The following is a 72,089-nucleotide window of genomic DNA, read 5'->3' as shown; positions in this document are numbered from 1 at the left end:
GGGAGTTGGGGTTTCAGTCTGGGAAGATTCTTGCTAGAGGTTGTAGCCAATAAACATTGCTGGACCGAATTGGCATTGTCTCTTGGAGTTCCTTGCTCTAGGCCTGACATCAATCTTCCCAGACTGAAACCCCAGTTCCCAAGTAATGGCAGCCACAACATTGTGAATTCCTCAGGGAGGTGCCAGTCTCATCCTCTTGTATCTCCCTCTCACCTCAGGTGTTGAGAACATGTTTTTCTCCCCGAGTCCGAGCCGCTGCGCTTCCCTTTGGCTGCAGCGCCTGAGGGAAGCCGGCGGCGATACAATGTATCCGCTTGCAAGCTACATAGTACAATTTCAAATCGGGAAGACCCAAGCCACCTCTTTCTTTCACGTCTTGTAAAACTTTATATTTTATTCTTGGTTTTTTCCCTTGCCATATAAACTTAAGAGATGTCACATTGCCATTGTTTAAAAGGTGCTCCTGAAGTCAATATTGGAATTGTCTGGAAAAGATATAAAATTCGTGGCAAAATATTCATTTTAATCACTGATATTCTTCCTAGTAGCAACAATTGTAACTTTTCCCATCGGTCTAAGTCTTTTTTAATATCTGTCCAAAGTGGAACATAATTATTCTGAAATAAACCAGCATTCTTCGATGTCAAATATACTCCCAGATATTTTATTTTTTTCTGTATTGTAAATCCAGTTAGTTCATTCAGTTTCTTTTGTTGGTAAAAATCCATATTTTTAGTTAAAACCGTTGCTTTTTGTATGTTTACTTTGAACCCTGCTAGCGACCCAAAGTCTCTCAATTTTTGCATTAATGATTCAATCCCATATCCAATGGGTTTTCTAAGGTAATGACTAGGTCATCAGCAAAAGCTCTTAACTTATATTCTTCTTTTTTAACTCTTATTCCCCAAATGTTGTCATCTTGTCTAATATCTCTAAGTAATACTTCTAAAACCAATATAAATAATAATGGAGACAAGGGACATCCTTGTCTCGTACCTTTTTGAATTTCACATGGTTTAGTAAAATCTCCATTAACAATTATTTTTGCAGTATGTAGTATGTATATTGATTTAATCCATTTAATAAAGTTTTCCCCAAATTTCATAAAATCCAAAACTTTAAAATAAAAGGCCAATTTAAATTATCAAAGGCTTTTTCAGCATCCAAAAATATTAAAGCTGCTTGTTTTCATAGTATTGTTCCAGGTATTCTAATATATCCAGAACATTTCAAATGTTACCTCTGATTTGTCTTTTTGGTAAAAATCCTGCTTGATCCTAATGGATAAATTTTACAAGAATATTCTTCATTCTTTCCGCTAGAATTGTTGTGAATATCTTATAATCATTGTTCAATAAAGATATTGGTCTATAATTCTTTGTCAAAGTCAAATCCTGTTGGTCTTTTGGAATCAAGGTAATATGGGCTTCTTTCCAAGTTTCTGGCATTACACCTTTGTCCAGAATTGAATTCATAGTCATTTGTAAAGGAAGACAAAGGTCCTCCTCAAAATGTTTATAGTAGGCCACTGATAAACCATCTGGGCCAGGGGCTTTTCCACAATTAGTTTTCTTAAAGGCAGTTGACATTTCCTCTAATGTTATGGGATCATTAAGTAATTTTCTCTGTTGATCAGTAAGAATAGGTAATTTTTGTTTAGACAGTTATTTATCAATATCATCTGGATGAACATCTTGTTTTTTATATAATGATGAGTAGTAACAAAAAAAGGCCTCTTGAATGCCTGCATTGTCCATTGAAGTCTTCCCGTTGTGTTGTATTTTAGAGATTGATCTTTTCTGTCTTTGTTTACACAATTTGTAAACTAGCTATCTACCTGGTTTATTTGCAAATTCAAAATATTTCTGTTTCGTAAATTTCAATTGAGTTTCTAATTCCTGTATCATTAACATTGACATTTGTTTTTGTAGAAATTTAATTTATGTATTCAAAGTCTCATCCAGTGGATTATTTCTCATCTCAATCTCTTTATTTTTAATTTCATCTAAAATCAATTGCATCTTCTCTTGTTTTTTCCTCTTCAACTGGGCATTATATTGAATGAAATAACCTCTCATGTAAGCCTTACTAGCATCCCAAACAGTCTGTGAATTAGTGCCTTTGTTCATCTTCAATTGAAAAAACTCTCTTATCTTCTTTTTACTATTTCATTTTTCCGTAAAATTGTCTCATTTAATCTCCATTGAAATGTACTGTTTTTCCCTTTAATAGTCAACTTAACAGAGTTATGATCTGAAAAGGTCTTAGGTAATATTTCAACTTTAGTAACATCCATCATCAGAGTTTTAGAAATCAAAAACATATCTATTCGAGAAAAGGATTTAAATCTCTCAGAAAAATATGTGTATTCCTTAGAATTTCCATTTAAAAGTCTCCAAATATCTTGTAAGTCTAACATGTCTTTCAGATCAAAGAATATTTGGGGTAGTTTTCCTTGTTTAAGTCTCAGCCCCTTTGGGGACTGTTTGTCTTCCACTGGAGAAATCACCCCATTCCAATCACCCACAAGGCATCAATTTTCATATTGTAAGTCCATCAATTTGTCCATTAGGTTTTTATAAAATATCCCTTTATCAACATTTGGGGCATACAGTCCAACAACTAGTGTTTTAACCCCTTGTATACTTCTTGTATACTGCTACATATCTTCCTCCGTCATCAGTCAAGATCAGTTTTGGATTCACTTTTGACTGTATGTACAAAACAACTCCTTTAGTCTTTTTTGGTCCAGCCAATATGAATTCTTCTCCAATTTGTTTTTGAACCAAGTACTTAATGTCTTTTTTACAAATATGAGTCTCTTGCAAACAAATTATATCCAAGTACAGTTTCTTTAAAAAGTGAAAAAAATTCTTTCTTTTTTGAGGAGCATTTGTTCCATTTATATTCCAGGTTAAATATTTGTAATCCATAAATATATTTGTATCAAAGTCTTTTATAATCCACTCCAGAAGCCCCAAGCTTTGTTAAATCTGTACTGGTTTCGATATCTTTTGTAGTCTTTTCTTTTTCTTCTAATTCTTTATGGGTATCGCAAAAGTCTGCCTTATGTTTTTCCAAAAAGGCTTCTGCCTTTAAAGTAGAATTTATTCTAAATCTTTGCTGTTTATACATAAAAGATACTCCTTCTAGTCTTTCCCATCTGAAAGAAATACCGTGTTGCTTTAATTTATCTGTGAAGAAGGAGTAATCCTTTCTTTTTCTCAAAATTCTTAAAGGTATTTCTTTTAAAACAATCACCTTTTTGCCTGCGATACACAATCCATCATTACAGTATTTTTTCAAGATTTGTTCTCTTGTAACCTTCCGTACAAAATGAATCAATATGTCTCTTGGGACCTTTTTTTTCTCTAGCAAAACGTGAATTGACTCTAAAAACTTTGTCTATTTCAGAATCTAGATCTTGTTCCTCCATCTCCAAAAATTGTGCTAATGCGGTAATGATGAATGTTCTTACATCTTCCCCGGGATTTTCCGTTACTGACCTCAATCTCAATATAAATTCTTTCTCCCTCATTTCTGCTAATGCAATAGCATCCAGATTTCGATCAATATCTTTAGTGGCTGCTTCTGACTTAATTTCTAACAACCGTACCCATCCTTGAGTATTCCTGAGGTCAGCTGACAAATTATCAACCACATCCTTCACTTTCTGGACCTCATTTCTAAATTCTTGAGTCAATTCCTTCTTTAAATTGTCTGTTTTTTCATTCATGTTTATGTCTCTTTGGTCCATCTGGTGGCTTAAGGCAGTAATCTAGTACTTTTTTCATGTCTCTGCCCCCCTCAGTCAGTTCTATAGAAGTTCTTGTTGATTCTCTTTCCTTTTCCTTATCCTTCTTCCCTCTTGAAGCCATTGTAGACTGTGCGAAATTCAATATCTTCAAAGAACAACAATTATAATCCAATAGCAACGGCTTTCTTCCGAGTTCTCTAGCAACACAGCAGTTATAATCCCAGCTATAGAAAGCTGTCTCTTATTGTTTCCAAATATAGATAATAAAATATATAAACAATTCTCAATTCTCAAGCTTTTAAGTTCAACATGAAGAAAAAGAAAAAAGAAAAACTCAACTGTAGAAATCCAACAGCAGATTCGTAGTCCAATATAAGTTTATAAGCAAGGAAAAGCAAAAGGAAAAAAAAAATTATAAGCTCATAAAAAAGACAAACCATTAACAGTTTGTAAAATCCTCTATTTAAATTCCATAAAAAGTTTCCATATCATAGCAAAGTCCATTTGTCAATTTCCACCCGTTACATTCCATGACAGAGAATAAAAAAGTAACTCACCAGCATCTGAAAGTGTAGTCCAGAGATAGATCTTAGATATTAATAAAACAATTTTTTTTTAAAAAAAGTAATCCAAAGAGTAGGAGAGTAAGAAAAAAAAAAATCCCCCCTTCCTCTTCTAAAGTGATCTAAGACGCCGGACTGCAGCGGTAATGTCTCTCATTCATGAGGCTCTCTGAATTTGTAAAGCACGATGTTTCCCAGCCACCTTCGCTATTCTACTCACCGGCTTTCCTGTGGTGGAAGCCAGGAAAGGCAGGAGGAACAGCGTCTGCGGCTCTTGTAGTTGATCTTCTGAACTCCCCCTATCCAGGGGAGTATTTCGGTGGTCTTCTCTCCTCTAGACCCACCGCTGATCAAATGCAGCTCGGGCACCCTCAGAGCTCCGAGAAACGCGTCAGACAAATGGGATGTTTTGTTTTTTGTTTTAAAATGGAGGTACTTTTTGTATGTCTGTTTGTGTGTGTTTGTCCAGAGGATTCACTCATTTATTTTGTGAATTTCAGAATTAAATTCTCTGCACAGGAATTGGCTCCTTTCAGTCTTTGTCTCTTTTTCTTTAGGACATTGGAAGCGTCTTGGAGAAGTAAGTGAATCCACCCTCTTTCTTCTTTATGACCCCAGAGATCAGCAGCTCTTCCTGCTGGGTCCCATTCTGGAAAGCTCTGTTTGTATTTAGTAGTAATTCAACTTAAATATAACCTATTTCAGGACTTTGTAGATATTTCCTCAGACACCCTCAACATAATTAACAATGATATTACTTATTATTATTAATTATAAGAAGCACCATCTGATATTAAAATATTTGTCCTCAAGGTTTATCACCCATTTTCATTATCAAAATCATTTATCACATTTCTATCTATCTCATTTTCAATGAAAAACATTTTCTATAAGGAAGTATTTTGCACTTCCTTCTATTTTAAAAATCATATTTTTAATGCTTTTTGCAGTTTCAATTTTCAGTTATCTCCAAAATGTCTGGAATTGAGCGGCATGCATCTCCTTAGAGGGACCACCACACTGGGATTCTTTCCTCTTGGAAGAATTCTTGTATTCTTATTGGATCTTCATAGTTTTAAGGTGTCTGATCCTATATGATTGTTCTATTATAGTTATGCGCATCACAGTTTAAAATAGCAAGTGTCAGAGATTCTTAAAACTGTTATTTACCTTTCTGCAGCTCAACTTCAACTTTCAAAGTATCTGGGGAAGAAAAGGGAGAGATTCAGAATCTCACCGTTAGAACTGGATCAACAGCAAGGCCTCCCTACAGAGTCTTGGTTTCCCTGCCCTCAAATTAGGAAATCAGGAATAAGGAAAGCTAAATGCCATAATATCAGCAGTGTTTTTTTAATCAAAATACTACTCCAAACTCTAATTGTCTGCCAAATATTCAGACTCAGAACCCCAGGATAAGGCCTATTCTGCTTCCCCGGTGATCAGTGCATGTGGATTTGGGAAAGAAAGGAGAAAGGGTCAACCATGGTTGCTATTTTTAGCTTGAATGTCTTTAATGAGAGAAATCAGAAAGCTCCTGTTCCCCCTCCTTGTGTCCAAGACGCAAAGCCCTTCCTACAGAGACATGAAGGTGTCTTTCCCACTGAGCCTGAAATCTATCCCTCTTTGATCCCTCTGTGGAGACAATATGATGCGATTCATATAAGGAGGGACTGTGCAGGTCTGTAATTGAATGCTGCCCCTTTAATGTGCCAAGCTGCATTTCATCTCCCTTGACAGAGTCAGTGCAGCTGTGCTCTTGGGTGAGAGGATTGTGCTTCTCCTTAGACAGCTCTGAGACCAAAGACATTGGTCTCAGAGAACTGCAGCAGATCTCCACCATGATAGCTCAAATGTTGCTGCTGCTGCTTGTCTTGGTGTCCCATTTTCATAAGGGGACATTGATGGCCAAATGTCTGTTGAATGTACAAAAAGAAAAATATCATGTTTAATTACTACAAGCCTGGAGACTTCCTGATTACTGGAATCGTATCTAAATGTACTGCTGTATTCCAACCATACATTTTCTCCTTGCCTCCAACAAATAGTAAAAGGTTAAAAAAAAAAAAAAAAAAAAGGTAAAAGGTTTTTACCTATTGCCAGAGGATCCATTCAAAGGACCCTGAGAAGCTACCCAAAATATCTTTAGCTGAACAAATAAATGTGGTTCAGCCCACCTTCTGGGGAAGCAGACTTTTACAACACAGGTTTTACTGTTATTTTACAACACAGGTTTTCCACCCAATATTTACTCTCCACTGCTTCCCAGGCAAAGGGAATTTTTAAACAGAGGTCCAAGATATCAGTGCCCAAACAGGCATGGGGTTCTTGGCAAAAAATAGATTTTTCAGTGGGTTGGCTAAGAACAAAGCCACTTTCCAAACCAAAAAATACCTGTCAATGAGTTTGATGCAATTCCTAAGAAGGGAGGAGACCAAGATTGGAGTTGTGGATTCCATGGCCAAATATGGGCGCTTCCATTGCTTGCCACCTCATGGGAGGACATGCATATGCAATGCCCCAGTCATTAAAGACATTCCTCATCTTTTCTTTGATTGTCAATTGTATGCCCCTTTTAGACTTACATATTTAAAATCCCTGCTTGAAAGAACAGCCCACTGGACCTGAATCTCAGATTGTCCTATTTCCTCCTGGGCTCTAACATATCGATTGTTAACAGAATTGCTAAGTTTTTACAAAGGGACTTCAGCTAAGAATCCATTCTGTTGAACAGATCGGGGTATCATATAAAGGCAATATATTTATCTGAACATTGCTTGTATTTAGCAGATATGAATTTTACTATTGCATTTTTAACCTATCCTGGAGATAGACCTTGCATTTTAATTTATTTCCTTTGAAATCATTGTAAGACTAATCAGTCCATAAACAATCTATCTGTCTAAGAAGGTGCCTCAAATATATCAGGACAGGGTGGGGAGGAATGAGGCTATTTCCTCTAGCTACTTAGAGACTGTTCAGTGGGGAAAGTGGGGAACTAAAGGATTCAAGACATGGAATCCTTTAAAATGGGGATAGAAGTAAACAGAAGTACAGAATTTGGGCAGGGATAAGAAATGTATTCCTGTCTGCAAGACTCGCTAAGTCCAGTTTATATTTTATTAGCCCCAGTCCTAAAGGACAGGCTGTGGGAACAGAGGCAGAAGGGAGGAAAAGAGCTCATTTGAGAGGGGCTGGGAGAGCTGGCTCAGGACATATAGAATATTTGGGGTTTAGACATGGCAGTGGAGAAGAAGGGGAGAGGGAGAGAAAGGAAGGAACTTTGAAATGAAGAGGGTGGTTAGAAGTGAAGCAAGAAGTAGAGGCAAGAAGGCATCAGGCTTGGTGCACACAATTCCAGAGCAACAATTGGCAGCTGAGGCAATGTAGGTGGATGAAGAGCTAGAAATTTCCCAGATGGGGAGCAGTGGAGAAAGAGTTTGGAGAACAAAGTCAAGAGGAGGAAAATGCTGGGATATGAGGGAGAGGAGGTTTGATTGAGGACCTGATCCATGAAGGCAGAAGCAAGCAGCCAGCTCCATGAGACTCTGGCAGTGACAGGAGAGAGAGCTAAATGGGAAAGGGTTGTGGAGAGAAGGAGTTGGGTTGCTAGATGGTTCATTCAACAGCTTAGCATCATCTCAGGTTTCTACTGTACAGTGTGGATACAGTTCATGGGTTTATAATAACTTTTTAGGGATATAAGTAAAGTTGCCAAAGGTTAACATTCTTCTTCCTTCTTGGATGTGCCAGGAAGGAGGGAAGTCATCCCATCAAATTATAGAAGTGGGAGGAGCAACTGAGATTGTGAACTCCAGGATACTGTTCACATATGCTCAGTGCAGATGTTCAAATTAAAGCCCATCCCAGACAAATGGTTGCCTAGCCTTGGCTTCACAGTCCAGTGAAGGAAAGCCTGCCCTTTTCAAGGTCCCTGGGTTTACTCTTGAGCTTATCATAATATCAAGATATTGTTGTTGTTGTTGTTGTAACCCTGGATCAGAACCTATCTGCCTGTAACATAAATCTTTTATAAATATTTAACTAGGCCCAGTCCTAAGGGACAGGCCATGGGAACAGAGGCTGAAGGGAGGAAAAGAGCTAGCATTGCCAATGCGTGATCCTGCCCTAGTTAGACCAAGGTAGAAAAGGCCCTTTAGTCAACCCTTGTGGGAATGGGCCTATGGTCACCCTGGTGACCATAGAGAGAAAAGTTATTGGTTTTCTCTTCTGCCGAAGAAGACGACTTTGTAACAGGTGCCTCTGATGGTTGGTCAGGTTATCTCCCTTACTGGATATACAGTATTTCTTCTGGGGTACCTGATCTGAATATAGGAAGGGGTCTCATCACTACCAGAACAGGGTGGGAAGGAATTCCAAAGTTCTGGCTTGCTAATGAAAAGCTGTTCAGTTCTCTGAGCATATTACACGTGTTAATATATTAATAATTGGTTGGATGAGTAAGTCAAACTTTCCTGAATTGGTCCCTTGATGGAACAATTAAACTCTTCAACTGGAAGTATGCCCATGGTCAGAAAACATTGTTTCTCCAACTCTACATCTGTAGATGAAGTCATACTGAAAGTCCACTGTGATTCTGTCTTCCATTATAATTATTGAAATTATGGTAATTTATTTTATTTCCAGCAGGGCCTATGGGATGCCAACTCCCCTTGCCCCATTCCCACTTATCCTTGAAGCCATAGCAAGGAATACTTAGAAACTCCCAATCAAGCACCTTGATAAATATTTGGTATCTTCTCATATAAAAACATTCAAAATCAGAGTAAATAGTTGGGTTTTGGTAGGCAGGACTGTGCAGGTCTGAAATTTAATGTTGCCCCTTTAAACTGCCAGGCTGCATTTCATCTCCCTTGACAGAGTCAGTGCAGCTGTGCTCTTGGGTGAGAGGATTGTGCTTCTCCTTAGACAGCTCTGAGACCAAAGACATTGGTCTCAGAGAACTGCAGCAGATCTCCACCATGATAGCTCAAATGTTGCTGCTGCTGCTTGTCTTGGTGTCCCATTTTCATAAGGGGACATTGATGGCCAAATGTCTGTTGAATGTACAAAAAGAGGAAAAAACCATGTTTAATTACTACAAGCCTGGAGACTTCTTGATTAGCGGAATCATATCTACATGCGGTACTAATTATCAACGGTACATTTTCTCCTTCCCTCCAACAAATACATTTCAAAGGTAATTACTGATGTGTACTTAATCATCTAATTGATTTTATCCTTTCCAGTGCCTTCTTTTTAATAAGGAACTATTCCTATTTCCTGGCACCTGGGCACTGTTGATCTGCTCTCCTTTTTCCTCCTATTTCGTTGAGGGAAAAAGCTTAAGGGTTAGTGTGGCCTTGGCTGAGTCTCTGGGATAACAGGGAGAGTTCCCAAACATCCTTTTAGCAGATGGCAAAGAAGTGAGACTCCTTCCCACCATATCTTCTGATTCTCTACAATGCTCTGTATAACCTGCTGATATCTAACTGTACCCCTCATCTCTCACCTCTCTCTCTCTCTCTCTCCCCCATCTATCATCTATCTATCTATCATCTATCTATTCTGTAATCATCATCCATATATCCATCCATCCATCCATCCATCCATCCATCCATCCATCCATCCATCCATCCATCCATCTTCTCCCTCTCCTGGGCTGGTGAGCACAGTCCTCAACAACTGGCTTATAGCTTTCTTTTGTAAGATGCCTTGTCAGATGCTTTAGGTCCCAGAAGAAAGAAGAAGCTGGCATTTTGTTCTGCCATAAAAAAAAATACTTTTTTAAAAATAAAAACATTAGGAAGCATGGCAGACACCAAGGGAGGTCACCATAGGCATAATGTGTATTGAGACTGTAAAAGGACTCTCTGAATTGGAAGGGAATTCAAGTTAGACCAAAATCATTTTTAGTAAATGGTTAGCTTTATATATCTGGAGGTATAAAATGTGTTACAAATTTGATGATATGGCTACTTTATAATCTTTCAAAATAAAATTTACAATTCTTACATTTTTTAAAAAAATACTTCCAAATTATAAAGAAAGTAACAAATAGATTAAAATGAATATTACCATAGAACTAGAGAATCATTGCAAGGTTAAATGATTACAGTCAATTATTGTTGTTGTTGTTGTTTAGTCGTTAAGTCGTGTCCGACTCTTCGTGACCCCATGAACCATATTGCGCCAGGCCTTCCTGTCCTTCACTGCCTCCCTGAGTTTGCTCAGTTTCATGCTCATTGCTTCAGTGATGCTATCTAACCATCTCACCCTCTGCCGTCCTCTTCTCCTTTTGCCTTCAATCTTTCCCACCATCAGGGTCTTCTCCAAAGAGATCTCTCTTCGCATTAGGTGACCAAAATATCTGAGCTTGAGCTTCATTATCGATCCTTCCAATGAGCAATCAGGGTTCATTTCCTTTAAGATTGACTGGTTTGACCTCCTAGCAGTCCAGGGACTCTCAAGAGTCTTCTCCAGCACCACAGTTCAAAGGCATCAATTCTTCGGCGCTCGGCCTTTTTTATGGTCCAGCTCTCACAGCCATACATTACTACTGGAAAAACCATAGCTTTGACTATGCGGATCTTTGTTGGCAAGGTGACGTCTCTGCTTTTTAATATGCTATCTAGGCTTGCCATGGCTTTCCTCCCAAGGAGCAAGCGTCTTTTAATTTCATGGCTGCAGTCTCCGTCTGCGGTGATCTTGGAGCCCAAATAAATGAAGTCTGTTACTGCTTCCATTTCTACCCCTTCTATTTGCCAGGAATTGATGGGTCCAGATGCCATGATCTTAGTTTTTTTAATGTTGAGTTTCAAGCCAGCTTTTGCACTCTCCTCTTTCACCCTCATCAAGAGGCTCTTTAGTTCTTCTTCACTTTCTGCCATTAGGGTGGTATTGTCCACATATCTGAGGTTGTTGATGATTCTCCCTGCAATCTTAATTCCGGCTTGTGATTCTTCCAGCCTGGCATTTCTCATGATGTACTCTGCATATAGGTTAAATAAGCAGGGTGACAGTATACAGCCTTGTCGTACACCTTTCCCTATTTTGAACCAATCGGTTGTTCCATGACCGGTTCTGACTGTTGCTTCTTGGCCCACATACAGATTTCTCAGGAGACAGGTAAGGTGGTCTGGTACTCCCATCTCTTTAAGAATTTGCCACAGTTTGTTGTGATCCACACAATCAAAGGCTTTTGCATAGTCAATGAAGCAGAAGTAGATATTTTTCTGGAACTCTCGTGCTTTCTCCATGATCCAGCGAATGTTGGCGATTTGATCTCTAGTTCCTCTGCCTCTTCGAAACCCAGCTTGTACATCCGGTAGTTCTCGGTTCATGTATTGCTGAAGCCTAGCTTGTAGGATTTTGAGCATAACCTTGCTAGCATGTGAAATGAGTGCAATTGTGCGATAGTTTGAGCATTCTTTGGCGTTGCCCTTCTTTGGAATTGGAACATAAACTGACCTTTTCCAATCCCGTGGCCACTGTTGCGTTTTCCAAACTTGCTGGCATATTGAGTGCAGCACTCTAACACCATCATCTTTTAGTATTTTAAATAACTCAGCTGGAATACTGTCATCTCCACTAGCTTTGTTGTTAGCAATGCTTCCTAAGGCCCACTTGACTTCACTCTCTAGGATGTCTGGCTCAAGGTCAGTGATCACACCAGCGTGGACATCAGGGACATTAAGATCTTTCTTGTATAGTTTTTCTGTGTATTCTTGAAACGTTCCTTTCATATCTCCAATTTTCTTGTAGAGATCTCTAGTCTTCCCTATTCTATTGTTTTCCTCAATTTCTTTGCATTGTTCATTTAAGAAGGCCTTCTTAGCTCTCCTTGCTATTCTCTGGAAATCTGCATTCAGTTGCTTATATCTTTCCCTTTCACCCTTGCTTTTCGCATTCCTTCTTTCCACAGCTATTTGTAAAGCCTCATCAGACAGCCATTTTGCTTTCTTGCATTTCTTTTTCTTTGGGATGGTTTTAGTTGCTGCCTCCTGTACAATGTTACGGACCTCCGTCCATAGTTCTTCAGGCACTCTGTCTACCAAATCTAATCCTCTAAATCTATTCATCACCTTCACTGTGTACTCACAAGGAATATGATCTAAGTCATACCTGAGTGGTCTAGTGGTTTTCCCTACATTCTTCAATTTAAGCCTAAATTTTGCAGTAAGAAGCTCATGATCTGAGCCACAGTCAGCTCCTGGTCTTGTTTTTGCTGTCTGTATAGAGCTTCTCCATCTTTGGCTGCAAAGTATATAATCAATCTGATTTCGGTATTGACCATCTGGTGATGTCCATGTGTAGAGTCGTCTCTTGTGTTGTTGGAAAAGAGTGTTTACTATGACTAGCTTGTTCTCTTGACAGAACTCTATTAGCCTTTGCCCTGCTTCATTTTGTACTCCAAGGCCAAACTTGCCTGTTATTCTGATTACTCCTTGACTTCCTACTTTAGCATTCCAATCCCCTATGATGAAAAGGACATCTTTTTTTGGTGCTAGTTCTAGAAGGTGTTGTAGGTCTTCATAGAAGCGGTCAACTTCAGCTTCTTCAGCATCAGTGGTTGGGGCATAGACTTGGATGACTGTGATGTTGAATGGTTTGCCTTGGATACGCACTGAGATCATTCTGTCGTTTTTGAGGTTGTACCCCATTACTGCCTTTCCCACTCTCTTATTGACTATGAGTGCAACTCCATTTCTTCTTAGGGTTTCTTGCCCACAGTAGTAGATATAATGGTCACCCGAATTAAATTCACCCATTCCCGTCCATTTCAGTTCGCTGATTCCCAAGATGTCGACGTTCAATCTTGTCATCTCATGTTTGACCACATCCAGCTTGCCTTGGTTCATAGATCTTACATTCCAGTTACCTATACAATATTGTTCTTTACAGCATCGGACCTTCTTTTCGCTTCCAGATACATCCACAGCTGAACGTCCTTTCGGCTTTGGCCCAGCCGCTTCACTCTTTCTGGAGCTACTTGGAATTGCCCTCCGCTCTTCCCCAGTAGCATATTGGACACCTTCCGACCTGAGGGGCTCATCTTCCGGCATCATATCTTTTAGCCTTTTAACATTGTCCATGGGGTTTCCTTGGCAAGGATACTGGAGTGGGTTGCCATTTCCTTCTCCAGTGGACCACATTTTGTCAGAACTCTCTGTCATGACCTGTCCGTCTTGGGTGGCCCTGCACGGTATAGCTCATGGCTTCACTGAGTTACGCAAGCCCCTTCGCCACGACAAGGCAGTGATCCATGAAGGGGACAGTCAATTATAACTAATCTGAAATGTAAAATTACAAATAGTATAAACCATAGTATTGGTATGTAAGAAAATAGTCATCCACTATTGAAAAGTAATGAAATATTATCGGATATTATTCTATACAATAAACTCTAACTAAAACTAAATAGTGAAGAATCCAACAGTGCTAATGATCTGCAAGCTCTAGTAATGAGACCCAAGGACTATAATGAAAAAATGGGACAGATTAACTATAAAGAAGGCAAAACTGATGACAACAGACCTTGTTCTTCCAACCTGGTGCACTCATCGCCACTTTAACTGAATCTATCCACCTTGCTGCTGCTCATCCTCTTCGCTTTCCTTCCACCTTTCCCAGCGTTAGAGTCTTCTCCAGAGAGCTACTACATTGCATAATGTGTCTGAAGTAGGACAATTTGAGCCGGGTCATTTGTGCCTCGAGTGAGAACTCTGGGTTCATTTGTTTGATGATCCATCAGTTTGTTTTCTTGACTGTCCACAATATTCTTGAACACCAAAGTTCAAAAGTGGCAATACTCTTCCTATCCTGCTCCTTCAAAGTCCAGCTTTCACTTGCATAGAGTGTCACAGGGAAGACCATGACTTCCACGATTCTGATCTTTGTAGTTATAGAGACATCATGATAATTAAATATTGTTTCCAAGGACTGCATGGCTGCTCTTCGAAGTGGTATTCTGTGGTGTATTTCTTGACTGTTCCTTTACTGTTGATGGTTGATCGTAAAAGGCAGAAGCTATCCACCACTTCGATATCTTCATTCTCTGGTTGTTCTGTCTGTTGTCATTAGTTTGGTCTCCCTTGTATTTAATTTTAGTCCCGTGGTTTCACTGTCCTCCTTGACTTTTATTACTAGAGTTTGCAGATCCTTTGCATATTCTTAGCATCAGCAAAGTGCAGGTTACTGATGCATCTTCCTCCAGTTTTAAAACCATGCTCATCTTCTTCCAATCCAGCTTCTCTTAATACAGTTTATGAATTTAGCAGATAGGCTGAATAAAGAAGAGGAGAATATACAGCCTTGTATGTATTGTATACAGCCTTCTTTGCCCACCTGAACCATCTGTTTCAACATGTTCTAGCCATACTGTGCCTTCCTGACCTGTATATCAGTCACCCATGGGGACAATGAGATGTTTTGGAATTGGAGAGATTAGACTTCTTTGAATCTCTTTATCAAATGACCAATAAAAGGCGCAAGTTGGAGAGTTTCAATTTACCCAGATCTCAAGGTATTATTGTGTCAGAGCTATTTTTTTATCTTCCATCAAGAGGAGCCAAAGCGAGAACAGTCCCAGGCCACAGACATGGGAACTTCTAGCTGTGTAAAATGGGGTGGAGGAGTTACTGTATACTTTTGATTGCTGGTGATAGGGAGATCATTATTCTTATAAAGATCGCACAGATTGACTTTCTCCAGGATGATCTGTCCTCCACCAGGGGCAATCCATTTGGTAAGTTTGGGATTCACTAAGTTAAGTCTACTATAGCAACCAGTCTTCTGTAGCAATCAGCCCAAATATGTGTGAAACAGGACCATCTGAGAACCTTTTGAATATAGAGCAATGCCAATGCAAATTTGTAAATTTTGGCCAGAATATTTCCTTTGAATATACACACGAGCTTTAATCAAATAAATTCTAGATGAAGTACTGAACAAAAAAGGGACATACTTAGGAGAAACGTGTTTGACCATTTGGGGATGGTTGTTGAAAGTTAATTTTACACAAATTAACCTGGGTCCTTTATGTATTTGGGTCCTTAATGTAAATGTATTAATTTTGCTGGACATGTATTCCTCTAAGTAATCATTTAGAGAAAATAATAGTTTGGATCAGTTCTAGGGCTTCTGATGGGGATCACTTTGAGGCTGATGTAAAAGCATTTCTTCCTGCTATTTGTCTTGGGGAGAAGCTCCCACTGATGTCAATGAAACTGAGATCTAATGGGAATATCTAGAAAATGGTATGGCCTAGAAGAGCCCTTGAAATAAATAATCAGGACTTTGGTATTGTTTCATTGACCAATGGATGACTGATCATATTTCCTTCCTTCCAACATAGTGAGATTGAGCTTCAGGTAAACTCCTGTCCTTCTTGGCCCTTCATGAGATCAATCAGATTAGTTTATATCTTTTTAAGGTGATCCATTACATCAACATTCCACAGAATTAAAAGTATGGATTTCTACTATCCAGATAAGATAAGATAAGAATCCACTTGATTATATGAACTGAGAATGAAAATCTAAACAGAAGATGAAGGCCTATTAATATTTCTTATCTTGCAGTATGAAAACTATGAGCTTCTCCCATATCCTGCCCTTCTTCTTTGCCATTCATGAGATCAACCAGAATCCAAGGCTCTTACCCAACATTACCCTGGGGTACAACATCTATGACAACTTGTTCAGTGCAAGAATGACATATGAGGCTATGATGGACTTGCTCTCTACAGGACAGGACAAAGTCCCAAACTACTGCTGTGGAAGGCCAAAAAATGTGTTGACTGTACTTGAAGGGACTGATTCTCAGCTTTTTAATGATGTGTCAACCATGCTGGGCATCTACAAAATTCCACAGGCATGAATGCATGTTGAAACTAATTCCATTTTGTAAATTTTCCAGGTAGTCCAGAAGGTGGAATAGGTGGATTTCACCAAATAAAATAAGTCAGATGATAGAACTTGTAGGCCAGCAAAAAATAGTACAGGAAGTCATTGTTTACCGACCACTTGTTGAGTGACTGTTCAAAGTTGCAATGACACTGAACGAGAGGCTCTTACAACTGGTCTTCAATGTTCTGTTGCAGCACTGATACGGTCACATGATAATGATTTGGGTGCTTGGCAACCAGCAAACACTTATGTGGTTGCAGTCAATGCGGAAGCAAACAGTGAAGGTTGCAAGTTGTTCTGGTATGTCCCCTCCCCCCCACCTCCCTGCACACTGCACCTTACCTTCTTTCCCAGCCTCCCTGCATTCATGCCACACCACAACACCTCTCCCCCAACTTATGCATGGCCTGTGCTGGGCCACCCATCCCCACACTCCTTACCTGGGACTCCTGCCACTTCCCGCTTAATGACTGATGTGTCTTGGGTTACAACAACAGCAAAGACTGCCTGGATTGAGGTCACTAAGTGATGCAGTCACATGACATCACACTGTATGACCACATCACTTACTGATGGCAATCCCACACTCAACTGATGTCATAAATCAAGGACTAATGTGCGCACACATTTTTTTATCCATGTCTGAATTGAACTGCTCTCAGCCCATCCTCTATGTGAAATTTGCATTTCCCCTGGCTATCCTTCTCCTGCCTCTTTTCTCTGTCTTCCAGTCACTCCAGTCACCTCACTTCCCTCTAAGAGAATGGAAGACAAAAAAGTATGTTCCTCCTTATTCCAACCACATCCAAGGAAGCCACAAGGATTGTTATGAAGATGGGAAAGTTTTCAAGAGAGTCTTTCCCCCATACATCTAAAGAAAATACAGATTCCAGTGACATCTTTTTTCTACTGAGTTCCCATAATGTTCCAACAACCTCAATCCACAAGATAAATTTAGCTGAACAGTATATTAGTAGCATTTTGTACTTTGTTCTGACACTGTCCAAGGTGTGTAAAATCTATTTTACTTCTCCTCACGTAACCTTGGAGCAAATGTAGGTAACTCTCAATGATTGAGAAGAGAGAAAAGTGAGACACAGCACAGTTTAAGGCTGAGTGTAAAGATATTCCCTGCAGTGGTGAAAAGGCCTTAGGTTTAAGCACTGATTTTTATCTCTAAAACTTGGGAAAACTTTTCTCTTTCACTGTAGATCAATTATGGGGTTACCAGTCACATTCCTGAGCATAAACAGCATTTTCCTTTTTTCTACCGGATGAGTCCAAAACAAGAGCCTCCTCACTTGGCAATTGTCAAACTGCTCCTGCATTTCCAATGGACCTGGATCGGCCTCGCTGCTCCGGACAATGAGAGTGGAGAAAAGTTCAGAAGAAACTTTGAGCTTGTGGCCATTAAGAAAGGGGTTTGTGTTGCCTTCTCAGAAAGCCTCCCAGTGCTAGATAGAGAGAAAAGTAAGGACTTACTCTTATATTTTAGCAACGACGTAAAAATTATTATTTGTCAGTTGGACTTTCAGGCCACATTAATATTAGCACTGATAATTCTACACATTGAAAAAAATAAAAAAATGTTTGGAGAGAAAGTGTGGATTGCAACAACTTTACCAGACATATGTGTGAGAATGTTTTATCAAATAATAGATCTCCAGCATAAACATCTTTTGTTATCTTTCTTAACTCTGGCAAACAAAAGGACACAAAATTATGATTTTGGTTCATATGTCAATGCTAGTGAGAAGTTTGGGAAAAGAGTATTTCAATGTTCCTCTTCACAGCCTGTTTTATCTAAAAAAGTTTGGAAAAGATGCACAGAATCAGAGAACTGGGAAATCCCACCCCGTGATGAGGTTGCAAGAATCCTGTCTGAGGATGGCTCCAGTATTTCCATGTCAATCCAGGCTGTGGCCCAAGTCCTAAATGCTGTCTATTCCTCCCACCTGAGTCAGAAAAGATCAAGGATTGGAGACCATCTCATTCCCCAGATGATACAACCATGGCATGTAAGACTTTTCTCTGAATTTCTGCTAATGATCCCCTTAAATTCCCTAGCATTTGTTAGAAATGGGCAGGGTTGGAAATGGGGTGGGATGTTGCCCAAGTTGGAATGTTTGTTCTGACCAAAGGTGGAGACTTGGAGAGAAAGAAGGAGAGAGAGATTCTGTTGCTAGATCTTCCAAAGTGAGCAGTTGTGCTGGGAGAAAAAGGAACAAAGAGGAAAGCTCTTCCCCTATTTGCAGAATACATCAGCACCAGGATGTTACAGTAACCATCAAGTTTCTTGATCATCCAGCATCAGACTGATTTAGCTTCTAAATCAGGGAGTTTTTTCTGACTTCCTGTCCTGCCTCCTTAAGAGGATGTGAAGTCTATGCCCTTTCCAGTATCTTCAGGGAACACCCAGGTCAGTTGACTTGGTTTAGACTGCAGCTTCCTAATCAATGTGCAGCAACTTTTTCTCTCTATTGGTCCTCTCACTTAGGACTTGATACCAAGACCTTTCCTGGCTCTTCCTCCTCCTACAAATATTACAATTTGTAGCCCAATCTTTTCTCCCAAGCACTCCCATCACCATCTGTTGGTTTCATGAAGTGATGAGGTATCAAGTTGCAGAAGCCAGAAAGACCATAATATAATAACCTGTCATGACATTTGCTGCCTCCATTGCCTTCATTTTTGTGACCTTGTAAATGGCCCGTTGTGTTTCTGCATCCCCAGCATCTGAGAAAGGAAGCAATCGCTCTGGTTTTGCTGCCTTCCACCTTCAGGGCATCTCCAGTCAATGGAATGTACATCCTACTTAGGTGCAAGTAAGAAAAGACCCATAAAAGAACTTTCACACATTTCCAAATCCCCAACTATTTTTGTCCATTTCAGGGGCTTTCTGTAGCACTATTCAACTTTAGCCTCCTGCCAATGTACCAGGCTTGCCCCAAGTTCCATGAGATCTTAATCTTAAAATACAGAAGGACTTTTATGCAAAACTGAAGTACTTCAAAGGTGAAATGGTACAAATGAGAAATGTCACCAAGGGGGATGCTGAAGCCAAACTTCCCTTTCCTGAAGAACCCAGATGGTTGGATGTTTCCTTCTAGGAAATGACATAGAGGTGGAATGGAGGAAAGAAGATGGCATGCAGAGATGCACCAAGGGATATAGAACAATTCAGCACTAGGCAGCTTCAGGTTTTCCAAGGTAGAGGTGAAGTTGATATTGCAGACAAGCACATTTGGGAGATTGGTGCTTTTGTTGATTACAAGGAGAGATTGGAATTTTAGACTAGTAGTAGGGAAACAGCCATAGTGACATAGGAAGCTTATACGTCATCTGATTGCTGGAATCAAAATATGTTTGTAACTTGAGAGTAGCAATTTCATAAAACAGAGCAGGCCAGAGATCATTCGATAGACAGAAAGGACATTGAGAGTAAATCCTTAAGTAGACTACTTCCGAACATTGGAGAAAGAGAAACTGAGCTATTTGGACTTAGGGATCAAATAAGAATGCATAGACTACCAGTGTGATTTTTAATGTCTTTCCAGCTTCATCCTTTTCTAAGAAACTTCCAGCTTTACAATCTTTCAGTGGGTGATGTCTTCCCAGGAAGAGAGACCAAGAACAGGTACACCATGTAGGTGTCCCTTGGAACATAGGCAGAAGGCAGTGACCTACCTGACTAATTCTTTAACGAAGTACGGTCAGCTTGACAAAGAAGGAACATTGTGGAAATCCTTACACCTCTGTGCATATCCACCTGTTCCCATGGGTTAATTTGTCATCAGCTGCTGAATGCCACTGAATCCATTAGCTAAAGAAACAACTGCTTCTTTTTCAGATACAGCCCATTGTGAGAAGTGTTCAGATGACCGGTATTCCAATAAAAACCGAGACCAGTGTTTCCCCAGGATTATAAGTTTCCTGTCTTATCATGAAATGTTGGGTCTCATCCTGACTGTTTTCACATTTGGGTTGTCCCTAATCACTGCCTTTGTTCTGGGAATCTTCATGAAATACCGAGAAACTGCCATAGTCAAAGCCAACAACCGGGACCTCACCTACACCCTACTGGTCTCCCTCCTGCTTTCCTTCCTGACTTCCCTGCTGTTCATTGGTCGCCCCAAGAAAGTGACCTGCCTCCTGCGACAAAGCACCTTCAGTGTTGTTTTCTCAGTTGCTGTATCCTGCTTGCTGGCCAAGACTGTCATGGTGGTAGTGGCCTTTCTGGCCACAAAGCCAGGCAGCAGGATGAGGAAATGGCTGGGGAAGAGTCTGGCCAACTCCATTGTTTTGTCCTGCTCTGGGGTTCAGGTGGGCATCTACATCATATGGCTGGGAATCTCTCCCCCATTCCCAGACTCTGACATGCATTCTCAGCCAGGGTACATCCTGTTACAATGTAATGAAGGCTCAGTCACCATGTTCTACACTGCTCTTGGCTACATTGGCTTTCTGGCTTTCATCTGCTTCTTGGTGGCTTTCTTGGCCCGCAAGCTGCCAGGGACCTTCAACGAAGCCAAGTTGATCACCTTCAGCATGCTGGTTTTCTGCAGTGTTTGGGTTTCCTTTGTCCCCACCTACCTGAGCACCAAAGGGAAACACATGGTGGCTGTGCAGATCTTCTCCAGCCTGGCCTCCAGCCTGGGCTTACTGGGCTGCATCTTCATCCCCAAATGCTACATCATCATCCTGAGACCTGACATGAACACCAAGGAACATTTGATGATAAAAAACTAGAATGGCTCCTGATTTTGGTAGTTATATTTTGTACCAGTTACTGGTGATATAAGATAGTTTGTAAATAATGCCCACATTATGTGTTCTAAGAACTCTTTCTTTCTCTCATGTGAGTTTTCAGTTATGACTGATAAATGAAACGGATCTAGCAAGAGCTCATTTTCTTTTAATTCCTTCTGTTATTTTATCACAGTCATTTCAGTTAGATCATAAATTATTACTGAGATTAATAGATTTTAGGAAACTAATTTACAAAAAGCATTTATATAGCAGCTTTGCTTGATCTCATTTTTAGACAAGAAGGAAATCTGTTACTAAGGACTGATTTGGTTTCAGTTTGGTTTCATTTTTTCTGCAGGTCATTCACTAGGTCCCCCCATGTGGTTCTGGGATTTTTGCTCACCGTTCTTGTGATCATTTTGACCCCACGGGGTGAGATCTTGCATGGAGCCCCAGATCGAGGGAGATTATCAGTGGTCTTGTATGTCTTCCATTTTCTAATTATTGCTCCCACAGTTGATTTCTTCAGATCAAGCTGCTTGCCTATTGCAGATTCAGTCTTCCCAGCCTGGTGCAGGTCTACAATTTTGTTTCTGGTGTCCTTCAACAGCTCTTTGGTCTTGGCCATAGTGGAGTTTGGAGTGTGACTGTTAGAGGTTGTGGACAGGTGTCTTTTATACTGATACCAAGGTCAAACAAGTGCCATTACTACAGGTAACGAGTGGAGGACAGAAGAGCCTCTTAAAGAAGTAGTTACAGGTCTGTGAGAGCCAGACATCTTGCTTGTTTGTAGGTGACCAAATACTTATTTTCCACCATGATTTGCAAATAAATTCTTTAAAAATCAGACAATGTGATTTTCTGGATTTTTTTTTCTCATTTTGTCTCTCATAGTTGAGGTATAGCTATGATGAAAATTACAGGCCTCTCTCATCTTTTTAAGTGGGAGAACTTGCACAATTGGTGGCTGACTAAATACTTTTTTGCCCCACTGTAAAAAAGGATAAAAACTAATACAAACTAATAGAAAGAGAGAAAAAGAAAAGAAGAAGAAAGAGATCAAAGAAAAAGCTAAAAGTGCGGGGGGGGGGGAGTAGGAGAAAAATAGAAAAGAAACAAAAAAGATAGACAGAAGAAGTGGCTTCCGATCTTCCTTACAGCAGTTGTAAGTACAGTGATCAATGTACCTCTTCTTTCTTTCTTTAATCTATTCTGTCTAATCATCAAAACCATAAATCATAAATTCATTTTTTTCTCTTTCACGCAACAAGTCTATAAGGGAGTTCCAGTCAGCAATAAGCATTAATATTGTCTTTCTTCTGCTCAAAGAAGTCAATTTGGCCATCTCAGCAAGTTCCGTCATCTTCACCAACCATTCCTCCATTGTGGGTAGTGCCAAAACTTTCCATTTTGTGCATACAATTATCTCACTCTGATGTATATAAAAAAGTTCTATGACTTTTTTTCCAACTGTTTGTCCATCCATCCCAAAGAAAAACCTCTGCTCTCAATTGTATAGTAATCTTTAAAACCCTCAGTGGATATATTTGAATCCAGAATTTTCTGTTTTATACATCCACCAAACATGATAAAAAAATTCTAAAGTGATGGTATGTAGCAAAAAAAAAAAAAGTGTGAAATGTAACTGGCAGCTGAATGGGGAGTCGAGTGAACAAGTGAATTCTTTCACCTATTTAGGAGTGGCCTTTAGCAACACAGGGTGGTGGGCAAATCATTTTAAAAGAAGCTGAGTGAGGGTTGAGTCCGGTATCAAAAAACTATATAAATTATTTAATTACAATTACCAAGGTACCTTGACCGCCATATTGAAAGTATTGCAGGTAAAACTAGCCCCAATGCTGACCTATGGTGTGGAACTGTGGGGCCTTCCAAAAGCTCCCTCACTTGAGTAAGTTCAGACCCATTTTTTAAGAAGCATCCTGGGAACTGACTAGAACAGGTCAGCCTCCATGGTCAGAGCAGAAACAGGTACCCACTCCATAGACAAATCAATGTGGTTCAGCCCACCTTTTGGGTAAGCAGACTTACCAAAGTTATTTTACAACATGGGTTCTCCCCCAGTATTTACTCTCCACTGCCTTCCAGGCAAAGGGAAATTTTAAACAGAGAGCCCTAGATATCAGTGCTGAAACAGACATGGGGCTCTTGGCAAAAAATAGATCTTTCAATGGGTTGGCTAAGAACAAAACCACTTTCCAAACCAAAAAAATACCTATCAATGAGTTTGACACAATTCCTAAGAAGGGCCTATTCGAGAGCAAGATTGGAGTTGTGGATTCCATAGGCAAATATGGGTGCTTCCATCACTTGCCACCTCATGAGCAGACATGTATATGCGGTACCCCAGCCATCAAAGATATTCCCCATGTTTTTTTTGTTTTTGTTTTCTTTTTGTTTCTGTCTTTTGTTTTTTGATTGTCAACTGTATGCCCCTTTTAGGCATAGATATTTAAAATCCCTACTTGAAAGAACAGCCCACTGGACCTGAATCTCAGATTGTCCTATTTCCTCCTGGGCTCTAACGTATTGATTGTTAACAGAACTGCTAAGTTTTTACAAAGAAGCCTTTCTATTGAACAGATCAGGGTATCATGTAAAGGTGATATACTTATCTGAAGATTGATTCTTTGTATATAGCACATATGTATTTTATGATTGTATTTTCTTTTACCTATTTTATCCTGGAAATAGACCTTGTATTTTGCCTTTTTAAAATTTCCTTTGATGTGGTTGTAAGACTAATCAGTCCGTAAGCAATCTATCTGTCTCTAACTCTAAAGGTACCTCATTTATCCCAGGCCAGGGTGGGAAGGAATGAGGCAATTTCCTCTGGCTATTTAGAGACTGTTCAGTGAGGAAAGTGGGGAACTACAGGATGCAAAACCAGGAATCCTCTAAAATGGGGATAGAAGTAAACAGAAGTACAGAATTTGGGTAGAGCTAAGAAAGGTATTCCTGTCTGCAAGACTTGCTAAGTCCCGTTTATATTTTACTAGGCCCAGCCCTAAAGGACAGGGCATGGAACAGAGGCTTAAGGGAGGAAAAGAGCTCATTTGAGAGGGGGCAGGAGAGATGGCTCAGGAAGATGTAGAAAAGCTGGGGTTTAGATATGGCAGTGGAGAAGAAGGGAAGAGGGAAAGGAAGGAAGGAACTTTGAAACAAGGAGGTTGGTTAGAAAGATTACTCATGAGCAAGAGGTAAAGGCAAGAAGGAATCACACTTGGTGCAAACAGTTCCAGAGCAACAATTGGCAGCTGAGGCAATGCATGTGGGTGAAGAGATTGAAATTTCCCCTATGGGGAGCAGTGAAGAAAGAGTTTGGAGAACAAGATCAAGAGGTCAAGAGGAGGAAAGTGTTGGGATATGAGAGAGAGAAAAGATATGATTGAGGACCTGATCCATGAAGGTAGAAGCAACCAGCCAGCTCCATGAGTTTCTGGCAGTGACAGGAGAAAGAGCTGAATGGGAAGGGAGTATGGAGAGAAGAAAGTGGGTTGCTAGATGGTTTATTTAGTAGCTTAGCATCATCTCAAGGTTCTACTGTACTGTGTGAATACAGATGATGGGTTTATAATGACTTTTTAGGGAGATAAGTAAAGTTGCCAAAGGTTGACCACTAGAGGCAGGAATTCCTTTTCTTGCTTCAACGTCCCAGGAAGGAGGGAAGTCATCCCATAGAATTTTAGAGGTGAAAGGGGCAATTGAGATTCTGGACTCCAACATATTGTGCATTTATGCTAAGTGCAGAAGTCCAAATAAAAGTCCATCCCAGACAGATTGCTGCCTAGCCTTGGCTTAATGGTCCAATGAAGGAAAACCTGCCCTTTTCAAGGTCCCTGGGTTTACTCCTGAGCTGTGAATGAAACCAAGATTTGTTTCCTAACCTTGGATCAGAATCTCTCACACTGTAACATAAATCTACTCTTCCTGTGACACAAGGGAAATTAACATTGCCAGGGTGTGATTCTGCCCTAGTTAGACCAAGGTAAAAAAAAGGCCCTTTAGTCCTCCAGGAAATACAGATTTTGGGCTGGCCATGTCCTCCATACCTACCATTTCATCATGGCCTGAGAAGCTTTCAAAGTTCCAATTTGTTCACTGAGCCAAAAGGGCACAGATTCTGCCCTGCCCTATATTAACCCATGTGAGAATGGGCCTAGTTTTCATGGTGACCATAGACAGAAATGTTACTAGTTTTCTCTTTTGTGGAAGAAAGATGACTTTGTAACAGGTTCCTCTGATGGTTGATCAGGATATCTCCCTTACTGGATATACAGTACTTCTTCTGGGGCACCTGATCTGAATATAGCAAGGGGTCTCATCCCTACTAGGACAGGGTGGGAAGGAATTCCAAAGTTCTCACTTGCTAATGAAAAGCTGTTAAGTTGTCTGAGCATATTACAAATGTTAGCGTCTTAATAATAGGTTGGATGAGTAAAAGAAAGTCAAATTTTCCTGAGTTGGTTCCTTGATAGAACAATATAGCTCTTCAATAGGACGTATCCCCATGTTACAAAAAAAATGTTTCTCCAGCTGTACAGCTGCAGATGAAGTCATACTGAGTGTCCACTGTGATTCTGTCTTCCTTCATAATTACTGAAATCATGGTAATTTATTCTATTTCCAGAAGGGCCTATGGGATGCCCACCAATTCCCATTCCCAGTTATCCCTGAAACCATAGTAAGGACTACTTAGAAACTCCTGATCAAGCAACCTGATAAATCTCCTCATATAAAAAACTTCAAAATGAGAGCATCTGCTGGGGTTCCCGTAGGCAAGACTGTGCAGGTGTGAAATTTAATGCTGCCCCTTTAATGTTCCTGTCTGCATTTCATCTCCCTTGATAGAGTCAGTGTGGCTGTGCTGTTTCTTGGGTGAGAGAACTGTGCTTCTCCTTAGACAGCTCTGAAACCAAAGACAGTGGCTCCTTTCTCAGAGAACTGTAGAAGATCTCCATCATGATATCTCAAACACTGCTGTTGCTGCTTCTCTTGGTATCCCATTTTCCTTGTGGGACGCTGATGACCAAATGTCCCTTGAACGTACAAAAAGAGGAAAACATCATGTTTAATTACTACAAGCCTGGAGACTTTCTGATTAGTGGAATGATATCTATATGCCAAGCTACATTCCAATGGTACATTTTCTCCTGGCCACCAAAAAATATATTTAAAAGGTAATTCCTGATGCGTACTTAACTATGCTAACTGATTTTATCCTTTCCAGTGCCTTCTTTTTAAATAAGGAATTATTCCTATTTCCTGGTACCTGGCCACTGTTGATCTCCTTATCTTTTTTGCTCATATTTGGTTTAAGGAAAAGGCTTAAAGGTTGGTGTGGCTTTGGCTGACTCTCTGGGATACCAGGGATAGTCACCAAAAATCTTTAGCAGATGCCAAAGAAGTGCGATTCCTTCCTACCACATCTTCTGATTCTCTACAATGCTGTCTGTAACCAGCTGCTATCTAACTGTATCTATCACCTCTCTCTCTTTCTCTATCTCTAATTATCTATCTATCTATCTATCTATCTATCTATCTATCTATCTATCTATCATCGTCATCATCATCATCATCATCATCATCATCATCATCATCATCATCATCTATCTAACCTCTAATCATCCATCCATCCATCCATCCATCCATCCATCCATCCATCCATCCATCTTCTCCCTTTCCTGGGCCAGGGAGCACAGTCCTCAACAATTGGCTTATAGCTTTCTTTTGTAAGATGGCTTTTGTAAGACACTTTATTTTCCTGAAGAAAGAAGAAGCTGGCATTCTTGTGTGCATGGAGAGAGTCCAGTTTCCTGCTTAAGTTTGTTTAAAGTTAAGGAATACTTTTGAAAAAATAAACAACTCAGGAGTATGGCAGGCACCAAGAGAGGTGCCCATGGGCATATTTTGTATTGAGACTGTGAAAAGACTCCCTGATTGGGAAGGGAAATAAAGTTAGACCAAAACCATTTTTAGTAAGTGGTTAGTTTAATATACCTGGAGGTATAAAATGAGTTACTAATTTGATGATATGGCCATGATACCCTACTTTCATCATTTTATTTTATGTATTCTATTTCAGTCAACGACCCATGTAATATAACATTTACAACCCTCTCTTATAAAAAAAATGCTTCCAAATTATGAAGAAAGTAACAATCAATCAATCAATATTTTTTTAAAAAAGAAAATAAATATTAATAGCATAGAACTCTGAATAATTGCAAGGTTAAATGATTATAGTTTGTTATAATGAATATGAAATGTAAAACTACATATTGTATAACTCTTAGAATTGGCATGTAAGACACTAGCCATCCACTGTTGGAAAGTCGTGAAATATTATAGGTTACTATTGTATGTGGTATGCACTCTGAAAAGAATAGAAAATAGAAAGTAAAATATTATTGTGTGCCAAAGGTATATTAAGACATAGCACTAAAAAGTACAATTCTAAGTGACTAAAAGTCACTAAGCATAATACTTAAGAATCCAACAGTGCAAGTGTCTTAATGCAAATGTAAATGATCTGCAAGATCTAGTAATGAGACCCAAAGATGATAATTTAAAAAAACGAAACTAAGATTAACTATAAAAAGGCCAAACTGATGACAACAGAAATTGTTCTTTCAAACAGGTGCACTCATCACCACTTTAACTGAGTCTATCCACCTTGCTGCTGATCATCCTCTTCTTCGCTTTCCTTCCACCTTTCCCAGCATTAGAGTCTTCTCCAGAGATCTAGGTCATTGCATAATGTGTCTAAGGTAGGATAATTTGATCCTGGTCATTTCTGCATCGAGTGAGAACTCTGGGCTGATTTGTTTGATGATCCATTGGTTTGTTTTCTTGACTATCCACAGTATTCTCCAACACCAAAGTTCAACAGTGGCCATACTCATCTTACCCTGCTTCTTCAAAGTCCCACTTTTGCTTGCATAGAGTGACAGAGGGAATACCATGACTTGCACCATTCTGATCTTTTTAGGTATAGACATATCATGGTAATTAAATATTTTTTCCAAGAACTTCACAGCTGCTCTTCCAAGTGCTGTTCTGTGGTGTATTTCTTGACTGTTCCTTTACTGTTGATGGTTGACTCTAAAAGGCAGAAGCTATTAGCCACTTCAATATCTTCATTGTCTGGTTGTTCTGTCTGTTGTCATTAGTTTGATCTTCTTTATGTTTAATTTGGCAAACCTAGATAGCATATTAAAAAGCAGAGACGTCACCTTGCCGACAAAGATCCGCATAGTCAAAGCTATGGTTTTCCCAGTAGTAATGTATGGCTGTGAGAGCTGGACCATAAAGAAGGCTGAGCGCCGAAGAACTGATGCCTTTGAACTGTGGTGCTGGAGAAGACTCTTGAGAGTCCCCTGGACTGCTAGGAGGTCAAACCAGTCAATCTTAAAGGAAATCAACCCTGACTGCTCATTGGAAGGATTGATAATGAAGCTCAAGCTCAGATACTTTGGTCACCTAATGCGAAGAGAGGACTCTTTGGAAAAGACCCTGATGCTGGGAAAGATTGAAGGCAAAAGGAGAAGGGGACGGCAGAGGATGAGATGGTCAGGGAGGCAGTGAAGGACAGGAAGGCCTGGCGCAATATGGTTCATGGGGTCACGAAGAGTCGGACACGACTTAACAACTGAACAACAACAACAATATTTAATTTTAGTCCCATGTTTTCCTTGTGCTCCTTGATCTTTATTACTACAGCTTGCAGATCCTTGCATTTTCTCATCATCAGCAAAGCACAGTTTACTGATGCATCTTCCTCCAAGTTTAAAATCATCTTGTTCCAATCCAGCTTCCCTTAATACAGTATATAAATTCAACATATAGGCTGAAAAATGGGAGAGTATACAACCTTGTTGCACTCCTTTGCCCACCTGAACCAGGCTGTTTCACCATGTTCTAGCCACACTGTGCCTTCCTGACCTGTGTATCGGTTGCTCATGAGGACAATGAGATGTTCTGGGACTGGAAATAATAGAGTTATTTGAATCTCTTTATCAAATGACCAATGAAAGGGGGCAGGTTGGAAAGTTTCAATCTACCCAGGTCTCAGGGTATTATTGTGGAAGAGCTTTTTCTTTATCCTCCATCAAAACAGCCAAAGAGAGGACATTACAGTATGCAGAGCTGAAGCCTCATACAGCCAGGGGACTTCTAACTGTCTAAAATTGGGTGGAAGAGTTACTATATCCTTTTCATTGCTGGTGATAGGGAGATGATTATTATTAAGGGACTCTTAGCAACCAAACAGATTGACTTTCTCCAGGATGACCTGTCCTCCACCTGGCCTTTAGGGAGGTTAGGAACCCTATTAAAAAAAAAAAAAAACTGGGGGCAATCCATTTGGAAAGATTGTGATTCAGTGCATTGAGCAAATTCCAGAAATTCAGTCACCAAGTCTTCTGTAGCAACCAGTCAAAATATGTGTGAAAGAGGACCACGTGAGAACCTTTTGGACATAGAGCAATGCCAATTAAAACATGTAAGATTTTACTAGAATATTTCCTTTGAATATACACACAACCTGTAATCAAATAAGTTCCTGATGAGATTCTGAATAAAAAAGAGACATATTTAGTAGAAACTTGTTTGTACATTTGGGGATGGTTTTTGAAACTTAATTTTACAGAAATGAACCTCGTTGCTAAGATACTTGGTGCAGTTGTACCCAGCTGGATCCCTAACATAAATGTGTTAATTTTGCTGGAAGTGTATTCCTCTAAGCCATCATTTAGGGGAAATAATAGTTTGGATCAGCTCTAGGGTCACTTTAAGCCTGATGTAAAAGCATTTCTTCCTGCTATTTGTCTTGGGAGAACCTCCCACTGGTATCAATGAAACTGGGATCTGATGAGAACATCCAGAAAATGGTATGAGCCTAGAAAAGCCCTGGAAATAAATGATCAGGAATTTGGTATTGTTTCATTGAGCAATGAATGTCTGATCATATTTTCTTCCTTCCAACATAGTGAGATTGAGCTTGAGGTAAACTCCTGCCCTTCTTTGCCCTTCATGAGATCTGTCAGATTAGTTTGTCCCTTTTTAAGGTGATCCATCACATTAACATTCCACAGAATGAAAAGTGTGGATTTCTACTATCCAGAGTATATCCATAAGATAAGAATCCACTTGATACATGAACTGAAGATGAAAATGCAAACTGAAGATGAAGGCCTATTAATATCTCTTATCTGCAGTGTAAAAAGTATGAGCTTCTCCCACATCCTTCCCTTCCTCTTTGCCATTCATGAGATCAACCAGAATCCAAGGCTCTTACCCAACATCACACTGGGCTACAACATCTATGAGAACCTGTTCAATGCAAGAATGACATACGAGGCCATGATGGACTTGCTGTCGAAGGGGCAGGACAAAGTCCCAAACTACCGTTGTGGAAGACCAAAAAATGTGTTCTGTGCTTGAAGGGACTGATTCTGAGCTTTTTAATGATGTGTCAACCATGCTGGGCATCTACAAAATTCCACAGGTATGAATGCATGTTGAAGCTTATTCCATTTCCTAAATTCCCCAGGTAGTCCAGAAGGTGGAATGGGTGGATTTCACCAAATAAAATGAATCAGATGATTCAGCTTAAAGGCCAGCTGAAATAGTGCAGGAAGTGCTCGCTTATCAACCATTCATTCAGTGACCATTATAACTTGCAACAGCCCTTAACCAATGGTTCTTATGACCGGTCACCAACATTCTGACCCTTGCACCACCTACGCATTCATGTGATCATGATTCAGGTACTCGGCAACCAAATCGCATTTATGACATTTGCAGCAGGATCCTGTGGTCACGTGATGGCCATTTGCGACCTTCCCTGCCAGCTTCCCACAAGCAAAATCAGTGGGGAAGACAGCAGGGGAGGTTGTTAAGTCACCCAGCTGCCTTCCTGAGCACTGCACTGTCCCCGCCTTTCCCAGACTTTCTCTGCTGATGTCGCACTGCACTGCCTGGATTGAGGATGCTAAGTGATGTGGTCACATGATGTCTCATTTCATAACTCTATTGCTAGCGATGGCAATCCCAGTCCCAATTGCTGTCGTAAGTGTTATTTCCATAATGTAGCGACATATTTTTTGCTGCCTTACCCATGTGTGAGCTGAACTGCTCTCAGCCCATCCTCTTGGTGAAATTGGCATTTCCCCTGACTATCCCTCTCCTGCCTCCTTTCTCTGTCCTCCAGTCACTCCAGTCACCTGACTTCCCTCCAAAAGAATGGAAGACAAAAATTCCCCCCTATTCCAGCCACATCCAAGGAAGCCACAAGGATTGTTATGGAGGAAAAAAGATGGGAAAGATTTCCTCAAGAGGGTCTTTCCCCACTTACACTCAAAGACAATAAAGATTCCTGGGACATCTTTTTTCTACTCAGTTCCCATAATGTTGCATCATCCCCAATCTCCAAGACACATTTAGCTGAACAGTACATTAGTAGCATTTTGTACTTTGTTCAGACACCATCCAAGGTGTGTAAAATCTACTATACTTCTCCTCCTGTGATCTTGGAGGGAGACAAGGCAACTCTCAATGATTGAGAAGAGAGACAAGTGAGACACAGCACAGTTCAAGGCTAGGGGTAAACAAATTCTCTGCAGTGGGGAAAAAGCCTTAGATTTAAGCACTGGTTTTTCTTTCTAAAAGTAGGACAATAACCCACCTCTTCTGTTTCACTGTAGATCAACTATGGTGTTACCAGTCACATTCCTGAGCATAAACAGCATTTTCCTTTTTTCTACCGGATGAGCCCAAAACAAGAGCCTCCTCACTTGGCCATTGTCAAACTGCTCTTGCATTTCCGATGGACATGGATCGGGGTCTTTGGTCCAGACAATGAAAATGGAGAAAGGTTCAGAAGAAACTTTGAGCTTGTGGCCATCAAGAAAGGGGTTTGTGTTGCCTTCTCAGAAATTATCCCAGCGCTGCATAAAGGAAAAAGAAAGGACTTACTTCTATATTTTAGTCACAGTGAAGTAAATGTTATTGTTTGTCACGTGGACTTTCAGGCCACCTTAACATTAGCAGTGCTAATACTACAAATTGAAAAAGTTAAACAAGTGTTTGGGAAGAAAGTGTGGATTGCAACAACTTTGCCAGACATATCTGTGAGGCTTTTTTATCAAATGATTGATCTCCAGCATAAGCATCTTTTGTTATCTTTCGTAACTCTGGCAAACAAAAGGACACAAAATTATGATTTTCGTTCATATCTCTCTGCTACTGAGAAGTTTGGGGAGACAGCATTTCATTGTTCCTTTTCGCACCCTGTTTTATCTAAGAAAGTTTGGAAAAGATGCACAGAAACACAGAACTGGGAAATGCCATCCCGTGATTTGGTTGCAAGAATCCTGTCTGAGGATGGCTCCAGTATTTCCACTTCAGTCCAGGCTGTGGCCAGAGTCCTCAGTGCTGCCTATTCCTCCCAACTGAGTCAGAGGAGAATCAGGGTTGGAGGCCATCTTGTACCCCAAGTGGTACAGCCGTGGCACGTAAGAATTTTCTCTGGATTTCTGCTAATGTTCCTCTTTAAATATCTCAATATTTGTTAGAAATGGGCAGGTTTGAAAATATGGTGGGATATTTTCCACAGCAGTTGGCCATGTTTGTTGTTTGTTCTGACCAAATATGGAGGCTTGAAGAGAAAGAAGGAGACAAAGATTCTACTGCTAGATCTTCCAGAGTAAAGAGTTGTACTGGTTTGGGAAGCTGGGAGAGCAGGAATGAAGCGGAAGGCTCTTTCCCTATTTGCAGAATAAAGCAACACCAGGATGTTAACGTAGCCATCCCGTTTCTTGATCATCCAGCATTAGCTTCATTTAGCTTCTAGACCAAGGAAACTTTTTTTCTCCTATCCTGCCTTAAGAGGATTTGAAGTTTATGCCATTTCCAGTGTCTTCAGGGAACACTCAGGTCAGTTGACTTGCTTTAGTCTGCAGCTTCCTAATCATTGTGAAGAACCCAGGATGACCATAATATAATATACGGTCATGACCTTTGCTGCCTCCATTCCATTCATTTTTGTGACCTTGCATATGGCCTGTTGTGTTTCTGCATCCCCAGCATCTGAGAAAGGAAGCAATCTCTCTGGTTTTGATGCCTTCCACTTTCAGGGCATCTCCAGTCAATGGAATGTACATGCTGCAATCATAGCACAGCACAGGAATGGGGCAGGTCTGGCTTCAGGACTATCTGTCATCTCTAGTCTTATTATGCAGACCTTCTTCTGCACCCGGGTCTCAGCTGTATCCAAACAAACAAGATCAGAATAGAAGAATTCCTTAGGATGTGTCTCCCCTTCCAAATTGAATCTTTGAAGCTCTGCCCATTTTTAATCTGTTTCTACCTCCCAATCATTCCTCCACTTTTGATATCACCAACCCTTAAAGCAGGGCTGCCCCTGTTAGGAGGGCATTGTCCATTCCACATTGGAGGACATGTAGATGTGGCCACCACAACTGTGTAGCTCCATTGGACCATGCCCCATGGCTGCTGTGTCCAACTCTTTAGACAGACAACAGCAGATTGGCAACTGCTGACCAATGCAGAGGAATCATCTCCATTTCAGCCTGAAATGGTCAATATCCCACCCCTGCTGGCCACCTCAATTACCCTCCACATTCTCTAGCTCTCACTCATAAAGAAAAAAAAAACTTTTATGGATGCAGTTGAGGTTGACCTGCAGCTTCCTCACTCAAGAGCTGCATATGAGATGAAGGCAGCGTGGTAAGGAAAAGGCGCAAAAAGTTATTGCCAAGGCTGGTTTCTGACATGGTTAGGTGCAAGTAAGAAAAGGCAAAGAAAAGAACTTTCACACACATTTCAAAATCCCCAAGACTTCTTCTCCAGTTCAGGGGCTTTTTGTAACACTCGTCAACTTCACCTTCCTGCCAATGACAGGTTTCCCCCCATATACAGTACCATGAGAAAATACAGAAGAAGGACATTAATGCAAAGCTTAAGCACTGCAAGGTGAAATGATAAAAATCAGAAAAGTCATCAAGAGAGATGCTGAAGCCAAACTTGTCTTTCCTAGAGCAGCTGGATGGTTGGATGTTTCCTTCTAGAAAATGATGTGGCCGAAGGCGGAGATGGGGGTGGGGAAACAGTTACAGAGTGGAGGGGAGGCAAGAAGATTTCATTCAGAGATTCATCAAAGGAAATAGAAGAATTCAGAACTAGGCTGCTCCGGATTGTCCAAGGTTGAGGTGAGGTTGATGTTGTAGACAAGCAAATTTGGGAGATTTGTGTTTTTTCTGAATACAAGGAGAGGTTGAAATTTTAGACCAGTAGTACGGAAACAGCCATGGTGAGATAAAAACCTTACATATCATGTGATGCTGGAAATTAAGCATGTTTGTGAGAGTAACAGTTTCATAAAACAGAGCGGGCCAGAGATCTTTTGATAGGCAGAAAGGGCATCAAGAGTAAATCCTTAACTAGATTTCTCTGAAACATAGGAGAAAGGGAAACTGAGGTGAAGTAGCCCATTTGGACTTAGGGATCAAATAAGAATGTATAAGGAACAGGTGTGATTCCTCATGTCTTTCTAGCTTCATCCTTTTCTAAGAAACTTCCAGCTTTACAATCTTTCAGTGGGTGATGTCTATTTGGATGAGAATGGAGATCCTGCTGCTGACTTCGATATCATGGACTGGGCAGTATTTCCCAACAAGTCTGCTGTGGGGGTGAAAGTTGGAAAGATAGGAAGAGAGGCCTCTTCAGAAGTCAAGCTCTCCATCGATGAGAGTGCCATCATGTGGCCAACTTCATTTAATCAGGTAGCTGAGGATGCTTATTTGGGGGGTGGGAGTCATACCATTTACCGGATCTTAGATATTCATCTCAGTTTGCAGCTTAGCAGCCTTGCCACAGTGACAGATGGTCTGTTCTGAGGGCAAATAGAAGGACACTCTATTATTTCTCTTGAACCTCAAAAGCTCTACTGCTGGATGTGGGAATGCCAAAAGGGAAGTCTAGGAAATCATGTGGTTGGTCAGCTCAATGCATCTGGTGGCCTGCAAGAAAGGTAAGCAGGCTAGCAAAGCCCTTTCACAAAGGAGGGACCTATTGTAGGGCATCTTACCCAGGGTTTCCTTCCTTGGTGCTGCAGTCTACCTCTCAACTGATCTGGTAGAAGTTAAGGTTCTTGAGAAACACATTAGAATAAGGTAGAGACTTGACAAAGTTATAGGAGATGCTGTCCTACCAAGATTGAAGCAAGGAGCCTTCTGCATTCCCTGCTTTGTACTACATTTCCCACCATTTTTTACTAGTGCTACATGGGCTGATGCTGACAGGACCTGAAGTGCAAAGCAGATGCTGCCACTTCCAGGAAGAACAGAAACTTTTCACTAAGATACCCAACCACAGGAACCATCAGCCTTTCATGAACGTTGAGGGTATTCTGGGACCAAATCATGCTGAAATGAGATTAGTACTGGGAATTTTTCACCAGAAGAGTGTGATTTTGAAAACTTGCTTGAGGCAGTTTCTCTTTCTGATCATTGCACATCCTGCTCTTTCTGCTTGTTGCACATCCAAGAAAGAAGCCAAGGACTGTAGGAAGTTTATGCCAGCTCCGTCACTGGGTTCATTAAGATTTCCACATATTTTTTTCTTTTCTTTCTGTTTAGAAAATGCCTTTTTCAAGGTGTACTGAAAGTTGTCTCCCAGGATACACCAAGCTCATGAGAGAGGGGGCATCTGTTTGCTGCTATGACTGCTCTCCATGTATGGAAGGAACAATCTCCACTCAGGAAGGTAGATTCCCCAATAGCGAAGAAGGAGCACCGTCCCCAAGGCCAACCAAGCCTCTTAAATTCTGCCTTCTGCTGAGGCACCTCAGCTGTGACTAACTTACTGAATTATTTCTCTCACAAAATGCCCCATAAGCTGGACCATTGTGTTGGAGGTGTGCATGGGTGTTCTTGAGATCAGGAACCTGACCTTTGATTAGTAAAACAGGTTTTATAATACAAAGGAGATTTATTTATAAGAAATACATTATACGGAGAGGAAAACCTAGCTAACTACTTCTTCCCAGGAGGAGAGACCAAGAGCAGGCACACCATGTAGGTGTCCCTTGGAACATAGGCAGAAGGAAGTGACCTATCTTACTAATTCTTTAACAAAGTGCAGTCAGCTTGACAAAGAGGGAACATAGTGGAAATCCTTACACCTCTGTGCATATCCAGCTGTTCCCATGGGTTAATTTGTCATCAGCTGCTGAATGCCACTGAATTTACTAGCTAAAAGAACAACTGCTTCTTTTTCAGATGCAGCCCATTGTGAGAAGTGTCCAGATGACCAGCATTCCAATAAGAAACGAGACCAGTGTGTCCCCAAGATTATAAGTTTCCTGTCTTACCAAGAAATGTTGGGTCTCATCCTGACTGTTTTCACACTTGGGTTGTCCCTAACCACTGCCTTTGTTCTGGGAATCTTCATGAAATACCGAGAAACTGCCATAGTCAAAGCCAACAACCGGGACCTCACCTACACCCTACTGGTCTCCCTCCTGCTTTCCTTCCTGACTTCCCTGCTGTTCATTGGTCACCCCAAGAAAGTGACCTGCCTCCTGCGACAAAGCACCTTCAGTGTTGTTTTCTCGGTTGCTGTATCCTGCTTGCTGGCCAAGACTGTCATGGTGGTAGTGGCCTTTCTGGCCACAAAGCCAGGCAGCAGGATGAGGAAATGGCTGGGGAAGAGTCCGGCCAACTCCATTGTTTTGTCCTGCTCTGGGGTTCAGGTGGGCATCTGCATCATATGGCTGGGAATCTCTCCCCCATTCCCAGACTCTGACATGCATTCTCAGCCAGGATACATCCTGTTACAATGTAATGAAGGCTCAGTCACCATGTTCTACACTGCCCTCGTCTACATTGGCTTTCTGGCTTTCATCTGCTTCTTGGTGGCTTTCCTGGCCCGCAAGCTGCCAGGAAGCTTCAATGAAGCCAAGTTGATCACCTTCAGCATGCTGGTTTTCTGCAGTGTTTGGGTCTCCTTTGTCCCCACCTACCTGAGCACCAAAGGGAAATACATGGTGGCTGTGCAGATCTTCTCCATCCTGGCCTCCAGCCTGGGCTTACTGGGCTGCATCTTTGTCCCCAAATGCTACATCATTATCCTGAGACCTGACATGAACACCAAGGAACATCTGATGACGAAAAACTAGGATGGCTCCTGATTTTGGTGGTTATAGTTTGTACCAGTTACTGGTGATATAAGATAGTTTGTAAATAATGCCCATTTTATGTGTTCTAAGAACTCTTTCTTTCTCTCGTGTGAGTTTTCAATTATGACTGATAAATGAAACGGATGTAGCAAGAGCTCATTTTCTTTTAAATCCTTACGTTATTTTATTGTAGTCTGTTCAAGTAGAATCATAAACAGTTAGTGACATTAATAGATTTTAGGAAACCAATTTAAAGAAAACATTTATATAGCAACTTTGCTTGGTCTCATTTTTAGACAAGAAGGAAATCTGTTGCTAAGGTTTGATTTGGTTTCAGTTTGTTTTCATTTTGTTTCTTGTTTTTGTGGGTTGAACTTTCATTCCACTTCCTGGATGATTGTATTCCTTGCTGCAGTTATTTGCTCCTGCATTTTCTTCTTTTCCTCTTTTTTTCTATCAGATCATCTAGATAATTTGAATTGTTTATTTAAAAAGTATATGCCAATATGAAGGCATTACTTCCAACATATATCGTGTGAATCAGGTAGAAGCTTTGGAAGAACTGTCTTTTCTATAGGGCAGAAAGGGAGCAGCTCATTTTAAAAGGGAATCAACCATACACCCTTGTAACAATAAAGACTCTTTGGCCAGATAAAAGTCTAGTTAATTTATTATGGCATGAGTTTCTTTTAAGTTAAGTGCTTCATTCCCAAACACGTAAGTCTGAAATTCAAATCTAACTAAATTAATTGCAAACATTAGAATATGGGAAGTCATTTTTAATCTCCATCGGTGAGCTATACGGGAATGGACATGGGGAGAATCAGCATCTGTGCCAAGGAAGTGGCACACACTCTACTTGGTGCTCCCTGGTTGGAAATCACAACTGAGTTAGAGAAACAAGCTAAAGATTTGTTGTGGGGAAAATGTTTTCCTCAAGAGTTCCACCTTCAGAATCAGCAGAGACTCCACCAAGGTGTCCAGAGCCTTGAGAGGTATGAAATGGAAGTACAGTTTTCCTTTCAGCAAAGCTGTTCAGTTCAGAATAAAAGCCAACTGCAGAGGGAAAGTTGCAATGTTCTGAGTGTAGGAAATGTTGGTGAACAGGCACAGCTTGTGGGTCTTCAGAGAAGGGTCTGAAGAGAAGAAGGGTCAGTGCTTGCAATGTGGGCAATATTTTGCTGGCCATTCTCCATGGGGTTGTCCATATTCATGTGGATGGGAGAAATGGGAGAAAATATTTGCTTACCACTTGTCTTGTTTATAGCTCCAGAAGAGTCCCTCTGGAGAGAGACCACTAAATAAAGGTTGCCAAAGGTGGGATGTGAGATTAGAGGTGGGATGTGGAAGAGCAGGCTGCTTAGGAAAATTGCAGGCCCCTGTGCTGCCTCCTTTCCCTCCCATGGAACCCTTCTCTCCAGTGTGAGCACGGCAGAGTTGCCAGCAAAGCTGCAGCCCTGACACAGGTGTGGGAGAAGATGGAGGGTGAAAGGAAGAGGGTTTTGTACTGGAGCTCTGCAGCCACCAACACACTTCAGAAGGAGTGGCTGGTCCAAAAGAGAGGAAAAGAAATATAGAGGCCCACCAAGACAAAACACAACATTAAAAGAGGTCAAAGAGCATTGCATGCTGGCCATTAACAGAAATAGAAGAAGAAATTTCTGAGAGAGGGGGCTTAAGACAGAACAGGCTGAAGAAAGAAATGTCGATGCATACTAGTAATGGTATAGAGGATAGTATATTGGAAATTGTAGTAGAGTAATAGGTAATCGTAATAGAATATAAACATTGTCATGGTAATAATAATTGAATGGTAATAGTATTGTAATTGTCATAGAAATAGTAATTATCATAGTAATAGGACAGAGGTAGCAATAGAACAGGATGTAAGAAGCATTCACCTATCACTTTTATATGTTTGTTTTTGCGAAATAGAAAATCTCCCCAATCCTTATAGGGAGATATGAAGAAGCCACCTGGGCCAGGGTGCAGGACAGGGTGGGAAGGGAGTCTAATGGGAAACTCCCCAAAAAGCAAACTGGATCAATATTTGGTATCTCCCATAAATCTGATTGTGGGGTCTAAATGCGATTGCTAGCACTTCTATAGCTAGGCTGAATAATAATTTGTTACCTTTTAAAATCACGAATAGAATCTGAATTATAACTGTTACATCGTATCTGGGCTTTAGTTGGTCCACAGATTGATATTCCTGTGGCGGAGAGTGCAGCAATACTCCCAGAAAATTGGCAAAAATACACATCAGCATGAGAGATTTACAAAATGCAATGTCCATGTCTTATTCTCCAAAGAAATCCAGCCAGAAAGTATAAAATATCTGGTTGTTTATTGATAAAAATGCAAAACTCCATAAAATACAAGTTTCATACAAAATATAGGAAAAAACACTTCTTCTCATGTATTTAGCATCCAAGACTTAACAACTACACAGGTATAACAAAGTCTCTAGCTAAACAAACTCTCAGAGAAGAGGTACACTACTTGGTTATTAGTTACTACTACATAACCCATAAAACTAACTACATGGTGGCTAAAACTCTACTGAGAGGCTGGACATATAATCCTCCCATTTTATTGCCACCCCTTGAATAACTAGCATACATACGCCAATAGATGGCAGTAAATAGCAGTATACGTCCACAATTACAATAACAATTTGCACATGACTTGCTTAGCCATAACAATACGTTTTGAAGATAAGGAGATGCACTTCTTCCCATGAGAAAATCCTAACACCCCTCTCAGCTCGTTTTCGAAAAAACAACAATACACGTTACTGGGTAGTACAAGCAAATGGTTACAACAATACAGGAACAATTACATTTGTTCAAGTCTAAGTCTAGTAAGCATTGTTTCATGTTTTACAATAGGCAATGGTTTAGTAAATACATCTGCAAGATTTGATTCAGATACACAGTACACAAGATCAATGAAATCTTCTAACATAGCTTGTCTTACATTTTTGTACTTTACATCTACATACTTTGTATGTGCTCTTAGGTTTTCTGTTTTAGCTAACCCTATACAGGCTTGAGAATCTTCATACACTGTATAAGGCAATGACACATGTATGTCTAAGTCAGTGAATAATTGATGAAACCATCTTAACTCACAGACTGTTTCTGACAAAGCTGCGAATTCAGCTTCTGCTGTTGACAAAGCTATTGAGGTTTGTTTCTTTGCTTTCCACGCAATTGTGGATTCACCAAATTTACAAACAAACCCAGTTATGGACTTTCTGTCACCTTCTTCTGCAAATGAGCTGTAAACAAAAATTACAGGCTTTTCAGGCCCACTAGTTGACATTTTAAGACAACGGTTTATTGTACCTTTTAAATATCTCATTAATCTGTTTAATCCTTGCCAATCATGCTCTGTTGGTTTAGCTACTTTATGACTCAAGACTCCAACAGCACAGGGTAAATCAGGACACTGTGTTAGGTGAAGGACAGAACCTATCACAGAATGGTACACTTCAGGTTTTTCACACAACTCTTCACATGTTTCATTTTTCAAAAAATCACAAACCATTGGGGTTTTTACAGGTTTAGCTTCTGACATTCCCATTTGTGTTAACAACTGTTCTATCTTTTTCTTTTGACTTAGATAGATATCTCCATTTTCAGCTCTATGCACTTCAATACCAAGGTAGTATCTTAACATACCTAGATCCTTCAGTTTAAAATATTGCTCCATTTGTTTGGCAAATTCTTTTACCAAGTTTAAAGAACCAGTAGCAAGACAGAAATCATCAACATAAGTAAGAAGTATTGTATAATCTTTCCCAGTTCCTCTAGTATACACACATGGATCAGCTAATGATTTCTTGAAACCAATTTCCAACAAAGCTTTATCTAAACATTGATGCCAACATTTCCTAGCTTGTTTCAATCCATACAGTGCTTTACGCAGCCTGTAGACTTTCTGGGAATTACCACATGTGTAACCTGGTGCTTGTTTCATGTACACAGTTTCAGGAAGCTCAGCATTTAAATAAGCTGTATCCACATCAAAATGATGAACAATCATGTCTCTTTGTGCAGCTAAAGCCAACATTACACACAATGACTCAGGCCTAACTGTAGGTGCATATGTGAGATTATAATTCACAAATTGCTCTTGTGAATAACCTTGTGCCACTAATCTAGCTTTATACTGAACAGTATCATCAGGTAAAAGCTTCTTTCTAACTACCCATCTGGAACCTATGCCTTTTTGTGATGGAGGTAAATCAATAATTTCAAATACATTTTGTTTTACCAATGCATCAAATTCATTATCCATAGCAACATTCCATTTCTCTTGTTCGTCTATGGGCAAACTTGAAACTTCTTTAAAACTTTGAGATTCACAAGTGATTTGACGCACCCTTACTTGTTGAATAACAAACCTCTCAGGTGGAACCCCCTTTGTTGTATGGGTCGACTTATGAGGGATTTCAAAAATACTTTGTTCTTTTTCCTCTTTTTTCTCCTCTAACTGCTCTAATTCAGCTAAAGCCGGTAATTCCTCCGCTTGGCCTTGTTTTGGTGAAACTGCTTCTTGTTTCATCTGCGCAGGCTCTCTGAGGATTTCTGGAGAAGGAGGTGCAACAGGTGGTGTTTGTTCTCTAGCTAATTCTGTGTTTGAATGCAAAACAACCTCTGAATTTGCATGCAGCCTTTTCCAGTCAGTAGGCTCTTCAAAATTAGCATTTCTAGAGATTACAACCTGACCATGACCCAAAGAAAAATGATAGGCTTTAGATTCAGCTGAATAACCAACAAATCTTAAACGCTGTGCTTTTCGTTGGTTCTTCCTTCTTTGAGACTTAGGAATTTGTACATAAGCAAAAGTTCCAAACGTATGCAAGTGCTCTAAAGAAGGATACTTGCCATACATCAAAAAATAAGGAACTTCATTCACAGCTAAATTCCAGAGTCTGTTAGTGAGAAATACTGCTGTTAGAATTGCTTCTCCCCAAAAGTGCGCTGGCAGTTGAGCATCCAGCAGCAGACTTTCAACACTTTCAAAACACCAACTTTCCATTCAGCCACACCATTTTCTGCAGACATACCAACATTTGTTAATCTGTGAAAAATGCCTTTTTTACGTAGCCAATTCTGAAACTCAATGCTCAGAAATTCACCCCCTCTATCCATCTGCAAACTCCCCACTTTGTACCCATGTTTTCTTTCTACCATGGCAACAAAGTCTTTGAAACAAGAGAATGCTTCAGACTTCAGGTTAAGCAAATAACAAAACGTGAAATGTGTTTTATCATCTATTAAAACAAACATAAATCTTGCTCCACCTTCACTTGGAGTAAAAGGTCCAGCTAAATCAGTGTGTACAAGTGCAAACGATCTGGTGGAGATTCTTCCACTTTTCTTGGCAATGGGGGCAGATTTGATCTTAGATTGCTTATACACAGTACAATCAAGAAACTTTGCACACTTTTTAAATCTCAGTTCTGGATACACCTTGGCCATTTGTGACAAACATTTCCATCCAGGATGACCAAACATTCTATGATAATAATGAATATAATCATTATGTAAAGGCACATTACCAACACAACTTCCAATCAACACATCTTGTTTAGGAAGCATTTCATACAATTGATTAACCATTTTCCCTTTAGCACACTCAGCCCCCTCTTTAGCAGCATAGCATTCAGAACCTTGGAACATAACAGTATACCCAGTTCTGGTTAATTCAGGGACACTGAGAAGGGAAAAATCAAGTGTAGGAACACAGAGTACATCAGAAACTACTCCCCCCAAACAAGGGATGAAGACTTTACCTTGCATGGTTACTTTAGCTATAGAACCATCAGCCAAGTTAACTTGCTGAATTCTAGGCTTGCATTTGGTCAGTAATAACTGCTCATTGTTTACAATGATTTCACTGCAAGCAGAGTTCAGTAACCACGTATCAGAAGAACATTTGTCTCTGTTAGAAATCAAAGCAGATACCAGTCTAGCACTTGCCTGCTGTTTGACAGGCTGTCCCTTCCCACAACGGACGAACCTTCTGGAACTCTCAGTTGGCTGATTTTTCATAGGGCAGTCTTTTAGAAGATGTTTGGTAGACTGTCAACGAAAGCATTTCCTCACCATGCATGCAGTCTCTATGCCAGCAGAAGGTTGCTGCCTCACATTATCAAGCCTTTTCTTTGAATTTTGCTGTAAATCACGAGAACTCTGAATTTCCTGTAAGCGATTGGTAAGATAATCCATGGTAAGATCTGCAGGGGGTAAAGCTTGAACTGCTTCCACCAGCATGGCAAAAGAATCATCCAGACTTGAAAGAATTATACACGCTTTCTGTCTCTCTGGAATTGCCATATCATGATCTTCCAGCTCAGCAAACAAAGTTTTCATCTTATGTAAATGCTCAATTACATTAGCTCCTTGATCCAATTTAAGGTTATATAACTGCTTTGACAAACTTACGATAGCAGCTGAGGCTTGTCTCGCATAGATAGCATGCAAAGCCACCCAGCATGCGTTAGCAGTTTCCAAAGTACGAACATGCACTAATTCTGAAGACTCAAGTCCTAGGATCAAGTTACCATAAGTACGGTCCAGCATAATTTGCTCTGCATCCATAGGTGCTCCTGGTGGGGGATTGTTTACAAAATGCTACAAACCCTCCTTCAGGAAAAAAGATTTCATCTTTATACTCCATGTCTGGTAATTCTTCGAATTTAATCTCTCAAAGGGAAGGCTCACTGCCGTCATTGCCATGTTTCACTTTGCAGGCATACAAAAACACAGAGAAAAAATCCAAACCTCGAACAAGAAGATTGTACTAGACGTTCACAGGCAGGGCAATAAATCCAGGCATAAATCTCTCTTCACTCAAGGACCTCAATCCTGGCCTCCAGCACTCTGGGACCGGCACTCTGGGACCTCACGCCTGGGACAGCACTCCTGGGACCTCACGCCTGGGCCCATAACCTGTTGCGCAGAGTGCAGCAATACTCCCAGGAAATTGGCAAAAATACACATCAACATGAGAGATTTACAAAATGCAATGTCCATATCTTGTTCTCCAAAGAAATCCAGCCAGAAAGTATAAAATATCTGGTTGTTTATTGATAAAAATGCAAAACTCCATAAAATACAAGTTTCATACAAAATATAGGAAAAAACACTTCTTCTCACGTATTTAGCATGCAAGACTTAACAACTATACAGGTATAACAAAGTCTCTAGCTAAACAAACTCTCAGAGAAGAGGTACACTACTTGGTTATTAGTTACTACTACATAACCCATAAAACTAACTACATGGTGGCTAAAACTCTACTGAGAGGCTGGGCATATAATCCTCCCATTTTATTGCCACCCCTTGAATAACTAGCATACATATGCCAATAGGTGGCAGTAAATAGCAGTATACGTCCACAATTACAATAACAATTTACACATGACTTGCTTAGCCATAACAATACATTTTGAAGATAACGAGATGCACTTCTTCCCATGAGAAAATCCTAACAATTCCATATTCTTGGTGTACACTCTTGGCCTTCTGTACTTCTCCCGCTCACTCCCTTACACCATGATGGGGCCATAAAGCAGCACTTGAGGATGGGCAGGTTAAGTGTGTATCTTTGTCTTTATGTATAGTCAATAAACTGTCAGCTGACTTCTGTTAGCAAAGTGATATTAATGCCTGGAATCCAATAAGAATCTACTTGAATTCCTGATATTTAGAGGCTGATTATGTTGGACAAAGAGGCTGAAGGAACAGGCCTAGATTTCATGCCCCCCTAAACATAAAAGACATCCTGGAGGATCTCACCTGAATTTAGGAAGGTACCAGAGAGCCCAGAAAGATGACATCGAGATAGCATCCATTGTTAAAATTGGCTAAAGCCGATTTTTAATTACCTTTTTTGCTTTTATTTCACTTCAGTTCATTTTTATTTTATTCTCATTTTATTCTTGTTCTGCTGGAATTTTGGACATACTGTGAGATCAAAGCAAAGAAGACCCTGAAGATGTGTATGTTTACTATGGGGAAAGTAAAGTAGAGGCAGTGCTCACATTCTGCTTCCCAGATTTCACTGAAGCCTTGACAGACACCTGAGGGTTGACAGATATCTAAAAAGCAAACAGCTACTTGCCTTAACTAACTAACTATTATTAACCAACAATATGGCAACCAACCTATTAGCCTCTCTAATACATATGACCCCCTCGAATGGGATCTACAAGCAGAGTTGGAGAGCTCCCAACTGTTAGATCTTTCCACTTCTATGACTGAGGAAGCTCCTCCTTCACAGATTGCGGCTATTTGTCCAGCTGCTGCAAGGCTCATACAACAAGGGGAGGAGGATTTAACACAATGAAAATGTTACCAATTTTCTAACCAGACAAGACCTACTGACAGCACAAGCAGTATTGTCAATTTCTGAGCTTCTAACCACTGTTAACAACAAAGTGGACCCTCTGAAAGAGACCTTTGCTCAACTTACCCACAGTCATCCAAATCCTACTGCTGAGAGAGTCAAAACAAGCACATCTGGTGACAACTGTGTCTTAGAAGCAGCTAATAGTGGTGGAAAGGTGGATCCCAGTTTGGAGCCTAAAAGGAGAGTGAGGATAAATTACGAGGCCTAAACTGACATCCAGAGGAGTGTGTGAGGCAAGGACTGCTCTCCCAGGAAGTTTGGACGAAAGGCAAATAAATCAGAACGGTCCCTCGCAGCCAGATCAGATCACTCTACAAATCCAAAAGAACAGGATGAATAGAGGAAAATGGGGATCCAGAAGTGCAGCCATTCTCTCCCTCAGTTGGCTTCTACACTGTGAGAGGCAGTTGATTGACAGAAGGTCAATCAAAATCTCCCTCCAGGAGAGACTTCAAGCGAATCCTCCTAATATTTAAACATTCTATTCTATAAGATTTTTTAAAAAGGGGATAAAAACTAATACAAACTAATAGAAAGAGAAAAAGAAAAGAAGAAGAAAGAAAGCAAAGAAAAAGCTAAAAGTGCCGGGTGGGTGGGGGGGAGTAGAAGAAAAATAGAAAAGAAACAAAAAAGATACACAGAAGAAGTGGCTTCCAATCTTCCTTACAGCAGTTATAAGTACAGTGATCAATGTACAGTGGGGCAAAAAAGTATTTAGTCAGCCACCAATTGTGCAAGTTCTCCCACTTAAAAAGATGAGAGAGGCCTGTAATTTTCATCATAGGTATACCTCAACTATGAGAGACAAAATGGGGGGAAAAACCCAGAAAATCACATTGTCTGATTTTTAAAGAATTTATTTGCAAATCATGGTGGAAAATAAGTATTTGGTCACCTACAAACAAGCAAGATGTCTGGCTCTCACAGACCTGTAACTACTTTTTTAAGAGGCTCCTCTGTCCTCCACTCGTTACCTGTAGTAATGGCACCTGTTTGACCTTGTTATGGGTATAAAAGACACCTGTCCACAACATCAAACAGTCACACTCCAAACTCCACTATGGCCAAGACCAAAGAGCTGTTGAAGGACACCAGAAACAAAATTGTAGACCTGCACCAGGCTGGGAAGACTGAATCTGCAATAGGCAAGCAGCTTGGTGTGAAGAAATCAACTGTGGGAGCAAGAATTAGAAAATGGAAGACATACAAGACCACTGATAATCTCCCTCGATCTGGGGCTCCACGCAAGATCTCACCCCGTGGGGTCAAAATGATCACAAGAACGGTGAGCAAAAATCCCAGAACCACACAGGGGGACCTAGTGAATGACCTGTAGAGAGCTGGGACCAAAGTAACAAAGGCTACTATCAGTAACACACTACGCCGCCAGGGACTCAAATCCTGCAGTGCCAGACGTGTCCCCCTGCTTAAGCCAGTACATGTCTGGGCCTGTCTGAAGTTTGCTAGAGAGATTTGGATGATCCAGAAGAGGATTGGGAGAATGTCATATGGTCAGATGAAACCAAAGTAGAATGTTTTGGTCTAAACTCAACTCGTCATGTTTGGAGGAGAGAGAATGCTGAGTTGCATCCAAAGAACACCATACCTACTGTGAAGCATGGGGGTGGAAACATCATGCTTTGGGGCTGTTTTTCTGCAAAGGGACCAGGACGACTGATCCGTGTAAAGGAAAGAATGAATGGGGCCATGTATCGTGAGATTTTGAGTGAACACCTCCTTCCATCAGCAAGGGCATTGAAGATGAAATGTGGCTGGGTCTTTCAGCATGACAATGATCCCAAACACACTGCCCGGGCAACGAAGGAGTGGCTTCGTAAGAAGCATTTCAAGGTCCTGGAGTGGCCTAGCCAGTCTCCAGATCTCAACCCCATGGAAAACCTTTGGAGGGAGTTGAAAGTCCGTGTTGCCCAGCGACAGCCCCAAAACATCACTGCTCTAGAGGAGATCTGCATGGAGGAATGGGCCAAAATACCAGCAACAGTGTGTGAAAACCTTGTGAAGACTTACAGAAAACGTTTGACCTCTGTCATTGCCAACAAAGGATATATAACAAAGTACTGAGATGAACTTTGGATATTGACCAAATACTTATTTTCCACCATGATTTGCAAATAAATTCTTTAAAAATCAGACGATGTGATTTTCTGGATTTTTTCCCCCATTTTGTCTCTCATAGTTGAGGTATACCTATGATGAAAATTACAGGCCTCTCTCATCTTTTTAAGTGGAGGAACTTGCACAATTGGTGGCTGACTAAATACTTTTTTGCCCCACTGTACCTCTTCTTTCTTTCTTTAATCTAATCTAATCTCTCTAATCATCAAAACCATAAATCATAAATTCATTTTTTTCTCTTTCACCGAAAAAGTCTATAAGGGATTTCCACTCTGCAGATATTGTTTTTTCTTTTTCGTGCAGCTTGTGATCCTATTGATAGAAACAAATTATGGATTAAACTAGATCAATTGAATTTGGATAGAAGGTTATTAATTTTGATCATGGTTTTATATACAAATAGTCAAATTCATGTTAGGTTCGTCCCAGTAGGGTATCTCTCAGATAATATCGAGACTTTTAAAGGAGTAAAACAAGGATGTGTGCTTGCACCATTATTATTTAATTTATTTATTAATGATATTGTTCCAACACTGAGTAGAGAAATTTTTTTGCAGTAAAGGTGTGAAATAGGAACTTGTCCATCTTTATGTAGATGATTTATTGCTTAGGCAGATAGGCTTAGGCAGACAGTTAAGAGCTTTGGATAGCTATTGCTCCTTAAATTGTCTAACTGTGAATGCAGAAAATTCAAAGGTGGTGGTATTTGGAGAGAAAAGGAAAAAGACTCAAATGGAGAATTGGAGAATATAATATAGAGCAAGTTCTCACCAACAGATACGTGGGCACCCTTTTTAATGCTTCAGGAAGTTGGCATTCTCATCACCAGGCCTAAAAAATAAAATCTGAGAAAGCTTTGGTAGGAATAATAAAGTTTTGGCATACAAGTGGTGGTCGACACACTCCTCCAATCCTAACTCTTTTAAAAAGCAAGTCAGGTCCTTACTTTTTGTATGCAGTAGAGTTATGGGGAACTTCCACCCCCTATGATATAGAATTCTTTCAAAACAAACTCCTCAGAACAGTTTTAGGTGTGCCTAATGGTACCGCTATCCCCTTTCTCTATGCAGAAAGTAGTACATACCCAATTAAAGCTAGAATAATGCAAGGGCATTTAATTATTGCTCTAGACTCCTTGAACTACCGGATCCCCAACTTGTTAAGCAGTGCCTCCTGGAGCAAATGAATTTCTCCACTCCTTCTCACAGCAATTGGTTTACATTTTTATCCAATCATATGCATACCTTTGGCTTTTCCTTGGAATTCTTTCTAAACTCCAATAATGCCAATAACAGTCTATTATTTAAAGACAGGGTGCTGGAGAAGACAGTCTTTGCCCAAAGAAATTTGTTGAAATTATCACAAAATAAAATTGCCACTTGCTATACCCACAATAAAGCCAAAACTGAATACGAACATTTTCTGAGGTGTGTCGCAGTGCCATCCCTCTGAGAGTCACTTACAAGACTCTGGTTCCAGCAAATGGCATCAACAACTAGAGAAAGCTGATTTCACAGTATCCCATATAATATGTGATTCTGCCCTTGTTGCAAGGAAAGTATAGAAGATTTTACCCATTATTTATTGTACTGCCCTATTTCTGTTTCAGCACATGGAAATTTTCTGGAACCCCTTTTGATCAGAAAATCATTTTGGCCTGATTCATTTAAAATTGAATATCTAATGAATTTAGACAAGGAGACACTACTACGGAAATTAGCAAGCTTTGTGAGGGCTGTTGCTAAACGGAGAGAATTCTTTATCAAATGTTACTAATGTTTTCTAATATCTTATCAGTTGTAGTAACACTGTTTTAATGTTTTTACTGATTTTTGTATATTTTAATTTATTCTATTAATGTATGGCTACTTTTGGTGGTCAAAACAATAAATAATTTGAATAAACAAACAATTATCTTTTCTCTGATCAAAGAACTCAATTTAGCCATCTCAGGAAGTTCTATCATCTTCACCAACCATTCCTCCATTCTGGATAGCGCCAAATCTTTAAAATCTTTATATACAGTATATATGCGTATAAATTTTATTATATTTTCAGAAAAGTTAAAATACAAAAAAATCAAGAAAAAGGAAGAAAGAAAAGAAAAAAGAAAAAAGCATGGAAAAGAAAGAGTAGCTTCCAACTTTCCTTGGTACCAGTATAGATGTAAAATATATTCGCCTCTTACTCTAATATCTAAAAATCTACATGATAAAAATAGTTTTTATCTAATACTCAGAAAAATTCCTAAAATCAATCTATTTCAATAATGCATATGATTTGTACAAGATATTTCTATAACATCAATCATCAAATCCCAAAATCAACACTGCATTTTTTTGAGTGTCAAGCAAAAAATCTAAGAGAGGTTTCCAGTTAGAAACAAAGCTAGACAGTACCCTCTCTTTGAGCAAAATAGTCAGTTTTGCCATCTCCACCAATTCCAAAATATCTTTAGTTGAACAAATAAGTATGGCTCAACCTGCCTCCTCGGTAAGCCGATTTAACCAAAGGTAAGATTTTTGGGTTTTCCATCCAATATTTACTCTCCACTACCTCTCAGGCAAAGGGAATTTTTACACAGAGAGTCCTAGATATCAGTGCCCAATAGACATGGAGTTATTGGCAAAAAATAGAACTTTCAGTGGGTTGGCTAAGAACAAAGCCACTTTCCAAACCAAAAAATACCTGTCAATGAGTTTGATGCAATTCCTAAGAAGGGCCTATTCAGGAGCAAGATTGGAGGTGCTGGATTCCATGGCCAAATATGGGTGCTTCCATCACTTGCCATCTCATGGAAGGACATGTATATGCGTTGTCCCAGCCATCAAAGATATTCCTCATTTTTTTTTTTTAATGTCAACTGTATGCCCATTTTAGGCTTAGATATTTAAAATCCCTACTTGAAAGAACAGCCCACTGGACCTAAATAGCAGATTGTCCTATTTCCTCCTGGGCTCTAACGTATCAATTGTTAACAGAACTGCTAAGTTTATACAAAGAATCTGTTCTATTGAACAGATCAGGGTATCATGTAAAGCCAATGTATTTATCTGAACATTGTATTTAGCACATATGTGCCTCATTCATACCAGGACAGGGTGGGAAGGAATTCCAAAGTTCTGATTTGCTAATGAAAAGCTGTTCAGTTGTTGAGCATATTACAAATGTTAGTTTCTTCATAATAGGTTGGATGAGTAAAAGGAAGTCAAACTTTCCTGAATTGGTCCCTTGATGGAACAATTAAACTCTTCAACTGGAAGTATGCCCATGGTCACAAAAAAGTGTTTCTCCAGCTGTACATCTGCAGATCAAGTCATACTGAGAGTCCACTGTGATTCTGTCTTCCTTTATAATTAGTGAAATCATGATAATTTATTCTATTTCCAGAAGGGCCTATGGGATGCCCACCAATTCCCATTCCCAATTATCCCTGAAACCATAGTAAGGACTACTTAGAAACTCCTGATCAAGCAATCTGATAAATATTTGGTATCTCCTCATATAAAAAACTTCAAAATGAGAGCATCTGCTGGGGTTCCCGTAGGCAAGACTGTGCAGGTGTGAAATTTAATGCTACCCCTTTAACGTGCCAGGCTTCATTTCATCTCCCTTGACAGAGTCAGCTGTGGCTGTGCTCTTGGGTGAGAGATCTCTGCTTCTCCTTAGACAGCTCTGCAACCAAAGACGGTGGCGCCTGTCTCAGAGAACTGTAACAGATCTTCATCATGGTATCTCAAATGCTGCTGCTGCTGCTTGTCTTGATGTCCCATTTTCCTTGTGGGACATTGATGACCAAATGTGCACTGAATGTACAAAAAGAGGAAAAAATGTTTAATTACTACAAGCCTGGAGACTTCCTGATTAGTGGAATGATATCTACATGCATTACTGTATTCCAACGGTACATTTTCTTCTTGCCTCCTACAAACAGATTTCAAAGGTAATTCCTGATGTGTACTTAACCATGCTAACTGATTTTATCCTTTCCAGTGCTTTCTTTTTAATAAAGAATTGTTCCTATTTCCTGGTACCGGAGCACTGTTTATCCGCTCATCCTTTTTTCTCATATTTGGTTTAACCTACTGCTATCTAACTGAATCTATTCTCTCTCTCTCTCTCTCTCTCTCTCTCTCGTCTCTCTAATCTAACCTCTAGCCATCCATCCATTCATCCATCCATCGATCCATGCATCCATCCATGTTTCCCCTCTCCTGGGACAGTGAGCACAGCCCTCTACAATTGGCTTATAGCTTTTTTATAAGATGGCTTGGTAGACGCTTTAGTTTCCAGAAGAAAGAAGAGGCTGGCATTCTGTAGTGGATGGAGAGAGTCCAGCTTCCTGTTTAATTTTTGTTTAAAGTAAAGAAATACTTTTTAAAAAAATAAAGAAGTCAGGATTGTGGCAGGAACCAAGGGAGGTGGCCATGGCCATATGGTGTATTGAGTCTGGGAAAGGACTCTCTGATTGTGAAGAGAATTCAAGTTAGACTGAAAGCATTTCAGCTCCTTTTTAGTAACTGGTTACTTTTATACCCCTTGAAGTATAAAATGTGTCACTAATTTGATGATATGGCTATGATATCCTACTTTTATAATCTTGTTTTATGCAATTTATTTGAGTCAATGACCAGCATTGAATTGATTTGTGTGTGTCCCAAATTATTTCCTGGTTGTTGACCAGGGCTGAATGTCTTGTCTGCTTTAGCTGCACCTATTAGGAAAACCCAGGTAGAAAGCAAGAGGGGCTTGCAAGACCCGCGTGCCTCAATAGGCTGTAAGTGTGTGAGTGAGTGACCATAAGCCAAACCTGGGAGTACATGTAACACTTGCAGTCCTTTGCATTTTCTCATCATCAACAAAGCTCAGGTTATTGATGCATCTTCCTCCATTTAAAGCCACACTTGTCTTCTTCCAATCCAGCTACTCTTAATACCGTGTATAAATTCAGCATATAGGCTGAATAAATAAGGGAAGAGTATACAGCCTTGTTGCACTCCTTTGTCCACCTAAACCAGTCTGTTTCACCATGTTCTACCCATACTGTGCCTTCCTGACTTGCATATCAGTTGCTCATGAGGACAATAAGATGTTCTGGGATTGGAGAGATTATAGAGTTATTTGAATCTCTCTATCAAATGACCAATAAAAAGGGGGAAGTTGTGTCAAGCTACCCAGATCACAGGGTATTATTCTGGAAGAGATATTTGTTTATCTTCCATCTAGAACAGCTAAAAAGAGAACATTACGATATGCCAGACTGAAGACTCATGTAGCCATGGGGACTTCCAGCTGTCTAAAATTGGGTAGAGGAGTTACTGTATACTTTTGATTGCTGGTGATAGGGAGATGATTATTCTTAAGGGTTGTTGAGTTTGTGTTGACTCTTAGTGACCACACAGATTGACTTTCTCCAGGATGACCTGTCCTCCACCTGGCCTTTAGGGAGGTTAGGAAACCTATTTAAAAAAACAAAAAGAAAAACTGGGGGCAATCCATTTGGTAAGATGTGATTTAGTGCATTGAGCAAATTCCAGACATTCAGTAACCAAGTTAAGACTACTGTAGCAACCATCCAAAATATGTATGAAAGAGGACCACATGAGAACCTTTTGAATATAGAGCAATGCCAATGAAACATGTAAGTTTTTGCTAGAATATTTCCTTTGAATATACATACAAACTGTAGTAAAATATTATAGATGAAATACTGAACAAAAAAGAGGCATATTTAGCAGAAACGTATTTGTACATTTGGGGATGTTTTTTGAAACTTAATTTTACACAAATGCTTCTCATTGCTAAGATACCTGGTGCAGTTGTACTCAGTTGGATCCGTAATGTAAATGTCTTAATTTTGCTGGAATTGTATTCTTCTAACTCATCATTTAGAGAAAATAGAAGTTTGGATCAGCAATAGGGCTTAAGATAAGGATCACTTTGAGCCTGATGTAAAAGCATTTCTCCCTGCTATTTGTCTTGGGAAGATGCTCCCACTGGCATCAATGAAAGTGGGATCTAATGGGAATATCCTGGAAATTTTATGACCTAGAAAAGCCCGAGAAATAAGTGATCAGAAATTTGGTATTGTTTCATTGAGCAATGAATGTCTGATCATATTTCCTTCCTTCCAACATAGTGAGATTGAGCTTCAGGTAAACTCCTGCCCTTCTTGGACCTTCATGAGATCAGTCAGATTAATTTGTATTTTTTATGATCTATTATATCAACATTCCACAGAATTAAAAGTGTGGATTTCTATTATCCAGAGTATAGCCATAAGAAAAGGATCCACTTGATTTTATGAACTGAAGATGAAAATGCAAACTGAAAGTGAAGGCCTATTAATATCTCTTATCTTGCAGTTTAAAAAGTATGAGCTTCTCCCACATCCTGCCCTTCTTCTTTGCCATTTATGAGATCAACCAGAATCCAAGGCTCTTACCCAACATCACCCTGGGCTACAACATCTATGAGAACTTTTTCAATGCAAGAATGACATACGAGGCCATGATTGAGTTGCTGTCTACAGGACAGGAGAATATCCCAAACTACAATTGTGGAAGACCAAAAGGTCTATTGGTAGTGCTTGAGGGGACTGATTCTGAGCTGTTTCATCATGTTACAACCATGTTGCGCATCTACAAAATCCCACAGGTATAAATGGACATTGAAGTTAACTCCATTTTGTAAAATCTCCAGATACTCTAGAAGGTGGAACTGGTAGGTTTCACCAAATAAAATGAATCAGAGGATTGAGATTAAAGGTTATGTTAAATAGTATTGTTTTCATAATGTAGGCATATTTATTTTCCTAATCTGGCATCAGTGCTCCAATTATTTTTTTTAAATTACTCTAGCGTCATGGACTTCCCCTACTTTGCTACTGCATTGCTGAACTGGAGCCAGACTAAAGCCCTCTACATAATATTTGCATTCCCCTGGCTATCCCTCTTCTGCCTCTTTCTCTGTCTTCCATTCACTCCAGTCACCTGACTTCCCTCCAAGAGAATGGAGGACAGAAAGGATGTCCCCCCTTATTCTAACTATGTGCAAGGAACCCTCAAGGATTGCTATGGAGGAAAAAGAGGGGAAAGATTTCTTCAAGAGAGTCTTTCCCCACTTATACCTAAAGACAATACAGATTTCAGTGACATCTTTTTTCTACTGAGTTCCCATAATGTTCCAACAACCTGAATCCACAAGATACCAATTGCTGAACAGTATATTAGTAGTATTTTGTACTTTGTTCTGACACTGTCCAAACTGTGTTAAATCTACTGTACTTCTCTTCCCATGACCTTGGGGGGAATGTAGATAACTACATTCAGGGAGGCTGGGTATGGTATGGGTCCTCCTGTTAAGGAGGTCCATCTAGTGGGACCCAAATGAAGAGCCTTCTCCGTGGTGGCTCCCTCCTTTTGGAGCATCATCCCTGCAGAGATAAGACCAGACCCTACCTTGATACTCTTCCTCAAGGCCCTGAAGACATGGTTTTGCCAGCAGGCCTGGGGATCCATTTATCTATTTTTTATTAATTTATCATATTTATATAGCTGCCCATCTCACATAAAAGTGACTTTAGGTGGTGTATACCAACTATAAGGAATAAATATGCAAAAAACCATTACAAGTTAAAAAAAAAAACAATAAAAAAGGGTCTGCCTCCTGGCACTCACCGAACGTAATCAATACAGGGTTGTCAGGTTCAGCCCAAGAATCACAACGAGAGAGTCCAGAAATCAGCTCAGCTTCTTTATTAGCTTGCACCTAATAGAAAGAATCTCACCAGACTAACTCTAATCCCCCAACGACAGCAACTATAATCCTCACGCCCTTAGGGAGGGGCCAGTCCCTTTCTTTTGACTTTCACACGGTCCATCTGGAAGCTGAGGAGATGTTTTCCTTGGAATGTCTCTCCCTGCACCCTGTAACCTTGAAGGTGCATTCCAGAATCCTCCCCGCTCATGCCTTCCATCACAGGAGCCCATCAAATGGCCGGTGCAAATGTGTTGTTGTCGCCAGGGGGTGACGGGGTGTAGTGGGTTTTGTATTTGGGGTTTTTGTTTCTGTAAGCCACATGGAGTCACCGTGAGTGAGTTGGGCGGCCATAATAATTGCTTAAATAAATAAATAATCAATGACTGAGAAGAGAGACAAGCGAGACACAACACAGTTCAAGTCTAGGTGTAAAGAAGTTCTCTGCAGTGGGAAAAAGGCTTAGGCTTCAGCACTGATTTTTGTCTCCAACAGCAGGACAATAACCCAACTTTCTATTTCATTGTAGATCAATTATGGGGTTATCAGTCACATTCCTGAGCATAAACAGCATTTTCCTTTTTTCTACCGGATGAGTCCAAAACAAGAGCCTCCTCACTTGGTGATTGTCAAGCTGCTCCTGCATTTCCGATGGACGTGGATCGGCCTCGCTGCTCCGGACAATGAGAGTGGAGAAAATTTCAGAAGAAGCTTTGAACTTGTGGCCATCAAGAAAGGGGTTTGTGTGGCCTTCTCAGAAAGCATCCCAGCTCTTGATAAAATGAAAAGAAAGGACTTCCTTCTATATTTTAGCAATAGTAAGGTAAAAGTTATTGTTTGTCAGTTGGACTTTCAGGCCACATTAATATTATCAGTGCTAATACTAGAAATTGAAAAAGATATAAAAGAGTTTGGGGAGAAAGTGTGGATTGCAACATCTTTGCCAGATATATCTGTGAGATTGTTTTATCGAATGTTCGATCTGCAGCATAGACATCTTTTGTTATCTTTCTTAATTCTGGCAAACAAAAGGACAGAAAATTATGATTTTAACATTTATTTCTCTGACAATGAGAAGTTTGGGAAGACAGCATTTCAGTGTTCCTCTTCACGCCCTATTTTATCTAAGAAAGTTTGGAAAAGATGCATAGAAACAGAGAACTGGCAAATCCCATCCCGTGATGTGGTTGCAAGAATCCTGTCTGAGGATGCCTACAGCATTTCCACTTCAGTCCAGGCTGTGGCCAAGGTCCTCCATGCGGTCTATTCCTCTCACCTGAGTCGGAGGAAAAGCAGGGTTGGAGACCTTCTCGTACCCCAGGTGGTACAACCATGGCACGTAAGACTTTCCTATGAATTTCTGTTAATGTTCTCCTTTAAATTCCTCTTTTTTTAATAATGATTTTATTAGAGTTTTCAAATACAAAGATAAAAAACAAATACAAACTAAGGAAATTATGAAGAGTAAAAGAAGAAGAAAGAGAAGTGCAAAGAGCTATGAGAAAGAGAGAAAGAGAGAAAGAGAGAAAGAGAGAAAGATGACTCCCCCCTTCCTCTGCACAAGTATGAACAGTTTCAGTAATTTAACACTTCCTCTAGTATTTCTTAAAATAATTATCTTCTGTTATATCTCATCTCTAATCAATAATCAAATTGTAAAAATTCATCTTTCAATCCTAATCAGCAAAATCCAGTTAAGGCTATGAAAAATAATAAAATACATATTTTAAACTCAATCAAAGAAATCCATTTTATAGCCCAACTTATCACTTTCTCTAAAAATTAAAGCAAAAGAGATCCCTTCCCCCTGAGATACAAATTCAAAAAGCTTCATCCTTCAGTCCTGGTCAAAAAGAAATCCCATTGGTAAATTCCAGAAACCACAACTTATTTTTTAACCATAGTCATGTAGATTCACTTTATAAGCCTTCTTTTTACTTTTAAAAAGTTTAATCATTAAGCCTCACAAATAATGTCCCACAAACTGATTCCTTGCCATTTTCTTCTTGTTTTCTTTCAAGAACAGCCTCAATACTTTGTCTCTTTTCAAGAACAGCTTCATTGGTATAATACATACCTTTTCTAAATCCATAATAAAAAGGCTTTCCAAATCACCCTTCTGGTTTATTGTTTGCATGTCCCCTTTCATCTGTGAATCCATTTTAGCATCTTTTTCCATTGTCTGATCCACAACATCTTTTTCCAAATCATTTTTGTAATCCAGCATTTTTTAAAAAGAATTTTGTTATATTTCAAAGTACAGTTAAAATGCAAAACAAAGAGTACTGCAAAGATAGAAAATAGAACTAAAGGAAAAAAGACAAAAACTATAATAGTGAAAGTAGATAGAAAACTGAAACAGAAAGTGACTTTCGACTAATACAAATTGAAAAAAATCTCTTACCACTAATTAATCCAAGTTCACATTATTTCTATCAACAGAATCCATCTAATCATTAAAACCCACAGTTAAAACCTCATTTTTTTCCTGCACAAGCACGTAATCTAAAAAAGGTTGCCATAAGGAGACAAATTTAGAAACAGTGTTATCTCTTAATAAAGGGGTTAACTTTACCATTTGAGCCAAATCCATCAATTTAACAATCCATTCCTCAACTGTAGGTATTCGTGGATCTTTCCATCTTTGAGCATATCATAATCTTGCAGCTGTGATCATATACAAGAGCAGAGCTCCATATTGTTTTTCCAATTCGTTCGCCATCAAACCTAATAGGAACAGTTCCGGGTTTTGTGTTTTTTTTGGAATATTCACTTTAAGAATCTTCTGAATAATGATACATATCTGATCCCAATTTTTTTTAGCCTTTTCACAAGTCCACCAAAGATGATAAAAGGTTCCTTCACCCTGCAAACATTTCCAACAAACATTTGTTATACCAGTAAACATTTCTGACAACTTATCAGGAGTTAGATACCAACGATACATCATTTTATAAACGTTTTCTTTTAAATTATAATTTAACGTAAATTTCAAACCTTTAATCCACATATTTTCCCATTGTTCCAACATAATATTGTATCCAAACATTTTAGGCCATTTAGTCATACATTCCTTGACTTGTTCATCTTCCAAATTCATCTGTAACAACATCTTATACAACTTAGCAATAACATGTTCATCATTTGTACAAAGTTGATTCTCAAAGTAAGTTATTTCATCTAAAATTCTTTTTGTCCAACTTAAAAAGTTCAAATAATTACATATAAGTAAACCAATGATATGTAAACCCTTCTAACTCTAACTGTTCTCTTGTTTTGAAATTTGGTTCACCCTCCTCAAAATTTAACAAATCTTTATATTTTAACCACTTTATTTCTCCCACACTTCCTCTTCTAGCAAATGCTTCTTGAGGTGATAACCACAATGGTACATTAGGAGACAATCTTACCTTGTTTTTATTCCAGATCCGGAATATAGCAATCCTGATATAATGATTTTTAAAATCCTTATTAACTTTAACTTTATCATACCACAAACAGGCATGCCACCCGAACCTTAATTCATGACCTTCAAATGGTAATAATTTTTTATTCTTCAAAGTTATCTAATCCTTCATCCAAAGCAAACAACAGACATCAAAATACAGTTTTAAATTAGGCAAACCCAAACCTCCTTGTTCCTTGGCATCTTGCAACAATTTATATTTAATTCTCAGTTTTTTGCCTTGCCAAATGAACTTCGAAATGTCTCTCTGCCACTGTTTAAATGGTAAATCTGTAGACAAAATTGGTATAGCCTGAAAAAGGAACAGCATTCTAGGCAAAACATTCATTTTAATCACAGAAATTCTCCCCATGAGAGACAATTGTAATTTTTCCCATTTTACCAAATCTTTTTTCACCTCATTCCAAATTTTGCCATAGTTATTCTGGAACAACATGCTATTTTTAGTTGACAAAATCACCCCCAGATATCTCACCTTTTTTTCAATCCTGAAGCCCATCTTACCCATCAACAGAACATGATTAGGCAGGGTCATATTTTTAATTAACATTTTTGTTTTTTGGTAATCCAGCATTTTTTGAACTCCAAATTCACATTTAAATTAGCCTTAATCTCTGTTTTCTCCAATGAAATCTTTTGTTCTTCTATATATCCTCTATTAAAGTGCCAGATGGTCTTTTCAGTAATTTCTGGGTACACTGGTCCCAAACCACCTTAAACTCTTCAATAGTCAAATAATATTGCTCCATTGTATTCATGGGTCTCTCCCCCTTTAAATGTAACTGGTTATTCTCTCTGGTTCCCTCAGTCAAGTCCCCTCTTGTCATCTGTTTATTGTGCAGACAAGAAAATATTCCCATGGGAGGATTTCTAACAATTAATTTCAAAATCTTCATATATTTTTTTAGTAATCTTTCAACACCCCACAGGAAATATGCTTTCAAGTCCATCTAGCCTCTTAACTCTTCAAACCCTGTTGCTGTTCAAAAAGTAAATCTTTTCTTTTCAGTACTTCAACTTACACATAACTTCTTTCATCCAAGGTAGAAGGAGATTCTCCTGGTGTAATAAAACTTGCTCTTCAGAAGGTTCTTAACTTCTTCTTCTTCTTTTTATCTGCACTCAGTCGTTACCGACTCTGCAGTGACTGCTTTGGATGAGTCCTTGCAGTTTTCAAGGCAAGGTGTTTTGGAAGTGGTTTGCCATGGCCTCCTTCCTAGAGCAGAGCCCAGCTGGCAAGCGCAGGAGGTGGGTTTCCATTGCTTCGCGCCTTTTTCGGGCAAGCACGGTTTCGTGCTACCGGCAACTGCTCCCGACTCCTTTTTTGCAAGGCGCTGCCAGCATTTTTCCTCCCACCGGAGTGAGAGTACCCATTTATCTACTCACGTGAGTTTTCAAACTGTTGGGTTGACAGGAACTGGGGAGGAAACGGGAGCTCAACCTGCTAACGCGAAGGCTGGGCTCAAACCACTGAAGTGTCGGCCATTTCTGGCCGGAACTTTCAGCGTCATTAAGCCGCTGCACCACCGCGTCCCCCTTCTTAACTTCTAAGTAATCCATAAAAAGCAACTTCCTAAAGTAATAAAGAGAGAAAGAAGGGAAACTGCGGTTTAACCAGGATGATTTCCCCTCAGCTCCCAGAACTCTCAAATCCGCTGAAAATCACTATTTTGCAGTCTTCACAGGGAGATTCTGCATGGAGCAAACTTGTAGGCAATCCTTGCTCTCTCCTTTATCCGGTGAGGGGTTCCGAGGAGCTGATCCCTTCAATGGCTCCTCTTTTGGCCACGGTCATCAGCTCTGCAAAAGTGTATATGTCTTCAGTCTGCTATTGCTGTCCCCAGAAGCCCTCCCCTTAAATTCCTTAGTATTTGTTAGAAAGAGACAGGATTGGAAATGGGGTGGGATATTCCCCTCAAAAAATGCCCAAGTTTAACTGTTTGTTCTGACCAAATGTGGAGGCTTGAAGAGAAAGAAGGAGAGAGAGATTTTAATGCTAGATCTTCCAAAGTGAACAGCTGTGCTGGTTTGGAAAGTTTGGAAAGAAATGAAAAGGAAGGATCTCTCCCTGTTTGCAGAATAAATCAGCACCAGGATATTACAGTAACCAACAAGTTTCTTGACCATCCAACATTGGCCTGATTTAGCTTCTAGATCAGGGAATTTTTTCTCACTTCCTGTCCTGCCTCCTTAAGAGGGTGTGAAATCTATGCCCTTTCCAATGTCTTCAGGGAACAATAAGGCCCGTTGATTTGCTTCAGACTGCAGATTCCTAATCACTGTGCAGCAACTTTTCTTGTCTATTTGTCCTCTGCAGACTTTGTAGACAATTCTCTTCTCCCAACCCTTCCCATCACCATTTGCTGCTTTCATAAAATGATGAGGTATCAAGTTGCAGAACCCAGAAAGACCATAACATAATAAACAGTCATGACATTTGCTGCCTCCATTGCCTTCATTTTTGTGAACTTCCAAATGGCCTGTTGTGTTTCTGTATCCCGAGCATCTGAGAAAGGAAGCAATCTCTGGTTTTGCTGCCCTCCACTTTCAGTTCATCACCAGTCAATGGAACACACATCCTCCAATCATAGCACAGCAGCAGGAATGGGGCAGGTCTGGCTGCAGGACTATCTGTCATCTCTAGTCTCCTCGTGAGGACCTTCTTCTGCACCCACATCTTAGCTGTATTCCAACAAACACCAAGGTCAGAATAGAGGAGTTCCTTAGGATGTGTCTTCCCTTCCAAACTGGATCTTTGAAGCCTTGCCCATGTTTAATGTGTGTGTACCTTCCAATTATTCCTCCCTTTTTGATATCATCACCCTCAAAGCATGGTTGACTGTGCTGGGAAGGCATAATCCACTCCACATTAGAGGGACATGTAGATGTGGCACCACTGTTGTGCAGCTCTGTTGGACCACCCTCCATGTCTGCTGTGTCCAACTCTTTAGGCAGACAACAGCAGATTGGCAAATGCTGACCAGCGACCAATGCAGAGGGAACATATCCACTTCAGCCTGAAATGGTCAATATCCGACCCCTCCTGGCCACCTCAACTACCCTCCACATTCTGCAGCTCTCACTCACGGTACCATGAGATCCTAATCTTAAAACACAGAAGAAGGACATTTATGCAAAGCTGAGGCACTGCAAAGGTGAAACGGTACAAATCAGAAATGTCACCAAGAGAGATGCTGAAGCCAAATTTTCCTTTCCCATAGCACCAGGATGGTTGGATGTTTCCTTCTAGGAAATGACATGGCCAAAGGCAGGAGATGGGGGGCAACCATTACACAGTGGAGGGGGGCAAGAAGATGGCATTCAGAGATGCACCAAGGGAGATAGAGCCATCCAGTGCTAGGCGGCTCCAGATTGTCCAAGGTTGAGGTGAAGTTGATGTTGTAGATGTCAGAAAACGACAGACACGGGTTCGGTTATCCAGTAGACAGAAGTTTTTATTGGGCACGTTTGCAAAGGTGGGTCCCTCCCGCAGCAATGGAGGAACCCCGAAGCAAGGTCTGACAGGTTTTTATACCCCCTATCTGTCCTCCCCCTCCTGCGAGGGCTTGGCTCACAATCTCACCTTTTTTACTGCCCCGGAGCGCTGCTAATTAACCGCAAAACCGCAGACATTCCACTTTCCGAATCCAATCAGCGCAATACACATTCCAATCCCCACTTGACCCGACAGCCGCCCCCTGCCGTTTCTCTTCACTCTGGTGCGATCGTGCCTCTTGCCTGCAGTCTTTCCTCCCTCCTGCCGTCCCTCTCCACTCTGGTGCGAGTGTGCCTTCTGCCCATCCTCCCTCCTGCCACCCCCCCAAGGCTGCCCCATGGTGCACAGCGCTCTCCCCTAGCAAACATGGTTCGTTTGAGGCCCTCACTTCTCCCTGCCTTCTCACAATCCCCCTTTTTCTTTTCACGCCTCTGTTGGGCCTCAAACCTGGCTAACAGGATTGCTCCCTCGTCCCGGACCCGGGGCTTCACACACTGGGACAGGTAATTCCCACAAGCAGGGAGACATTGCATTAAGCAACATACTAGGACCAGTAAGGCAATGAAACCAATGGCTAGTACAAAAAGTTGTTTTAACCAAGCAAAGTTAGGTAACCAACTAGTGAGCCACGACCAATTCCATCCCTCTGGATCCTCGGATATGCGAGAGGCTAAGGTCTTCAACTTGGCTAGTTTTGCTTCAACATAATTCTTATTGTTGGTTAGGTTAAAGCAACAAAGACCTTGAAAAGATTCACAGCCTTGTCCTGCCCTTAATAGGAGATAGTCTATAGCTATCCGATTTTGAATGACCACCCTCCTGATCTCAGTGACTTCTTCAGTGAGGGCTGCAATGAGAGAGGATGTAAGGTTGACACTTTTAGCCAGGAGGCAGGCCACCTTCCTTAGGTCCAGGTAAGTTCTTCCGCTTAGTGCAGGAACCCCTACTAAGGAGAGGGCCAGAGCCATGGCTTCTGTTTCGGACAAGAGTGTCACATCACTCTCACAATCAGATGGCAGCTCCCTTTTTCTTTTTTCTTTTGATGGGTGCGCTTGTATTGGAGGCAGGGCATATAGAGAGGTCAGGCGCCCTATGGCACAAGGGCCCCCTGAACTATAGGCTGGAACATAGGTGTAAGCTTCATGTCCACATAACAAAAAGAAACCTTTAGGTAGGTATAGAGGGGTTGAGGCGTAAGGGATATTATAGACCCCTCCACAAGTGAAAGCAGGACCTTTTGAGGGCAATGGGGGGTACGGTTCTGGGTATTGTTGAAATATACACATTGAGTTGCATTGGTTATCCCCAAGAGATTTAGAGCCATTTGCCTTTGATTAGTCCAGGGTCTTGGTATGGGAGAAGACCCAAAATGATAGAACATCCCCCCCCTCCCACGGGGATCATCCCCAGTGATCAAAGCTGTCTGTGCCAATTCTACGCCTTTATGTTGGTCATCTCCTCCCCTGCCTTAGTTCAGTTCCTTTTAAGTTTTACTTTGAGTCTGTCTCCCGGTTGGGCAGTCCATGGTCGGGGGTCGGGAGCTTGCTTAACCCGATGGTAGTGGGTCCAACCCCCCTGTCAGGTCCGAACCGCTGATTCAGTTGTCAGGAGAACTTGGTATGGTCCCTCCCAAGATGATTTCAGCTTCTCATCCTTCCACGTCTTTATCAGGACCCAATCCTCTGGCTTGTGGGGGTGTTGGTCTTTCAGCAAGGGGGCCGTTGAGCGAGGAGTCCCTGTTTTCTTAGAGACAAGAGAGATTGTGACAGTACCAAGAGATACTTTCTCAGGAAGGCATCCTTTAGCTCGGGGATAGGCTCTCCCATTGGAGCCAGGAAAGGTCTTCCCATCATCAGCTTGAATGGGGAGACCCCCACATCCTTGCGAGGGGCTGTCCGCATTCGAAGCAGGGCAACCGGAAGTGTCTTTGTCCAAGGTAGCCCTGTTTCCAATCCCAGTTTGGTGAGATGTTGCTTCAACACCCCGTTGGCCCTTCCCACAGCTTTACAGTGTCTACCAAAGCCTGCACCCCCGTGAGACCCTTCGTGCAGTTTCTCCACCATCCCCCTCATGTCAGCACGGCTCACTACTGGGGTCCCCTCAATTGTAACCCAATGACCTGCTTCCTCCCTGCAACCTTCCCTTTCCAGCAGCTGTGAGTAAACCCCGTTCCAGCCAAATTTTCCCGAAAATGTGCACTACTCCCCAGGCATATCGCGAGTCTGTGTAGACGGTGAGGGACACTCCCTTTCCCAACTCTAGTGCCCGTTTCAAAGCGTGCACTTCACACAGCTGAGCCGACCAATCCCCTGGTAGTGCCCCCTTCTCTATTGTCTCTCCCTCCGCCGTCACTATCGCATATCCTGACTTCCTTTGTCCCTGCTCTACTCGGCTAGACCCATCCACAAACCAGACCTCACCCTCCTCCAGCGGGACCTCCTGCAGGTCCTCCCGGGTCTTTGTTTGCAGCTGCAACAGGGTGGAGCACTCGTGCTCTGCCGGCTCCCATTCTTTCCACTCCCCCGCAAGAAACTCCGCTGGGTTCAAATTCCTGTCTGTTCCTACCACCACATCAGGACTTATCCGGAGAACTGTCTCATATTTCAACATCCTCCCTTCTGTCATCCAAGCAGCCGCCTGCTGACTAAGCACACTTAAGATCTGATGGGGTGAATGGACAATCACGGGGCTCCCAAAAGTGAGTTTTTTCCCTTCTGTCACTAGTACAGCAGCGGCAGCCACTGCCTGCACACAAGTCGGCCATCCCCTCACCACCGGTTCTAGGGCTTTGCTCAGGAAGGCCACTGGTTGATATTTCCCAGCCCGTCTCTGAGTCAGCACTCCAATGGCAGTTCCCCCATGGGCTGTAACGTATAGGTGAAAGGGGGGGGCCAAGTTCGGTAGAGCCGGGGCCGTCACCAGGCTCCTTCGTAATTCCCCCCCACTTCTCTGTGTCCCTGTCTGTCCATTCTACCCTGTCAGATGATCCTTTCAACTTCTCATACAGAAACTGAGCCTTGCTCATGTACTCATCTATCCATAGCCTGCAATATCCTACTAGACCCAGAAACCGCCGCACCTCTGTTTTAGTATGAGGGGGCTTCAACTGCATTATCCCCTGTATGGGAGAAGGATCAATCAACTTCTCGCCCTTCCGGAGTACATGTCCTAAATACTTGACCTCCCTTTCCACAAATTGGACCTTCCCTTTTGACACCTTCAATCCTTCTTCAGCCAACCAGTTCAATAAAGCCACTGAGTCTTCTCTCACCTTTACTTCCTTCTCTCCAGACACCAACAAATCATCCACATACTGCAGCACCCGAGAACCCCCAGGGGCCCGGAACCCCTGGAGTTTCTCTTCCAATGCCTGTCCAAACAAGAGGGGCTCTCGGTGTACCTCTGGGGCAGCACCGTCCATCTCAGTTGTTGCTTCAGCCCGCGCCTCCCATCCCGGGACAGCGGGTATTGGGCTTGCCGCAAACCCGTCACCCCTGGTTTCAAGGGGATGCTAATTGGGGCTATGCGAAACCGCCCCGCCCCCTTCTCCTGCCCATACCTCAGGGTTCACAACCTCCACGTCCGCCTCCCGCAACAAACACATCCTTTCTGCCTGTTCCACATTCCACAACTCCACTCCTAGACTACCCATGAGATCCCTTCCCAGCAAGTTCACTCTCGCCTGTGGGATCAGTAACACATCTGCAGTTACCTCCTTCCCATTCCACTCCAGTCTCACTTCCTCCAGTACGTCTGCCTTGACCAGAGAGCCTCCCACCCCCATCACCGATACCGATGCGCCCCGGGATTTCGCAATCCCTGGGATGTTCGAGAGGCTCTGGTGTCCACGAGGAACTGCCGTTCCTCGCCAGTGGGACCCACCGTGATGTTTACCAAGGGTTCCCCGTGGGTCCCGGTTGGGGAACCATGACCCCCCTAATCGTACAGGGGGAAACTCCTCTCATGTTCTCCCGATGTTCAGCATTATTGGGATCCCAATTTGGGTCTGCCAGAGGGAATTTAGTATCTGCGGCCAGGGCATTTGGGACATTTGCATTCCTTTGCTCCCAAGCCCCGAGCGCAGCTCGCCAAATCTGGCCCCTCTCTTCTGGCGTATAGAGGTGGGCTAAAATGTAATTCAGTTCCCCCAGGAGTATTCCACCGGGCCGAGAAAAAGTTCCAATTGTTCGGCGGCGGTATGGGCGTTCTCTTGCATACGAGGGAGGGTCCTTTTTAATTCCCTCAACTCACTGGGTTTGATGGGAATCGTTACGTAACTGGTGACGGCCACCCCCTGTGCGTTCGTTCCGTTCGGGACTTCCCGGACGGGGAAGGCACTGGCCGACCTTAGAATAAAGGGCAAGTTCTGAATGTCTTGGTTCAGCTGGTCCAGCTCTTTCCGCAGCCCGGGATAGGGTGGGGGCGCCGGAGGGGGAGCGATAGGAAGAGGAGGAGGAGGAGGAGGTAGCGGCCCCCATTGAGGTCTAGTCAGCCAGAGGTCCTCCTCATCCTCCTGTTCTTTTTGGACAAAAATTTTGGCTAACTTGGGTCGAGGCCCCTCCCAATGAACATGGAACCAGACTTCCACATAGGGTTCCTGTGTTAACATTTTATGCTCCACAATGTAGTTTTTTAGTTGGGTCACCCAGTAATTACTGGGGATTCCAATGGTAGGGGAATTCGGGGTCCACTAGTGGATATTTTCGCCATTCTTTAGTGCACAAAGTTATCATGGTCGGTTTTTCCAGACCCCTGGTGAATGGACACAACCAGGGTGTCTCCCACTGTTGCAACAATTGTCCTAATGGAGAATCCGTGGGGATTCCCCCTACTGCGTTTTTCCCATTGGCCCCTGGCCTTACACTCTTACTCTGCGCCTTACCCATCCTTCCTGACTACGTTTCCCACCTTACAGAAGGTCCCGGACTCTTCTGTCCCCTTGCGGCGTCCAACGCCTCGTAACCACGCTAATCTCCCCGAGATTATGGGTAGGCTGTACTCACCAGACCTCCCGGAGGTCTCCTCGTCGGCCGACTTCCTCTTTACTTCTGTCTGACTGGCGATTGGAGTCCCGTCCTGGACCCGACTCCGGGGAAAACGGGAGACACCTCAACGGGGTGTTACGGCCGATTACTCACCGGTTCCCCACAGTCCGGTCCACGTCGAGGACTCCTGCCTGGCTCGCCAATTTTGTCAGAAAACGACAGACACGGGTTCGGTTATCCAGTAGACAGAAGTTTTTATTGGGCACGTTTGCAAAGGTGGGTCCCTCCCGCAGCAATGGAGGAACCCCGAAGCAAGGTCTGACAGGTTTTTATACCCCCTATCTGTCCTCCCCCTCCTGCGAGGGCTTGGCTCACAATCTCACCTTTTTTACTGCCCCGGAGCGCCGCTAATTAACCGCAAAACCGCAGACATTCCACTTTCCGAATCCAATCAGCGCAATACACATTCCAATCCCCACTTGACCCGACAGCCGCCCCCTGCCGTTTCTCTTCACTCTGGTGCGATCGTGCCTCTTGCCTGCAGTCTTTCCTCCCTCCTGCCGTCCCTCTCCACTCTGGTGCGAGTGTGCCTTCTGCCCATCCTCCCTCCTGCCACCCCCCCAAGGCTGCCCCATGGTGCACAGCGCTCTCCCCTAGCAAACATGGTTCGTTTGAGGCCCTCACTTCTCCCTGCCTTCTCACATAGACAAGCCATTTTGAGAGATTTGTGCTTTTGCTGATTACAAGGAGAGGGTGGAATTTCAGACCAGTATTAGGGATACAGCCATAGTGAGATAGCCACGTTACATATCATCTGATTGCTGGAGTCAAAATATCTTTGTCATTTGAGAGTAGCAATTTCACAAAATAGAGCAGGCCAGAGACCTTTGGATAGTCAGAAAGGACATTGAGAGCAAATCTTTAACTAGATTGCTCCCCAACATTGCAGAAAGAGGAACTGAGCTGAAGTAGCCCCATCTGGACTTAGGGATCAAATAAGAACGTAGAAGGTACAACTGTGATTCTCTGGGTCTTTCCAGCTTCATCCTTTTCTAAGAAACTTCCAGCTTTACAATCTTTCAGTGGATGATGTTTATTTGGATGAGAATGGAGATCCTGTGGCTGACTTTGATATCATGGACTGGGCAGTATTTCCCAACAAGTCTACTGTTGGGGTGAAAATTGGGACTATAGAAAGAGAAGCCTCTTCAGAAGTCAAGCTCTCCATCGATGAGAGTGCCGTCATATGGCCAACTTCATTTAACCAGGTAGCTGAGTCTGCTCGTTTGGGGGTTTGGGAGGGGTATTATTTACCTGATCATTTGCAGCTTACCAACCTTGCCTTCTATGCTCATAGAAGGACTGAAATCATGCTGAAATGAGATTAGTACTGGGAATTTTTCATCAAAAGACTGTGTTGTTAAAAATGAGTTACTTTAAAAAAAATCTTCATCTTAGAAACAACTTAAGAACTGGAAGTAACAGGAACTTAGGCAATTGGCAATTATATATTCTTTACTACTAAAGGTCAAGAACCTGCATGAGTCAGTTTCTCTTCCTGCTCATTTCAAATCCTGATCTTAGAGAAGAGCCAAGGTTTCCAAGAAGATAATGCCAGCTCTGGGACGTGGTTCACAAAGATTTCCCTGGATTTTTTTCTGTTTAGAAAATGCCTTTTTCAAGATGTACTCAAAGTTGTCTCCCAGGATATAGCAAGCTCATGAGAGAGGGGGCACCGGTTTGCTGCTATGACTGTTCTCCATGTACAGAAGGAACAATCTCCATGCAGGAAGGTAGGTGCTGGAAGAGCAAACAAGGAGCACTGTTCATGTCCAAAGCAGGCCTGAACGTCCCCAAGGCCCACCAAGCCTCTTAAATTCTGCCATCTGCTGAGGCACCTCAGCTGTGCCTAACTTACTGAATTATTTCTCTCACAAAATGCTCCATAAGCTGGACCATTGTGTGGGAGGTGTGTATGGGTGTTCTTGAGAGTGGGAACCTGGCCTTTGATTACTAGAACAGGTTTTATAACATAGAAGAGATTTATTTACAGGAAATACATGATAGGGAAAGGAAAAGCTACCTAACTACTTCTTACCAGGAGGAGAGTACTGCTTTGGAACATAGGCAGAAGGAAGTGACCTACCTTACCAATTTTTGGGGGTCAACTTGACAAACAGGGAATATAGAGGAAATCCTTACTGCTCTATGTATACCCAGCTGACCTTGGGTCAGTTTTTCCCCAGTTGCTGAATGCTACTGAATCCACTAGCTAAAGAAATAACTGCTTCTTTTTCAGATGCAGCCCATTGTGAGAAGTGCCCAGATGACCAGCATTCCAGTAAGAAACGAGATCAATGTGTCCCCAAGATTATAAGTTTCTTATCTTACCAAGAAACGTTGGGTCTCATCCTGACTCTCTTTGCACTTGGGCTGTCCCTAACCACTGCATTTGTTCTGGGAATCTTCATTAAATACCGAGAAACTGCCATAGTCAAAGCCAACAACCGGGACCTCACCTACATACTCCTTGTCTCCCTCCTGCTTTCCTTCTTAACTTCCCTGCTGTTCATTGGTTGCCCCAAGAAAGTGACCTGCCTCCTGCGACAAAGCACCTTCAGTGTTGTTTTCTCAGTTGCCGTATCCTGCTTGCTAGCCAAGACTGTCATGGTGGTGGTGGCTTTTCTGGCCACAAAGCCAGGCAGCAGGATGAGGAAATGGCTGGGGAAGAGTCTGGCCAACTCCATTGTCTTGTCCTGCTCTGGAGTTCAGGTGGGCATCTGCATCCTATGGCTGGGAACGTCTCCCCCATTTCCAGATTCTGACTTGCATTCCCAACCAGAACACATTGTTCTGCAATGCAATGAAGGCTCAGTCACCATGTTCTACACTGCCCTCGGCTATATGGGTTTTCTGGCCACCATCTGCTTCTCAGTAGCCTTCTTGGCCCGTAAGCTGCCGGGAACTTTCAATGAAGCCAAGTTGATCACCTTTAGCATGCTGGTTTTCTGCAGTGTTTGGGTCTCCTTTGTCCCCACCTACCTGAGCACCAAAGGGAAATACATGGTGGCTGTGCAGATCTTCTCCATCCTGGCCTCCAGCCTGGGCTTACTGGGCTGCATCTTTGTCCCTAAATGCTACATCATTATCCTGAGACCTGACATGAACACCAAGGAGCATCTAATGATGAAAAACTAGGAGGTCTCCTGATTTTGGTGGTAATTTTTTGTACCACTTACTGGTAATATAAGATAGCTTGGAAGTAAATTCCTTTTTTTATGTTTTTGAGTTCATTTTCTTTTAAATCCTTATGTTAGTTTATCACACTCTTTTCGGCTAGAATAATAAATGATTACTGACATTAATAGATTTTAGGAAAACAATTTAAATTGCATTTATATAGCAACTGTGCTTGATGAGAAGACAAACTGTTGCTAATGTTTGATTTGGTTTCATTTTATTTCCTGTTTTGTGGGTTGAACTCCGAGGATGACTGTATTCCTTCCCTTAGTAATTTTCTCCTGCATTTTTTTTCCTTTCCCCCCTTTTTCTTCATAACACATCATGGAGACCATTCCAATTGTTAATTTAAAAAATTGCAAGAGGAAGTCACTACTCCTAACATATGTGTTTTGAATCAGGTAGAGGATTTGGAAGAATTGCCTTTTCTGTGGGGACAGAAAGCAGACTAACTCATTTTCAGAGGGAACCTACAATACACTCTTGTAGCAATAAGTAATCCTTCTCCAGTTAAAGGTCTCATCAATTTATTTTGTATGACTTGCTTTTAACTTAGTACTTCATTCCCAAACACATACGTCCCTAATTCAAATCTAAGTAAATTAATCACAAACATTAGAATATGGGAAGCCATTTTAGTCTCCTTAGATAAACTATACAGGAATCCACAATGGGAGAATTGTTATCTGTGGCAAGAAAGTGGCAAAAACTCTCCTTGATGTTCCCTATTTGCAAATCAGAGAGTCTGCATGATAGAGAAACCTGCTGAAGATTTGTGGTAGGGATTTCTTCCCCCCCAAAATTTTCACCTTCAGAATCAACAGAGACTCCATCAGGGTATCCAGAGCCCCTGAGAGGTATGAAATGCAAGAACAGTTTTGTTTCCTTAAAACCGTTCAGTTCAGAAGAAAATCCAATTGAGAGAGACCACACAAATGTTCTGAGTGTGGGAAACCCTAACCCTAACCCTAACCTTATAAGTCTTATTGGAATTGTGGCTAAGATGTATGCAAAACAGCTTTTGAGTATAATATAAGACTGGGTGATGGAAAAAACAAATCTCTTAGTGGAGGAACAAGCTGCATTTAGATCAGAGCACTTGTCAATAGACAGTTGTTTATTTTGCACCATTTCATAATGAAGCAGGTAATTAAAGGCAAAAACTGTTTACCACCTTCATAGATCTCAGTGTAACTTATGATTCCCTAAGCAGAAACATTCTGTGGAAGAAATCAGCCACCTTAAACATGGAACCCAGACTCTTGCTCCTGGTTAAGTCCCTCTACTCAAACATCCACTTGAAAGTGTGTACAGGTATAAATGGTTCGCTAACTCAGAGTATATCTACCCATAAAGGTATTAGACAGGGTTGTATTCAAGCCCCATG

General features: G+C 41.1%; 2 protein-coding genes across 2 annotated transcripts; both read left to right on the top strand.

The window, feature by feature from the left end:
• The first annotated feature begins 31,037 nt into the window (after positions 1-31,037).
• Positions 31,038-37,194, top strand: LOC148216817 (vomeronasal type-2 receptor 26-like). Its single transcript, XM_088134734.1, has 5 exons — positions 31,038-31,064; positions 31,700-31,909; positions 34,571-34,798; positions 35,654-35,780; positions 36,296-37,194. Exons 1-5 carry the CDS (start codon positions 31,038-31,040, stop codon positions 37,192-37,194), a joined length of 1,491 nt encoding a protein of 496 aa, XP_087990860.1.
• Positions 37,195-54,132: 16,938 nt separating this feature from the next.
• Positions 54,133-70,660, top strand: LOC148216816 (vomeronasal type-2 receptor 26-like). The gene is made up of 5 exons (XM_088134733.1): positions 54,133-54,414; positions 56,045-56,254; positions 68,503-68,730; positions 69,129-69,255; positions 69,762-70,660. Exons 1-5 carry the CDS (start codon positions 54,133-54,135, stop codon positions 70,658-70,660), a joined length of 1,746 nt encoding a protein of 581 aa, XP_087990859.1.
• Positions 70,661-72,089: the final 1,429 nt, after the last annotated feature.

Source organism: Python bivittatus, unplaced genomic scaffold (assembly GCF_059951505.1).
Source record: "Python bivittatus isolate LINGU-HERP-01145 unplaced genomic scaffold, Pbiv_v1 ctg000080_np1212, whole genome shotgun sequence".
NCBI lineage: Eukaryota > Metazoa > Chordata > Lepidosauria > Squamata > Pythonidae > Python > Python bivittatus.
The sequence above is the reverse complement of the archived record's forward strand: the minus strand, read 5'-3'. Positions and strand labels throughout refer to the sequence as shown.

Excerpts from the sequence above, each read along its gene's own strand:
- LOC148216816 (XM_088134733.1), top strand. The coding sequence starts at position 54,133 with ATGAGCTTCTCCCACATCCTGCCCTTCTTCTTTGCCATTTATGAGATC. Across the intron at positions 56,255-68,502 it reads TTGTGGCCATCAAGAAAGGG|CTTCATCCTTTTCTAAGAAA; the intron begins GTTTGTGTGGCC and ends GGGTCTTTCCAG. Across the intron at positions 68,731-69,128 it reads GGCCAACTTCATTTAACCAG|AAAATGCCTTTTTCAAGATG; the intron begins GTAGCTGAGTCT and ends TTTTCTGTTTAG.
- LOC148216817 (XM_088134734.1), top strand. The coding sequence starts at position 31,038 with ATGGCAATCCCAGTCCCAATTGCTGTC. Across the intron at positions 31,065-31,699 it reads TCCCAGTCCCAATTGCTGTC|ATCAACTATGGTGTTACCAG; the intron begins GTAAGTGTTATT and ends GTTTCACTGTAG. Across the intron at positions 31,910-34,570 it reads TTGTGGCCATCAAGAAAGGG|CTTCATCCTTTTCTAAGAAA; the intron begins GTTTGTGTTGCC and ends ATGTCTTTCTAG.